The sequence below is a fragment of the Triticum urartu genome, chromosome 2A (assembly GCF_056163025.1).
Source record: "Triticum urartu cultivar PI428250 chromosome 2A, HENAU_Tu73, whole genome shotgun sequence".
Taxonomy (NCBI): domain Eukaryota; kingdom Viridiplantae; phylum Streptophyta; class Magnoliopsida; order Poales; family Poaceae; genus Triticum; species Triticum urartu.
The window spans coordinates 429,404,332-429,476,420 of record NC_141874.1 but is presented as its reverse complement, the minus strand read 5'-3'; the positions used below and the strand labels follow the sequence as shown (position 1 = coordinate 429,476,420).

General features: G+C 44.2%; 1 protein-coding gene across 2 annotated transcripts; it reads left to right on the top strand.

Annotated features, from left to right (window-relative positions):
• Positions 1-25,406: 25,406 nt before the first annotated feature.
• On the top strand, positions 25,407-34,057 carry LOC125537591 (transcription factor BHLH6). Of its 2 annotated transcripts, none has more exons than XM_048700913.2 (5): positions 25,407-25,638; positions 25,756-25,963; positions 26,047-26,316; positions 26,423-26,593; positions 33,614-34,057. In XM_048700913.2, exons 1-5 carry the CDS (start codon positions 25,547-25,549, stop codon positions 33,680-33,682), a joined length of 810 nt encoding a protein of 269 aa, XP_048556870.1. In that variant the 5' UTR covers positions 25,407-25,546; the 3' UTR covers positions 33,683-34,057. The 2 variants fall into 2 exon arrangements, with proteins under 2 accessions (XP_048556870.1, XP_048556869.1); XM_048700912.2 differs by having other exon boundaries at positions 25,738-25,963.
• The last annotated feature ends 38,032 nt before the right edge of the window (positions 34,058-72,089 follow it).

The window sequence follows — 72,089 nt, the reverse complement described above, 5'->3', positions numbered from 1 at the left end:
CATGAAGATAGACTCTGATTCCGGCTAAGGCTTGATAGACGGCTTGAAGAGGCGCTGAAGGGAGACGTCGGCTGGTATGGCTTGCCGGGTGGAGCCGACCCATGCCAGGGCATCTGCTTGCTCATTGTCGGCCCATGGCACGTGAAGGAACTCACACCCGTCAAAATATCCGATGATTTGCTGGACGAGGAAGCGGTAGCTCGCCATATTTGCATCCTTGGCGTCCCAGTCGCCAGATGACTGTTGGACCACCAAGCCCGAGTCGCCATAGGACAGGATCCGATGGATGCCGATCTCTTTGGCCAGCCGGAGTCCGTGTACTAGTGCCTCATACTCGGCCACGTTGTTGGAGGCGGCAAAGTGGATTTGCAGTGTGTATCTGAGCTTGTTACCTTTGGGAGAGGTGAGGACGATGCCGGCTCCCAAGCCGGTGCGCATCTTCGAGCCATCAAAGTGCATCCGCCAATGAGTGGAGTCCGGAGCTGGTGGCAGGTACTGGGTCTCGGCCTAGTCGACGAGGAAGTCGTCCAGTGCTTGGGACTTGATGGCAGTGCGTGGCTGCTAGAAGATGGTGTAGAGGGCCAGCTCGATGGCCCATTTGTCCACCCGGCCCGATGCATCTCTGCTGCCTATGATCTCAGCAAGCGGGGCGGTGCAGATGACCGTGATGGGTTCTCTTGAAAGTATGGCTTGAGCTTCTTGGCGGCAAAGTGCATGCCGTAGCACATCCTTTGGTAGTGGGGGTAGTTCTGCTTCGAGGCCGACAACACCTCGCTCAATTAATACACATGCCTCTGGACCGGCTGTGCTCTACCATCCTCTGGGCGCTGTACCACAATGACAGTGCTGTCCACCCGGCTGGTGGCGGCGATGTAGAGGAGCATGGGCTCCTTATCAGCCGGAGCCGCCAGAACAGGCGGTGTAGTCAGCATTTTCTTCAGCTAGAGAAAGGCTTCGTCCGCCTTGTCGTTCCACTCGTAGTGAGTGGTCTTCTTCATTAACTGGTACAGGGAAGAGCCTTCTCTCCCAGCCGACTGATGAAGTGGCTGATGGATGCCAAGCACCCGGTGAATTTCTAGACGTCTCACAGTCGGGCAGGTCTCTCCATCCTCTCGATGGCCTTGATCTTGACAGGGTTGCACTCGATGCCGCGCTCTGAGACAAGGAAACCAAGGAGCTGGCCGGCTGGTACTCCGAAGACACACTTCTCTGGGTTGAGCTTGATTTGAAAACGGCGAAGATTGTCAAAAGTCTCCTTGAGATCTTCCAGAAGGGTGCCACGCTTCTCCGTCTTCACCACAATATCATCTACGTAGATGTGGGCATTTCTGCTGAGTTGCTTGAGGAGGCACTTCTGCATACAACGCTGAAAGGTGGCGCCGACATTTCTCAAGCCGAACGTCATGGTTAAGTCGCAGAAGGCTCCGAACGGTGTGATGAAGGCGGTCCTCAGCCGATCGGCCGGGTTCAGCTTGATCTGATGGTAGCCGAAGTAGGCATCAAGGAAAGACAACAGCCCGCATCAGGCTGTGGAGTCTATCACTTGATCAATCTGTGACAGAGCAAATGGGTCTTTGGGGCAGGCTTTGTTGAGGCTAGTGTATTCAATACACATGCGCCACTTGTTGTTCTTCAGTACAAGGACTGGGTTGGCAAACCATTCTGGAAAGAACACTTCCATAATGAAGCCGACTACTAGGAGTCTGGCTATCACTTCACCAACAATTCTTCTTTTTTCTTCTGACAGACGGCGGAGGGGCTACTTGACTGGTTTTGCATCTGGTCTAACATGTAGCTTGTGCTCGGCGAAATCCGTCAGAACACCCAGCATGTCCTTAGGAGACCATGCGAAGATGTCCCGATTCTCACAGAGGAAATCGATGAGCTCGCTTTCCTATTTGCTATCGAGGTTGGTCCCCACGATAGCGTGCCTCTCCAGGTGGTTGGGGGTCCAAGGGGATCTTCTTTGTTTCTTTGGTAGGCTGGAAAGAACCGGATGCTTCCGACTCCTTGGGGTCCGGTGACAAGTCCGGCTGCTTGCTGGCCATGGCCACAACCCGGTCAAGGAGCTTCTTCTCGACAGCAATCACGAGGGACTCGGCCAGCCGACTGCTAGCAGTAGCATAGGCGGCCGACTTCTTGTAGTCGTCGGCTATGGTGATAATACCCTTGGTTCCCGGCATCTTCATCTTGAGGTAGGCATAATGTGGCACCGCCATGAACTTGGCTAGAGCCGACCGGCCTAGGAGCGCGTGGTAAGGGCTCTCTAGGTCGACCACCTCAAACCAAACTGGCTCTCGGCAGAAGTGATATTTGTCTTCGAAGAGGACATCTATCCTGATCTTGCCGATTGGTGAGCAGGAAAGGCCAGACACAATGCCATCGAAAATAGTCCGACTGGGTTGGAGTTGTCTTTCTTTAATGTGCATTTTCTCCATGGTGTCACGGTAAAGGATGTTGATGCTACTACCGCCATCTATCAGGACTCAGGAGAAACGAGCGGCTCACCTATCTGTTGAAAAGGTGGCATCCAACACCAAGGCATAGGAACTCGGAGAAGGCAGGTGGTCTGCACGGCTCCAACTGATGGGCTTATCGGGCCAGTGCATGAATGCTGGGGATTCTGAAGTGACAGCATTCACCTCATGCTGCTGCTCACACCGACTGCGCCTATCGTCAGCCACACTGGTGAAGACGACATAGGCTCCATGTTCTTCAGGGAATTCATCTTGGATAGCAGCAACAGGGCGGACCGCCAGCTGCGGAGGAGGCGGAGCCGGCTGGCCAGTAGGTGGAGGCGGCAGTCCTTCATCCTTGGCGATTCGGGTGAGCCAATGGCATTTTCGAGTGGTGTGGTTGGATGGTTTTGCGCCACTATGAAATTTGCAGGGAGCATCGAGGGTTTGCTCATAGGAGAAGGCGGGCAGCCAAGCAGGCTTGCCGCCCTTCTGACGCTTGGGGCCGGACTGACCCTCTGGCTGCTGATCTTCAACTGTCGCCACTTGTTGATTGGTGGAAGCCGGCTGCGGGGCCTTGCGTTTGTTGTTGTTCTGCTGCTGGCGCCGACTGGTATCACTAGTCGGCGTCTGAGGAGCCGGAGGGAGCACTTTCCCAAACGCGTCCACTCAGAGCTCCGACTTCATGGAGGGGTCGGCAGTGGCGTACTTATCTGCTATGATCAGCAGTTCATCGAGTGTAGCCGGCTCATCACAGAGGAGTCGATGGTTGAGCAGGGTGTCCTCTCGGCACCTGGCAATGAAGTATTCTATGGCTTTCACCTCGTGCACCCCTTCGCAAGAGTTGCGCAGTTCAGCCCACCGCGTCAAGTAGTCGCGGATGGACTCGGTGGGGCCTTGGACGCACAGGGAGAGCTGGCGAGGCTTGGGCGGCTGCTTGTAGGTGTTGGTGAAGTTGCGAATGAAGACTTCGGTGAAGTCCACCCAGATGTTGACACTGTAGGGCTTGAGACTGTTCAACCATGTCTGGGCTGTGCCTTGGAGCATGAGGGGAACATACTTCACGGCAACATGCTTGTTGCCGATTGCTATGCTGACGGTGGTGGAGTAGTCAACCAGCCAATCTTCCGGCTTTGCGGAGCCGTTGTACTTGGGAGTGTCCCGAGGGAGCGAGAACCCTTTGGGAAAGGGCTCGTCGCGAATACGGGGGCCAAAACAAGGCGGGCCGATTGCATCTTCCTCTTCAAGCGCCAGGGATCGCGCCAGGCAGTCGATCCGGTGGCGGGCGTCATTTTCTCTGATTCCCTCACGGCGGCCTAGTCGGTCGCCGAGAGTAGGGTGATCAACAGCCGGCGGGGATACGCGGCTCTCCCTACACGGAGGAGGCGGGTGATCGCCCCACTGTTCGACTGCTCGAGGGCGGCCGTCTTGGTCGCGCTTGATGGTGATGCGGGTCTGGCTGCGGCTAGCACCCGGCTCCGGGCCTCTTCGATCGCGGGCGCCGTTTGTCGGCATCCGGGAGGTTGTGTCGTGTTCTCGATGGGGGGGGGAGGTTCTCGGCATGCAGGCCGGGTTCCACCATGTGGTGGCCGGCTTCTTGCTGCGTCGCAGCCGCGTCGAGGAGCTGTTGGACGCGCTCCGTCTTGCAGCGTCACTCGTCACCCTCCAGGTGATCCAGTTCGTCTGTCGCCGCCTTGGCGGCACGCAGGTTTTCCAAGCGCGTGGCATAAATGGGGAAGTCAATCCCTAGCATGCTGGCGACGGCTGCGCCTCGCTGCCGAACGGTGCCCATTCGGCAGGGCTCGCCAGCAGTCGACGTGCCGCAGACGGCACGGTCGATCTCACGTTGGTAGGCCTCAGTGAGGCATCTCATGGCGGCCAACTTCTTCGCGCTCTCGACGAGTGCGACGCGGCAGGCCTCCAACGTCTCACCGTTGGTGTCGCCGGTGATGGGCGCAGACAAGTCCCGCATTGCCGCCTGCAGCGGATCCTGGCCGGCCCCGCCAGAAACTCCACCATGAATGATGACCAGCACCTCCATGACAGTGCTAGCACTGGCGTCGTTGATCACAGGAGGGAGCGGGTCATTGATGATCACCATGTTGGCGGGGAAGGAATCGGGGGATGCTACGTCATAGTCGACAAGCATCGGGTCGGTGGAGCCGAGAGACTCTTTGTCGAAGGCAGGCTCGTTGGTGATGTCGATCTTGCCAAGGAGGTCAACGAGGCAACTTTCGGAGCGGGCTGCCACCTCGTCAGGTGCAGGCTCATCGGAGAGCCGGATCTCACTGACGAAGTCAGCGAGAATGCTCGTGACGCAAGCGGCTTCCGCGCCGCGCAGCGTGTCGACGCAGACGCTATCCGGCGTGCCGGGCTGGCTGTGTTCGTTGGGAAGGAAAAGGGTTCCCGTCCAGAACGTGTTTCCGGACGACGGTTGCTACCTCTTGAGCACTGCGTTGGTTTTCTCATGAAGAGGAAAGGGTGATGCAGCAAAGTAGCGTAAGTATTTCCCTCAGTTTTTGAGAACCAAGGTATCAATCCAGTAGGATACTACACGCAAGTCCCTCGTACCTACACAAACAAATAAGAACCTCGCAAGCAACTTGATAAAGGGGTTGTCAATCCCTTCACGGTCACTTACGAGAGTGAGATCTGATAGATATAATAATAATAAGATAATTTTTTTGGTATTTTTATGATATAGATTTAAAGTAAAGATTGCAAAATAAAATAGATTGGAAACTTATATGATAAAAGATAGATCCGGGGGCCATAGGTTTCACTAGTGGCTTCTCTCAAGATAACATAGGTATTATGGTGGTTGAACAAATTACTGTCGAGCAATTGATAGAAATGTGCATAATTATGAGAATATCTAGGCATTATCATGTATATAGGCATCACGTCCGCGACAAGTAGACCGAAACGATTCTGCATCTAGTACTATTACTCCACACATCGACCGCTATCCAGCATGCATCTAGAGTATTATGTTCATAAGAACAGAGTAACACATTAGGCAAGATGACATGATGTAGAGGGATAGACTCAAGCAATATGATATAAACCCCATCTTTTTATCCTTGATGGCAACAATACAATATGTGCCTTGCTGCCCCTGCTGTCATTGGGAAAGGACACCACTAGATTGAGCCCAAAGCTAAGCAATCTCCCATTGCAAGAAAGATCAATCTAGTAGGCCAAACCAAATTAATAAATCAAAAAGACTTGCAAAGATAACCAATCATACATAAAAGATTTCAGAGAAGAATCAAATATTATTCATAGAGAAACTTGATCATAAACCGACAATTCATCGGATCTCGACAAACACACCGCAAAAAGAGTTACATCAAATAGATCTCCAAGAAGATCGAGGAGAACATTGTATTGAGATCCAAAGAGAGAGAAGAAGCCATCTAGCTAATGACTATGGACCCGAAGGTCTGTGGTAAACTACTCACACATCATCGGAGAGGCTATGGTGTTGATGTAGAAGCCCTCCGTGATCGATTCACCCTCCGGCGGAGCTCCGAAAAAGGCCCCAAGATGGGATCTCTTGGGTACAGAAGGTTGCGGCGGTGGAAATAGGGTTTCGTGGTGCTCCTAGATGTTTTCGGGGTGTATATATACATATATACATACATACATATATATAGGAGGAAGAAGTAGGTCGGTAGAGCTGCGAGGGGCCCAAGAGGGTGGGGGCGCCCAGGGGGGCAGGCGCGCCCTCCTGCCTCATGGCCACCTCGTTTCTTTCTTGACGTCTACTCCAAGTCTCCTGGATCACGTTTGTTCCAACAATAACTCTCCCGAAGGTTTCATTCCATTTGGATTCCGTTTGACATTCCTTTTCTGCGAAACACTGAAATAGGAAAAAAACAGCAATTTGCACTGGGCCTTGGGTTAGTAGGTTATTCCCAAAAATAAAATAGAAGTGTATAAATAAGCCCATTAACATCCAAAACAGATAATTTAATAGCATGGAACAATAAAAAATTATAGCTACGTTGGAGACGTATCAAGCATCCCAAGCTTAATTCCTGCTCGTCCTCGAGTAGGTAAATGATAAAAACAGAATTTTTGATGTGGAATGCTACCTAGCATAATTCTCAATGTAATTTTCTTTATTGTGGCATGAATGTTTAGATCCGAAATATTCAAGACAAAAGTTTAATATTGACATAAAAATAATAATACTTCAAGCATACTAACAAATCAATCACGTCTTCTCAAAATAACATGGCCAAAGAGAGTTATCCCTACAAAATCATATAGTCTAGCTATGCTCTATCTTCATCACACAAAGTATTTTAATCACCGACAACCCCGATGACAAGCCAAGCAATTGTTTCATACTTTTGACATTCTCAAACTTTTTCAATCTTCACGCAATATATGAGTGTGAGCCATGGACATAGCATTGTATGTGGAATAGAGTGGTGGTTGTGGAGAAGACAAAAAAAGGAAGAAGATAGTCTCACATCAACTAGGCGTATCAACGGTCTATGTCGATGCCCATCAATAGATATCAATGTGAGTGAGTAGGGATTGCCATGCAACGGATGCACTAGAGCTATAAGTGTATGAAAGCTCAACAAAAGAAACTAAGTGGGTGTGCATCCAACTCGCTTGCTCACGAAGACCTAGGGCATTTTGAGGAAGCCCATCATTGGAATATACAAGTCAAGTTCTATAATGTAAAATTCCCACTAGTATATGAAAGTGAGAACATAGGAGACTCTCTATCATGAAGATCATGGTGCTACTTTGAAGCACAAGTGTGGTAAAAGGATAGTAGCATTGCCCCTCCTCTCTTTTTCTCATTTTTTTGGGCCTTCTCTTTTTTATGGCCTCTTTTTTCTTTTTTAATTGTTTTTTGTCCGGAGTCTCATCCCGACTTGTGGGGGAATCATAGTCCCCATCATCCTTTCCTCACTTGGGACAATGCTCTAATAATGATAATCATCACACTTTTATTAACTTACAACTCAAGAATTACAACTTGATACCTAGAACAAAATATGACTCTATATGAATGCCTCCGACGGTATACCGGGATGTGCAATGACTCATGAGTGACATGTATGAAAGAATTATGAACGGTGGCTTTGCCACAAATACGATGTCAACTACATGATCATGCAAAGCAATATGACAATGATGTAACGTGTCATAACAAACAGAACGGTGGTAAGTTGCTTGGCAATATATCTCGGAATGGCTATGGAAATGCCATAATAGGTAGGTATGGTGGCTGTTTTGAGGAAGGTATATGATGAGTTTATGGTACCGGCGAAAGTTGCACGGTACTAGAGAGGCTAGCAATGGTGGAAGGGTGAGAGTGTGTATAATCCATGGACTCAACATTAGTCATAAAGAACTCATATGCTTATTGCGAAAGAAATATTAGTTATCGAAACAAAGTACTATGTGCATTCTCCTAGGGGGATAGATTGGTAGGAAAAGACCATCGCTCGTCCCCGACCGCCACTCATAAGGATGACAATCCATAAATAAATCATGCTCCAACTTCATCACATAACGGTTCACCATACGTGCATGCTACGAGAATCACAAAATTTAGAACAAATATTTCTCAAATTCACAACTACTCAACTAGCATGACTCTAATATCACCATCTTCATATCTCAAAACAATCATCAAGTATCAAACTTCTCATAGTATTCAATGCACTTTTATGAAAGTTTTTATTATACTCATCTTGGATGCCTATCATATTAGGACTAATTTTATAGACAAAGCAAATTACCATGCTGTTCTAAAAGATTCTCAAAATAATATAAGTGAAGCATGATAGATCAATAATTTCTATAAAATAAAACCACCACCGTGCTCTAAAAGATATAAGTGAAGCACTAGAGCAAAATTATCTAGCTCAAAAGATATAAGTGAAGCACATAGAGTATTCTAATAAATTCCAATTCATGTGTGTCTCTCCCAAAAGGTGTGTACAGAAAGGATGATTGTGGTGAACTAAAAAGCAAAGACTCAAATCATACAAGACACTCCAAGCAAAACACATGTCATGTGGTGAATAAAAATATAGCCTCAAGTAAACTTACCGATGGAAGAAGACGAAAGAGGGGATGCCTTCCGGGGCATCCCAATCTTAGGCTTTTGGTAGTCCTTGAATTTTACCGTGGGGTGCCTTGGGAATCCCCAAGCTTAGGCTCTTGCCAATCCTTATTCCAAAATCTATCAAATCTTTAGCCAAAACTTGAAAACTTCACAACACAAAACTCAACAGAAAATCTCTTGAGCTCCGTTAGTATAAGAAAACAAACCACCACTTAAGGTAATGTAATGAACACATTATTTATTTATATTGGTGTTAAACATACTGTATTCCAACTTCTCTATGTTTCATACCCACCGATACTAGCCATAGATGCATCAAAATAAGCAAACAACACACGAAAAACAGAATCTGCCAAAAACAGAACAATCTGTACTAATCTGTAGGTTTCGAATACTTCTGTAACCCCAAAAATTCTGAAATAAATTGGTGGATGTGAGGAATTTGTCTATTAATCATCTTAAAAAATAATCAACCTAATCGCACTCTCCAGTAAAAAAATGGCAGCAAATCTCGTGAGCGCTGAAGTTTCTATTTTTTACAGCAAGCTCGCTAAAACTTCCCCCGAGTCTTCCCAAAGGTTCTACTGGGCACAAACACTAATTAAAAGCATAAAACCACATCTAAACATAGGCTAGATGAATTGTTTATTACTAAACAGAACCAAAAAGCAAGAAACAAAAATAAAATTGAGTTGCCTCCCAACAAGCTCTATCGTTTAATGCCCTAGCTAGGCATAAAAACAAGAATAGATCTAGGTATTATCATCTTTGGTATGCAATCCATAAGTGGCTCTCATAATAGATTCATAAGGTAATTTAATTTTTATTTCTAGGAAAGTTTTCCATGCCTTTCCTTAAAGGAAATTGGAATGTAATATTCCTTTGTTTCATATCAATAATTGCACCAATCGTTCTAAGGAAAGGTCTACCAAGAATAATGGGACATGTAAGATTGCAATCAATATCAAGAACAATGAAATCTACAGGCACATAATTCATATTCGCAAAAGTAAGAACATCATTAATCCTTTCCATAGTTTTCTTAATAGTGGAATCCGCAAGATGCAAATTTAAAGAACAATCATCAAATTCACGGAAACCTAACACATCACACAAAGTTTTTGGAATCGTGGAAACGCTAGCACCCAAATCACATAAAGCATAGCATTCATGATCTTTAATTTTAATTTTAATAGTATGTTACCACTCATCATGAAGTTTTCTAGGGATAGAAACTTCTAATTCAATCTTTTCTTCATAAGATTGCATTAAAGCATCAACGATATGTTTGGTAAAAGCTTTATTTTGACTATAAGCATGCAGAGAATTTAGCACGGATTGCAACAAGGAAATATAATCTATCAAAGAGAAATTATCATAATTAAATTCCTTGAAATCCAAAATAGTGGCTTCATTGCTATGTAAAGTTTTGACCTCTCCAATCCCACTTTTACCAATTTTTGCATCAAGATCTAAAAACTCCGAATCATTGGGACGCCTTTTAACTAAAGTTGACTCACCTCCAGTCCCATCATTATCAAGATTCATATTGCAAAACAAATATTTAATAGGAGACACATCAATCACTTTTAGATCTTCATCCTTATTATCATCAAAACTAGAAGAACATGCTTTTATGAAGTAATCTTTTTTAGCACGCATCCTAGCGGTTCTTTCCTTGCACTCATCAATGGAAATTCTCATGGCTTTGAGAGGCTCATTGATATCATGCTTAGGTGCAATAGATCTAAGTTTCAAAGAATCAACATCAATAGAAATTCTATCCACGTTCCTAGCCAACTCATCAATCTTAGACATTTTTCTTCAATCAAAGCATTGAAACGCTTTTGTGAACTAATAAATTATTTAATACTAGATTCAAAATCAGAGGGCATCTTATTATAATTTCCATAAGAATTGTTGTAGGAATTACCATAATTATTAGAGGAATTACTAGGATACGGCCTAGGATTAAAGTTTCCTCTATACGCATTTTTACCAAAGTTGTTCCTACCAACAAAATTCACATCGCCGACTAAGGCATAGCCTAGTGGTGCTGAGGGGTTGATGCCTTCCCACCAACCGAGGTTCAAGGCATGGTACTTGCAATTTGGGTTTGTTGCACCAATTATACTGTAGGGGGTTCCCTTACAGTCTTTCTATAAAAAAACAAAATTCACATCCATAGATTCATTATTATTCTCAATCAAAGTAGACAAAGGCATATCATTAGGATCAGAAGAAACACTCTTATTAGCAAACAATTTCATAAGTTCATCCATCTTTCCACTCAAAACATTAATTTCTTCTATAGCATGAACCTTTTTACTAGTAGATCTTTCGGTGTGCCATTGAGAATAATTAACCATAATATTATCTAGGAGTTTGGTAGCTTCTCCTAAAGTGATTTCCATAAAAGTTCCTCCCGCGGCCGAATCTAAAAGATTTCTAGAAGCAAAATTCAGTCCAGCATAAAAATTTTGTATGATCATCCATAAATTCAAATCATGTGTAGGGCAATTACGAATCATTAATTTCATCCTCTCCCAAGATTGTGCAACATGCTCATGATCTAGTTGCTTAAAGTTCATAATATCGTTTCTAAGAGAGATGATCTTCGCGGGAGGAAAATACTTAGAGATAAAAACAACTTTGCACTTGTTACAAGAATCAATACTATTTTTAGGAAAAGACGAAAACCAAGTTTTAGCACAATCTCTAAGCGAAAACAGAAATAGCCTCAATTTAACTATATCATTATCCACATCTTTCTTCTTTTGCATATCACACAAATCACACAAAGTTGTTTAGATGGGTAGCGGCATCTTCACTAGGAAGGCCAGAAAACGGATCTTCTGTGACAAGATTCAGCAAAGCAGTATTAATTTCACAAGATTCAGCATCAGTAAGAGGAGCAATCGGGGTGCTAATAGAATGATTATTGTTGGTATTGGAAAAATCACACAATTTAGTATTATCTTGAGCCATCGTGACAAACAATCCAACACACAAGCAAGCAAGAGGCAACAAAAAAGAGGCGAACGAATAAGAGGCGAGCGGAAAAAGAGGGCTAATAAAACGGCAATGGTGAAGTGGGGGAGAGTAAAACGAGAGGCAAATGGCAAATAATGTAATGCGAGGGATAAGAGTTTGTGATGGGTACTTGGTATGTCTTGACTTGTGCGTAGATCTCCCCGGCAACGGCGCCAGAAATCCTTCTTGCTACCTCTTGAGCACTGTGTTGGTTTCCCTTGAAGAGGAAAGGGTGATGCAGCAAAGTAGCGTACGTATTTCCCTCGGTTTTTGAGAACCAAGGTATCAATCTAGTAGGAGACTACACGCAAGTCCCTCGTACCTACACAAACAAATAAGACCCTCGCAACCAACGCGATAAAAGGGTTGTCAATCCCTTCATAGTCACTTATGAGAGTGAGATTTGATAGATATAATAATAATAGAAATATTTTTGGTATTTTTATGATATAGATTGAAAGTCAAGATTGCAAAATAAAATAGATTAGAAACTTATATGATAAAAGATAGACCCGGGGGGCCATAGGTTTCACTAGTGGCTTCTCTCAAGATAGCATAAGTATTACGGTGGGTGAACAAATTACTGTCGAGCAATTGATAGAAAAGTGCATAATTATGAGAATATCTATGCATGATCATGTATATAGGCATCACGTCCGCGACAAGTAGACCGAAACAATTCTGCATCTACTACTATTACTCCACACATCGACCGCTATCCAGCATGCACCTAGAGTATTAAGTTCATAAGAACAGAGTAACGCATTAGGCAAGATGACATGATGTAGAGGGATAAACTCAATCAATATGATATAACCCCCAGCTTTTTATCCTCGATGACAATAATACAATACGTGCCTTGCTGCCCCTGCTGTCACTAGGAAAGGACACCGCAAGATTGAACCCAAAGCTAAGCACTTCTCCCATTGCAAGAAAGATCAATCTAGTAGGCCAAACCAAACTGATAGTTCAAAGAGACTTGCAAAGATAACCAATCATACATAATAGATTTCAGAGAAGAATCAAATATTGTTCATAGATAAACTTGATCATAAACCCACAATTCATCGGCTCTCGACAAGCACACCGCAAAAAGAGTTACATCAAATAGATCTCCAAGAAGATCGAGGAGAACATTGTATTGAGATCCAAAGAGAGAGAAGAAGCCATCTAGCTAATAACTATGGATCCGAAGGTCTGTGGTAAACTACTCACACATCATCGAAGAGGCTATGGTGTTGATGTAGAAGCCCTCCGTGATCGATTACCCCTCCGGTGAAGCTCCGAAAAAGGCCCCAAGATGGGATCTCTTTGGTACAGAAGGTTGCAGCGGTATAAATAGGGTTTCGTGGTGCTCCTAGATGTTTTCGGGGTATATGGATATATATAGGAGGAAGAAGTAGGTCGGTGGAGCTGCGAGGGGCCCATGAGGGTGGGGCGTGCCCAGGGGAGCAGGCGCGCCCTCCTGCCTCGTGGCCACCTCGTTTCTTTCTTGACGTCTACTCCAAGTCCCTTGGATCATGTTTGTTCCAAAAATAACTCTCTCGAAGGTTTCATTCCATTTGGATTCCGTTTGATATTCCTTTTCTGCGAAACACTGAAATAGGCAAAAAAACAGCAATTTGCAATGGGCCTTGGGTTAGTAGGTTAGTCCCAAAAATAATATATAAGTGTATAAATAAGCCCATTAACATCCAAAACAGACAATATAATAGCATGGAACAATAAAAAATTATAGATATGTTGGAGACGTATCAATGGTGCACATGGCCACACGGTGGGCGCCAAATGTCAGGGTTGTGGTGCGACATATGCCAAGGGGTGGCTTATCATGGAGAGGGCCGAGAGTACGTTGCCGGGCTCTAGAGGCGGGAGTGAGCGAGAACTCCTAAGCCGGCGAATCTTACCCAGGTTCAGGGCTCTCCTAGGAGATAACACCCCTAGTCCTGCTCTGCGGGGTCTCCGCATGATCACTATCTCAATAAGGTGACTACAAGGTTGCTCCTTGAGCTGTTTGCTAGAGGAGGAAGATGAGCAAGGCTAGCCTTTCTTCCCCACTCTATATGCGTGTGTGTATCTACTAAGGTTCTGAACCCTTTGCATGGGTGCCCTGGGGGGTTTATATAGGCCTACCCCCTAGGGGTACAATGGTAATATGGCCGGGAGTGGGACCCGGCCGTCAGTGTCTCTGGTTGCCGGCTTCTCCGCCGGCTGCTGGGGCCCACCACCTGGTGGGTCCCGCCAGCTGCCTTGTACTTGGCCGACAGGCCGCGCCTGCCGCTCGCGGGTCTTGTCGGCTGCTTAGCATTGTAGCCATGCTGCTGATGACGCGTGATTTGTCGGGGAAGCATGGCCACAGTCCCTCCACCTAGCGGGCGCTCACTATTGCCACATCCCATCTTATCTGGTTAAGGGCGCACTAACTCCAAGGGTGGGGAAGGCCGCCTGCTAGGAGTCGGCCTCCCTCGCGCCGTCTGGTCACGGCTCGCCACCTTTCGGCATCTCTTGGACAGGTAGGGCCCGCCGCCCGAGGGCCGTACCGACAGACCGTCGTGGGAGCATGGCCATCTCTGCCATGATGATGTCATGGGCGGCTTGGCAACAGTGTTGCACCGGGCAAGGGATGTCCGCTCGGTACGCTGCATAGTGGCCATGTTTAGCGCTGGATTCGGGGGTGGCAGGCTGCACTATAGCCACGCCCCGTCTCGTCGTTGTAATGAGGTGCTAACTTCGAGGGCATGAGGGGCCGCCTGCTAGGAGCCGGTCTGTACCATTGCCGCCTTTTGGGCTCCGCCATCTTCTGGAAGCCGGCCACTTGGACCAGCCGGCCCCAAGAAGGTGGTCCTTTGTCTTTGATGCTTGAGGGGCGCTGCCGGCCCTGATGTCTTGAAATACCATGGGGGGATGATGAGGCTACTCGTGGTCATTTACTCCAACAATCGGGGCCTCATCCTCGAGATCTGGAATCCCGTGCATACCGAGCCCAGAGTGGGAGGGTGATGCCTCCATCGTCGCCGCCATCGATCGGGACCACATCCTCGAGATCTGGAATCCCGCACATCCCGATCCAGGAGTGAGAGGACGATGCCTCCGCCACCGCCGTCGCACGCGCGGTCTTAGCCCGGCGCCGACCACCGGCAGCGGCGGAGGGGAAAGCGGAAAGGAGGAGGGGTACCGGCGGCGGAGGGTTGGGTCCCCTCGGCCGCTTATGTCTACTACACAACCTTCTTCTTGTAGACGTTGTTGGGCCTCCAAGTGTAGAGGTTTGTAGGACAGTAGCAAATTTCCCTCAAGTGGATGACCTAAGGTTTATCAGTCCATGGGAGGCGTAGGATGAAGATGGTCTCTCTCAAGCAACCCTGCAAGCAAATAACAAAGAGTGTCTTGTGTCCCCAACACACCCAATACAATGGTAAATTGTATAGGTGCACTAGTTCGGCGAAGATATGGTGATACAAGTGCAATATGGATAGTAGATATAGATTTTGTAATCTGAAAATATAAAAACAGCAAGGCAACTAATGATAAAAGTGAGCACAAACGGTATTGTAATGCGTTGAAACAAGGCCTAGGGTTCATACTTTCACTAGTACAAGTTCTCTCAACAATAATAACATAATTGGGTCATATAACTATCCCTCAACATGCAACAAAGAGTCACTCCAAAGTTATTAATAGCGGAGAACAAACGGAGAGATTATGGTAGGGTAAGAAACCACCTCAAAGTTATCCTTTCTGATCGATCTATTCAAGAGTCCATAGTAAAATAACACGAAGCTATTCTTTCCGTTCAATCTATCATAGAATTCGTACTAGAATAACACCTTAAGGCACAAATCAACCAAAACCCTAATGTCACCTAGATACTCCAATGTCACCTCAAGTATCCGTGGGTATGATTATATGATATGCATCACACAATCTCAGATTCATCTATTCAACTAACACAAAGAACTTCAAAGATTGCCCCAAAGTTTCTACCAGAGAGTCAAGACAAAAACGTGTGCCAACCCCTATGCATAAGTTCACGAGGTCACGGAACTCGCAAGTTGAACACCAAAACATACGTCAAGTGATCACGTGATATCCCATTGTCACCACAGATAAGCACATGCAAGACATACATCAAGTGTTCTCAAATCCTTAAATACTCAATCCGATAAGATAACTTCAAAGGGAAAACTCAATCCATTACAAGAGAGTAGAGGGGGAGAAACATCATAAGATCCAACTATAATAGCAAAGATCACGATACATCAAGATCGTACCACCTCAAGAACACGAGAGAGAGAGAGAGAGAGATTAGACACATAGCTACTGGTACATACCCTCAGCCCCAAGGGTGGACTACTCTCTCCTTGTCATGGACAGTGCCGGGATGATGAAGATGGCCACCGGAGAGGGATTCCCCCCTCCGGCAGGGTGCCGGAACTGGTCTAGATTGGTTTTCGGTGGCTATGGAGGCTTGTGGCGACGGAACTCCCGATCTATTCTGCTCCCCTATGTTTTTAGGGTATATGGATATATATAGGCGAAAGAAGTCAGTCAGGGGAGCCATGAGGGGCCCACGAGGGTGGGGGCGCGCCCAGGGGGCAGGCGTGCCTCCCTGCCTCGTGGGCACCTAGAAGCTTCGTTGACTTCAACTCCAAGTCTCCTGGATCACGTTAGTTCCAAAAATCACGCTCCCGAAGGTTTCATTCCATTTGGACTCCGTTTGATATTCCTTTTCTGCGAAACACTGAAACAAGGGAAAAACAGAAACTGACACTGGGCTCTGGGTTAATAGGTTAGTCCCAAAATAATATAAAAGTGTTTAGTAAAGCCCATAAACATCCAAAACAGATAATATAATAGCATGGAACAATCAAAAATTATAGATAAGTTGGAGACGTATCAAGCATCCCCAAGCTTAATTCCTGCCCGTCCTCGAGTAGGTAAATGATAAAAATAGAATTTTTGATGTGGGATGCTACATAACATAATCATCAATGTAATCTTGTTTATTGTGGCATGAATGTTGAGATCCATAAGATTCAAGACAAAAGTTTAATATTGACATAAAAATAATAATACTTCAAGCATACTAACTAAGAAATCATGTCTTCTCAAAATAACATGGCCAAAGAAAGTTCATCCCTACAAAATCATATAGTTTGGTCATGCTCCATTTTCATCACACAAGAATGCTCTCATCATGCACAATCCCGATGACAAGCCAAGCAATTGTCTCATAATTTAGTAATCTCAAAAAAATTTCAACTTTCACGCAATACATGAGCGTGAGCCATGGATATAGCACTATGGGTGGAATAGAATATAATGAGGGGGTTATGTGGAGAAGACAAAAAGGAGAAAGTCTCACATCGATGCAGCTAATCAATGGGCTAGGGAGATACCCATCAATTGATGTCAATGCAAGGAGTAGGGATTGCCATGCAACGGATGCACTAGAGCTACAAATGTATGAAATCTCAACAAAAGAAACTAAGTGGGTGTGCATCCAACTTGCTTGCTCACGAAGACCTAGGGCACTTGAGGAGGCCCGTTGTTGGAATATACAAGCCAAGTTCTATAATGAAAAATTCCCACTACTTATGAAAGTGACAAAACAAGAGACTCTCTATCATAAAGATCATGGTGCTACTTTGAAGCACAAGTGTGGAAAAAGGATAGTAGCATTGCCCCTTTTTATTTTCTTTTTTTCCTTTTTTGGGCCTTCCTTTTTTTATTTGGCCTTTCTCTTTTTTGGGAGGCAATGCTCTATTAATGATGATCATCACACTTCTATTTATTTACAACTCAATGATTACAACTCGATACTAGAACAAGATATGACTATATGAATGCCTCCGGCGGTGTACCGAGATGGGCAATGAATCAAGAGTGACATGTATGATAAATTATGAATGGTGGCTTTTCCACAAATACGATGTTAACTACATGATCATGCAAGGCAATATGACAATGATGAAATGTGTCATAATAAACGGAACGGTGGAAAGTTGCATGGCAATATATCTCGGAATGGCTATGGAAATGCCATAATAGGTAGGTATGGTGGCTGTTTTGAGGAAGATATAAGGAGGTTTATCTGTGATAGAGCGTATCATATCACGGGGTTTGGATGTACCGGCGAAGTTTGCACCAACTCTCAAGGTGAGAAAGGGCAATGCACCGTACCGAAGAGGCTAGCAATGATGGAAGTGTGAGAGTTCGTATAATCCATGGACTCAACATTAGTCATAAAGCTCACATACTTATTTCTAAAATCTACAAGTCATCAAAAACCAAGCATTACGCGCATGCTCCTAGGGGGATAGATTGGTAGGAAAAGACCATCGCTCGTCCCCGACCGCCACTCATAAGGAAGACAATCAAATAACACCTCATGTTTCAAATTTGTTACACAACAGTCACCATATGTGCATGCTATGGGACTTGCAAATTTAAACACAAGTATTTCTCAAATTCACAATTACTCAACTAGCACAACTCTAATATCACTATCTTCATATCTCAAAAACAATCATCAAGCATCAAATTTCTCTTAGTATTCAATGCACTTATATGAAAGTTTTTATTATATCAAAAGCAAATTACCATGCTGTTCTAAAGGACTCTCAAAATAATATAAGTGAAGCATGAGAGATCAATTATTTCTATAGAATAAAACCACCACCGTGCTCTAAAATATATAAGTGAAGCACTAGAGCAAATGACAAACTACTCCAAAAGATATAAGTGAATATCAATGGGTAGTTGAATAATTATGTAACTATGTGAAGACTCTCTAACATTTGAGAATTTCAGATCTTGGTATTTTATTCAAACATCAAGCAAAACAAAGTAAAATGACATTCTAAGAATGGCAAACATCATGTGAAGAAGCAAAAACTTAGGATCAACCGAAACTAACCGATAGTTGTTGAAGAAGAAAGGTCGGATGCCAACCGGGGCATCCCCTAGCTTAGACGCTTGAGACTTCTTGAAATATTATCTTGGGATGCCTTAGGCATCCCCAAGCTTGAGCTTTTGTATCTCCTTAATTCCTCTCATATCACAGTCTCCCTAAATCTCAAAAGCTTCTTCCACACAAAACTCAACAAGGACTCGTGAGATAAGTTAGTATAAACCAATGCAAAAACCTTACCATACTCTACTGTAGCAAATCACTAAAATTATTATTCAACATTGCATACTAAATTCCTCTGCATATTTAATAGTCCTATCCTCAAATAGAATCATTAAAGAAGCAAACATATGCAAACAATGCAAACATAACAGCAATCTGCCTAAACAGGACAGTCTGTAAAGAGTGCAGCAAGATCCATACTTCCCTACCTCGAAAAATTATGAAAGAAAATTCCCACTGTAGTAAATTTATCAGAGCTTATTATGCAAAAGGTTTCAACATTTTATCACATTCTGAATTTTCTAGGGAATTTTTGCAACAGCGGTAAACTTTCTGTTTTTTACAGCAAGATCAAATAACAATCACCCAAGAAGGTCCTAAAGGCTTTACTTGGCACAAACACTAATTAAACATAAAAAACACAATCATAACATAGGATAGATGATTTATTTATTACTAAACAGGAACAAAAATCAAGGAACAAAAAAAATTGGGTTGCCTCCCAACAAGCGCTAACGTTTAACGCCCCTAGCTAGGCATGATGATTTCAATGATCCTCACATAAAAGATAAGAATTGGAACATAAAGAGAGCATCATGAAGAATATAACAAGAACATTTAAGCCTAACCCATTTTCTATGCATAGGGATTTTTTGAGCAAAAAACTTGTGGGAACAAGAATCAACTTGCATAGGAAAGCAAAACAAGCATAACTTCAAGATTTTAAGCACATAGAGAGGAAACTTGATATTATCGCAATTCCTACGAGCATATATTCCTCCCGCATAATAATTTTCAGTAGCATCATGAATTAATTCAACAATATAACCATCACATAAAGCATTCTTTTCATGATCTACAAGCATAGAAATTTTATTACTCTCCACATAAGCAAAATTCTTCTCATTCAGAATAGTGGGAGTATCATAAGAAACTCGAATACTATAAATTGTTTCCATATTAAAAGAGTAATGTTCAGAAAAGGGGTAATCATAATCATGACAAGTTTTATAAATATAATCATCACTACTTTTTATAGCATAAGTATCATCACAATAATCATCATAGGTAGCAACTTTGTTCTCATCATAATCGATTGAAACCTCTTCCAAGATAGTGGAATCATTACTAAATAAACTCATGACCTCTCCAAATCCACTTTCATAATTATCACAATAAGATTCAACATGATCCAAAATAGTGGTATTACTACTTCCTAAATTTGACACTCTTCCAAACCCACTTTCATCAATATAATCATAATAAGTAGGAGGCATGCTATCATCATAACAAATTTGCATATCAAAACCTGGGAGGCTAAAAATATCATGTTCATCAAACGTAGAATCCCCAAGCTTAGGATAGACATTAATTGCAGCAAATATATTCTAAAACATGTCATTCTCATCAAACATAGCATCCCCAAGCTTGGGCCTTTTCATATTATAAGCATAATCACTCTCATCATTAATAGTATGGATAGCACCGGTAGTATAGCAATTATCATCATCACAATGAGTAGTAGGAGAAACATCATTTGGGAGGGATACCTTTCTACCTTTGCTTCTCCGTCTTTTCTTTTTATTCTTCACATCATGTGTGGGTTTAACCCTCTTTTTTGAGCTCCTTATTAATGAGATTGGTTGAATAGAAGGCTCCTCCACATTACCTGATTCATCATAAGAAATAATAGGAGGATATTGGGAAGCCTCTTCCCTTTCATTAGTATTCTCTTCATTCTCTATTTGTTTTCTTTTCTTTATATACTTGGCAATATAAGGATTTTCAATGCAATTCACCGCACAATACATATAAATTTTCTCTAGATCAAAATTAAGAACTCTATCAAGGGCAAATTCTGGAATAACCTTAGATATACGTTTCATTTCTTCATAACCCAAGAGCAAACTAAGTTCATTATGATGTGCAAGGGAAATCAAGTCATCACAATTTTTGGACACGATACGATCATGAAACAATTTGCATTGGGTACTGAAATAATCACGTTCATTGCAAAGTTCACAAGTACGGCTAAGAAGGTTTAAATTTTCAGCACAAACATCTAGCCTTTCTTACAACCATTTAGTTTCCAAATACTTATGCCTGTTGCAGAATCTGTCTTCCCTGTATGGTATGTACTTGCAAACTCTATGCACTCCACAAAAATCGATATGCTTATAAGAGATATTTTCATCATGACTAGTGCAATCATCATTAGTACTATGGATATTCAAAGAGTTCATACTAATAACATTGCAATCATGCTCATCATTCAAAGATTTAGTGCCAAACATTTTATGGACTTCTTCTTCTAGCACTTGAGCACAATTTTCCTTTCCATCATTCTCACGAAAGATATTAAAAAGATGAAGCGTATGAGGCAAACTCAATTCCATTTTTTTGTAGTTTTCTTTTATAAACTAAACTAGTGATAAAACAAGAAACTAAAAGATTTGATTGCAAGATCTAAAGATATACATTCAAGCACTCACCTCCCCGGCAACGGCGCCAGAAAAGAGCTTGATGTCTACTACACAACCTTCTTCTTGTAGACGTTGTTGGGCCTCCAAGTTCAGAGGTTTGTAGGACAGTAGAAAATTTCCCTCAAGTGGATGACCTAAGGTTTAACAATCCATGGGAGGCGTGGGATGAAGATGGTCTCTCTCAAGCAACCCTGCAAGCAAATAACAAAGAGTCTCTTGTGTCCCCAACACACCCAATACAATGGTAAATTGTATAGGTGCACTAGTTCGGCAAAGAGATGGTGATACAAGTGCAATATGGATACTAGATATAGGTTTTTGTAATCTGAAAATATAAAAAAAGCAAGGTAACTAATGATAAAAGTGAGCACAAACGGTATTGCAATGCGTTGAAACAAGGCCTAGGGTTCATACTTTCACTAGTGCAAGTTCTCTCAACAATAATAACATAATTGGATCATATAACTATCCCTCAAGATGCAACAAAGAGTCACTCCAAAGTCACTAATAGCGGAGAACAAACGAAGAGATTATGGTAGGGTACGAAACCACCTCAAAGTTATCCTTTCTGATCGATCTATTCAAGAGTCCGTAGTAAAATAACATGAATTTATTCTTTTCGACCAATCTATCATAGAGTTCGTACTAGAATAACACCATAAGACACAAATCAACCAAAACCCTAATGTCACCTAGATACTCCAATGTCACCTCAAGTATCCGTGGGTATGATTATACGATATGCATCACACAATCTCAGATTCATCTATTCAAACCAATACAAAGTACTTCAAAGAGTGCCCCAAAGATTCTACCGGAGAGTCAAGATGAAAACGTGTGCCAACCCCTATGCATAGGTTCATGGGCGGAACCCGCAAGTTGAGCACCAAAACATACATCAAGTGGATCAATAGAATAACCCATTGTCACCACAATTATCCCACGCAAGACATACATCAAGTGTTCTCAAATCCTTAAAGACTCAATCCGATAAGATAACTTCAAAGGGAAAACTCAATACATTACAAGAGAGTAGAGGGGGAGAAACATCATAAGATCCAACTATAATAGCAATGCTCGCAATACATCAAGATCGTACCACCTCAAGAACACGAGAGAGAAAGAGAGAGATCAAACACATAGCTACTGGTACATACCCTCAGCCCCGAGGGTGGACTACTCCCTCCTCGTCATGGAGATTGCCGGGATGATGAAGATGACCACTGGAGAGGGATTCCCCCCTCTGGCAGGATGCCGGAACGAGTCTGGATTGGTTTTCGGTGGCTACGGAGGCTTCTGGCGACGGAATTCCCGATCTATTCTGCTCCCCGATGTTTTTAGGGTATATAGATATATATAGGCGAAAGAAGTCGGTCAGGGGAGCCATGAGGGGCCCACGAGGGTGGGGGCGCGCCCAAGGGGCAGGCGCGCCTCCCTGCCTCGTGGCCACCTCGAAGCTTCCTTGACTTCAACTCCAAGTCTCCTGGATCACGTTCATTCTAAAAATCACGCTCCCGAAGGTTTCATTCCGTTTGGACTCCGTTTGATATTCCTTTTCTGCGAAACACTGAAACAAGGGAAAAAACAGAAACTGGCACTGGGCTCTAGGTTAATAGGTTAGTCCCAAAAATAATATAAAAGTGTTTAATAAAGCCCATAAACATCCAAAACAGATAATATAATAGCATGAAACAATCAAAAATTATAGATACGTTGGAGACGTATCAGCCGCCCGCGCGATGGGCGAGGGAGGGGGAGGAGGAGAAGTATGATACAACAATTATATCACTAGAAACTCCTTTCACATACGAATCTAACGATATGCTTTGTGTAACACGTATGTCATATATTACTACTCTAACCCATAGTCAAAAGGAATCTCGAAAAATGTATTAGGCCCTACATACATATAGATGGAGCGAGTATATAAACTATATTATGAAATGAAGGAAGTATATAGTACGCACATCAAGATTATGAGCCCCATGGGAAGATGCAGCTGCCCGCTGCCAAGCATACATCAGAGCAACTCCAATGAGGCGACCCATTTCGTCCACCGCCGTCCGTTTGGGTCGGCGTGGGTAAAAGAGAAGGCCCAATGCGGCGACCCAAACCCAAATGGATTCCACTTCATGTCCGTGCCGACGCATTTGCGGCCCAAATTTGCGCCCCAAATGCGTCAGCGCGGACGTGGAACGGACGCTACGCGCGCCTTCTCGGTGTCTTCCACGGCCCCACCTGGCGGTCGTCCAACCGCCCGCCACCTACCTGGTCAGCTTAATTTATGACATCGGGCTCACACGTTAGCGACGGCGGTCATCCTTTTTTAAGCCGGCCGTGCGGCGGGGCCGTCCTCTTCCAGCCAGACCCCATCCCCATCTAGCCAGACTTGCTCCCCCGTCGCCGGCAAACCCTAGCCACCCTAGCTGTGCCAAATGGGGCTCTTTTCCGGCGCCGGTAGCAGCAGCAAGGCCAAGGCCAAGTCGCCCGCCACTCCCTTTCCCATAGAGTTTCTCCCGCCTCCGCCGACGCCAGCTCGCCGGCCGAGGCATCGCGTCAACATGCCGGTGCACCAGGCAGAGTGGCACTGGCAGCACTGCGTGCCTCTCCCGTACCCCGACGTCACCCTGCCGCACAACTGGCACCTAGATCCGGAGAGGATCCCGGTGCCGGCGGCCCCGCGGTCGGCCAGGGCACACGCGGAGGAGGTGCGGCGCCGGCGGGAGCTCCTGACGCCGAAGCAGCACCGCGATACCGCCTACGCTTCCGACTCGCCCAACTGGGCGCGCTGGTTTGCCTTCGAGCACGAGGAGGCGAGGCGACGCGACATCCGCGAGGTCGACCGCACCATGCCACCGCCCCCGCTCATCGTCTGTTTACCAGGAGAGCGAGGATGACGAGTGGCGCAGGGCGGCGGCGGCAGAGGAAGAGGAGGCGGCGTACGAGGCGGCCATGGCCCTCTCCGCGGCGGGCGACTGCGTCCTGCCGCCAGTGACCCCGCCGTCTCTGTGAAAGCCGAGCCGGAGCCGGAGCCGGAGCCGTCCCCCATCGAGTGCTACTCCTGGATGGGAGTAGTGCGTGAGTGGGTCAGTGTGCCGCCGGTCTGGGTGGGGGCGACGCCGGCACAGGAGGCGGCGTACCTCGAGCACTGGCGCCACATCCGGTTGGCCGAGGAGCGCCGCCACGGCGAGTACCTCGAGATGCTCGAGCGCGAGGCCAAGGAGGAGGCGCGCCAGGCCGCGGCGGCACAGGCGGCCTCACAACCCGCGCCGGCGCCGGCACAGCCCTCGCCGGACATGAACGCCCTCTGGAACTCAGCGTTCTTCTGGGCCGGCCCTGCGCCGATGCTCATCGACCTCACGGACCCCGAGGACGACAACGACGACGCTTAGGGCAGCGCGCTGCCTCGTAGTTTAGTTTATTTTTAATTTTTATTAATGCTAATTTGAAACGTGTGGACTCTCTCCGGCCTTCCTGGCCGGCTTTAATGTATAATTATTGCATGTTTTTTTCGCGCCATCAAAAATGGATCGGGCCAGCGTTGGGCGTACACGCCGACCCAAATACGAACGTGATCGTTCGTGTCTACCTGGCCGACCCAAACGGATAAAAAGTGAATAAAATCGCCGTCGGTTTGGATCGGGCCATTGGAGTTGCTCTCATGGCCTGGACGGAGCACACGCGAGGTGCCAAAGTTGTTGGGCCCATACGTTGACATGAAGGGGGCAGCAGCGCACAGGCACAGATTCGATCTCGAATGGGACACGAATCGAGAACAGTTTTGCTAGAACTCATCTAGATGAGATATAATTTGGTCTCATTCATCTTTTATAGCCATTGGATATGATGATATAAGATGCTATAAGATGCGTGTGTGCTGACGTGGATGTTATATGTTCTTGTTTTCCAAGTGAATGAGACCAAATTATATCTCATCTAGATGAGTTTTAGGTACTCCCGTAAATGGTAAACCAGCCAATGGCTGTACGGCACGCACGTTGTCTAGGCCGTGAAGGCGCCAGGTGCCATCAGGTAGGGTGGTCTCGCTCGCACGTCGGCCCCCGCCACCCTGCGACGCAGATCTACCATCGTCCACACGCTGCCACTTGTGCTAACGAATTCACGCTATCCACACGCAGTCACATCCTGATCGCATCCTGCTACTATTCCATGCTTCTGTATAAAGCCTCTGGGTGCTGACTAGCGAGTAGCGAGTGAAGCATCAAGTACCCCTGGCAGAACAAAACCCCTCGCTAAAAACAAGCGCCAGTACAGCACGGGGGAGAGAGAGAGGCCAACAACCATCTGTGCGAGCAGATCGACTCGTTGTCTCGTTGCAATGGAGGCCGACATGGACATGAGCTTCGATTTCTCTTGGGAGACGCCTAACTTCTTCGAGGCCCAGGTGCTGGAGCTCGGCGTCGTCGACAGGTGAGCCTGCACATTCAAGTGCGCCCCTCTGCTTGTTCATGGGGCAATCCATCGCCGGTAATTGTTCCTTCCTTTGGTGCCTACTAACCGTTGGATTAGCCTTGTTGATTGTTGCAGTATGTACCTGCCGGCTGAGGACTCGCTGTCCGGTCTGTACTCCTGCAGCTACGACGACTCGAGCTCGCCGGACGGCGCCAGCTCGTGGTCGACGGCCATGACGATGGCAACCCGCGCGAGCAAGAACATAATCATGGAGAGGGACCGTCGCAGGAGGCTCAACGAGAAGCTTTACAACCTCCGCGGCGTGGTTCCAAACATCACCAAGGTGAGCGCGCCCGCGCCCGCCTGCGATTCATCAATTTACAGATCACGGTGTGCTTAATTTGCTTGGCGTTTGTGCGGCGTTAGATGGACAAGGCGTCCATCATCCAGGACGCCATCGCGTACATCGAGGCGCTGCAGGAGCAGGAGCGGCAGCTTCTAGCCGAGATATCCGACCTCAAACCAGACAACTGCACCGCCATGGTCAAGGCGGAGGACGTCGCCTCCGTCGGGAGCCAAGCGGAGGAAGACGGTGTGGGCTTGCCGCGGCGGAAGAAGATGAGGAGGACTAGCTCCGCCTCCTCCATCAACGACGCCATCACTTCCCCTGCCACGTATCCGGTCGAAATCCTCGAGGTAAATATCAACCTTCGAGGCAACGTTATGGAACGACACCATGCAATTGCAATTGCAGAGACGTAGTGCAATCGATGGAATGACTGCGCTGTTACGGTTTGTGCAGCTGGAGGTGACGAATGTAGCGGAGAAGCTGTCGGTGGTGAGCCTGAGGCACGGCAAGGCGCGGGACGCCATGGCCAAGGTGTGCGGGGCGCTGCAGTCGCTCTGTCTCAAGGTCATCACGGCAAGCGTCACCACCGTGGCCGGCAGCATGGTCCACACCATGTTCATCCAGGTAACCGTCCATCGATTCGCTGTCTTTCCCACCCAATCAATTGCTCCTCTCGCTCTATCCTGATTTCTCCAACGAAAAAGATTTGCTTCCGGTCCGTCCCTTTTGCTCGGTTGCTCCCGAATTTCTTTGATGACATCACCTTTGATGACGTCACACAAATGACGTCATATGTGACAGGGCTCGTTCATAAAAAGCATACGTTGGTTTCTTTTCTCCATCAACCGGATAGATTATTATGAACCGGTAGTACTCCGTTCATTTCATAATGTAGTGTGTCTGCATTTTTTAAGATTTAAGTTTGATCATAAATTTAACCAACGTGGAAAACTGCAGCGGGAGCAAAACTTATATCATTGAAAACTTCTTTCGAATACGAATTCAATGATATAATTTTTGTTCCCGCCGCAGTCGTTCATGTTGGTTAAATTTGTGATCAAATTTAAATCTTAAAAAATGCGGACACACTAAATTATGAAATGGAGGGAGTATCTCACAAGGAAAATAAGAGGGTAGAATTTCGATCATGTTGTCCTACCTCATAAAATGTGACCAATGAAAATCCTCCGCGATAATCCTCTGAAGCTGCACCACCACTTGATCCTCCGACATAAAAAAACACACTACTCCTCGAACCTTGGTACGTATCTCCGTCCTTGCGTTTTCAACTAGTAAGTTTACACGTGCAACGCACGATACATTTCGATACACACCCGCACAAGTAACCACAACAAGCGTGAACTCAAAGATCCAACTAAAGACACTCACCGTGCTTGAAGATAAAGCTAGACACCATATTCGGCTTGGTATCATCATGTAAGTTGAGCAACAACGAGAAGTTTTTCAAAGAAAGATCAATGGTGGACATGCGGTCCAATACAGCTGACAGAACTACGACAAGCAAAAATAATAATGTATAAGAGCATATTATGCTCGAGAAAATGAAACATAATGCATTGGACAACAATGCCCAATCATGTTATGAATTTTGTAAAGTAACTTCAAAAAAAGCGAGGAAGAGTAGCTTCAAATTCGATTGTGAGAGGTCATCTATTCCAAGTTGATAACGTGTAAAATACACCTGGAAGGGAATATAGTAACGAACCAATACAATTTTCTATTGTCGATTAAATCAACATATTCAAATCACATACGATGAGTGCATGATAGCTGATTAAATGAGCCAACCATTTCCACCGGAAAAGATTTAAATTTTGCTTATTGTTGTAAAAAAATGCATGGTCTACAGTTCAAACATGAGTGAAAACAATAAGTCAAGATATTGAAGGGTTCTACACAATATCCAGGTAGTAGAAAATAAATGTGAGTTCTGCTCTACAAAAGACGTCACCTGTGGTGAGATGCTGATAGTAAGTACAAAACAATTCTTGTAGTTAATTCTTGCATAGTAAACACTGACCGAAATATAGTTGCCAACACTCATGCATCACAGCGCCAGGAGTAACCTGTTAAATAGCAGGAATATCACTAATTATTAACATCTGAAGAACAAATGCGCGTACAAGGAACATAATCTAAATCCTTACACTAAAGTGGCAATAATATAGGAGACTTTTGATTTTCAGTAGAGCTGGTAGCAATCACACATGGAATATTCCTGCAAAAACACACATAGATGAAGTACTCCAGAAATAACAATTGGCCAGCGTGTAGAACAAAATACATCAGAAAACTGAAGTGAGAAAGAGGGTGACATTCGGATTCCTTGCTATCACTCTGCCATTGTAAGCATGCACAACCATCATGTTGTGGAGCAAATGCTTATAAGGATGATGGATGGTGCAAAATAAGAACGAAAGGAGAAAACCAATATTCTTTCATATTGAACAAAATTCAAAACTCACCCATTGATGCATCATGAACCTGAGCGTTTGAATCTCGTGTTCGTGCTATAATGAAAAATAGGACAATGCAAATGAGGTTAGGATTTGAGACACCTCTTACCAAAGGAGGCAGAGATGCATGATAATTTGCAGATTTCATTTGTTGATAATGCCAAACCTAGAAGTTACAGAGGCGGGAATATACGGTGGGGGTGAGGTCCGGCGGATGGGGTGCGGGGAGATGATGCATTGTGTGCGGATGGCGAGGCAGTGGCAAATCAGGGCCAAAACGTGTAGCACGTCGAGTGAAGCAGTGGGCGACGACACATGGGTGCCCTGAAGAAGGCACAACTCCTCCTCATGCGTCCCTGGTGGTGGCTCGCGTGCTGTCGTGGCCACTACTTCTTGTACATGAGTTTCGGTTTCGGGCGAGAGCACGTTCGTCTTGCCAGCGTACGCGGGTGGCTCTATCATCTGGCCGTATGTGAGCTCTTCATGTGTCTCCCATGCGCACACTCCTTCGCTGGACAGGGCCAGGGCACGAGCGTTGTCGGCGAGCCTGCCGGCGCATCCTTTCGATCTCTTCGACACTCACATCACGACGTGTCTCCTCCTGGGGGCATTCGCCCCTCGATCATTGGGTGCATGCGTCGCCGGCGCCAGACAGGGTGGGCCACATGCATGTTGCCAGGTGAGCGCACCGCCGCCACCGCCGGACAGGGTCAGGCTCACGTGCATGTTGCCGGGCAAGCGCGCCGCCGCCCTGGGCGCGGCCTCTCGCCCTCTCCTCTACATGCCTTGTCCTCCCTCCCTCGTGCGTTACTTTGGGTTCCTCAACGACGGAGTCCTCGCTTAACGACGGGAGCGTCTCGCATGCATTGGCTGGCGGCTTGCATGCTCGTTGGAATTTTCTCTTTTTGGTTGGAGGTTTTGTACGGGATTAATTAGATTGAGAGGTGGCGCTAATTAAGGGAGAGAGATAACCGGTGGCAATTTGGATTGCATGTGTTGTGTGATTGTAGGAGTTGCTGATGCGGGGCGTATGTGGGGTGTTTTGGTGGAGTACGGTCAGTCAATTAAAATTGCTAAATGCACATACAAATAGGATTAGATTAAGGTTAGCTGTTAAATTAACTTAGTGGGCCTAATCATACGGTGGTAATTGATCTGCATACATTTTGTGAGGTGTCTTTAGAGAAGATTTTGTTTGATCTTTTATAAGTAGTGTAGATGCGTGGACGGCTCGAGTTGACACACTGTCTAAAAAAACATGAGTCTCAAACTGCAAGCACCATATGTCGTCAGCACTGACTTTGGCATGTGCATACTACTCCTCGAACCTTGGTATGTAGTATTGCTCATCGTCGCGAATGTAACCCTGGTCGCCACGGTGATTCTGTTGCTATTTTTTTTGAAATGAAAGGTAGATCACATTCTACTTTGTATATTTCAAAACAGGCCGTAGCCCGGAGACCGTAGGTCCATTACATTTATGTTCTGCACCATGGTGCATAGGCCATAAGTTGCCTAGCGAAAGGAAGAACAACAGAGGGAGCAAGAACAGAAGCCAAAACAAAACAACAGAACAACAACAACAACAACGTGATCTACATTATGCACGTAAACTCTGCATCCAAAGTAGAACAACTTCTTTACGCTCCAGTCTCCTTGTCCAGTGGCTCCATAGCTTGAGAAGATTTGATGTGTACAACCGAGCATAAGATGGAGACCAAATCTTATTGTTGAAAATCCTACCATTCTGGGTGTGCCAGAGAGTGACAGCAGCGGCAGCAACGAGGACATGCCAAGTAGCCGACGACGTCCAACGTGATTGAGTATGATGCATAAAATCCAGCAGATTAGCGGAGTTAGCCATGTCAAACCTGTCCTAGACAGTAGATGCGAGAGAGAAACACATGATGATATGGTCGATGGACTCTCGGGCCGGGTAGACATCTCAATCAGCATGAGAAACCACCGAGGTCCATTGTTTCCTGACCATGTTATCTCTTGTATTCAGACGACCTCAAAAAGCCAGCCACAAGAAAATACGGTACTTAAGCGGAATTATGGGGTCCCAAACCCACGAGTTGAACCTGCTGCTCATCCCCCGGAAGGTGAGAAGGTGATAAAAGTCCGAAGTGCTCGAAACCTTTCCATAAAGGGAGGAAGAACGAGTGTCCTTGTCAAGAGGCGCAGGCTGAATGCCCAGAAGAAGAGAGTGCAAGCGCTGCAGTTCCTGGACTGCCGATTGTGTAAGATTAGGGTGCAGCTGAACATCCCAAACACCATCAGCAGAGAGCTGCGAAGCAACCGAGCAAGAAATGTCTTTTGCAAAAGTGTAGAGAGTCGGCGACACATGATTAAGATGCCCGACTTCAAGCCATTTGTCATGCCAAAAAGAGAGACAACTCCCATTACTCAGAGAGCATCTGGAAGCATTGAGAACCATGGAATAAACCGCTTGAAACCCTTCCAAATGGGTGTATCTCTGCTCTGTGTCCCAAAAGCAATACGACGATCGCAGTACTGTGAAGCGAACCACTGGAAACAAGGAATATGCGAGGACTGCAGAACTTGGCCGTGAACTTGCATAACAGAGCTTGATTATGAGTAGCCACATCCCGCACACCCAGCCCACCAGAACACCGCGACATAGACACATATTCCCAAGCCACCAAGCATTGATCTCCCTGAACACTGTTCTTGCCTTGCCAGAAAAACGCCCTTAGGAGGTTGTTCAGCTTGGCAATATCTTTGCTCTGTCGCTATTATTCGCCGCAGCTGAACGACGAAGACCCTCTGTAACAATCATCCCTGTATGCACCATCTCTCTCAGAGTCAAACTCTCCCATCTATCCATTCCTTCTGCCGGCGCTGTTACCAAACCAATAACGGTCAGCTCCAAAACCACTATGCCCCCGGTGTGTCTTCTTTGTATGTTTGTGATAAATTGTTTTTCTAATAAAGGGTGAAATTTATTTTCTTAAAATTAATGGAGCATCAGGATGATACAAACATAGAGAACACACCTGACCTTTGCATGGTTAGGATGTACAACCAACACCCATGCACCCACACATAAATACGTCGCCAAATAGTAGTCATATAAGACCAACACTACTATGCATAGACAAGGAAAAAAAAACCTCAAAGCGATCAGATCCGCGATCGATAAACTACATCAATGACCATAGCAGTAGCAACCATTCCATGACAACACACGAATGACGAGGTTCATCAATAGCAGTGCCTTCAGAAAGGGATCGGCGCTCATGCGTCGCCGTCATCAGACCCAACCACCCAAGGCTATAATATACATTCTCACCCTAAAGAACCAGTCTAATCATATCCGAGCAACACCTTCAGCAAGGTAAGGACACAAAAACACATGGATTTGCGGATTTCCAATAGTCGTTGCTGTTGCACATGCAGCAATTTTTATGGTAAGAGACTATGATCCAACTACTCGATACAACGTATCGGAATTGCTAGGTATAACCCACACAGGTCAGCCCTAGGCTTTCATCTCATAACTCAAGACCGAAGCTACCATCCCTCTGCGCCAAGCTATCGTCCCGCCAAAGCTAGTCACTGAGTCTGGAGAGAGGAACCCTCACAAAGACCTTTCGGTGGGCACCACAATGCGTCGCAAGTGTACCGTTGCACGCCGGTGTGGTCGCCATAAGGACCAACAACAATGACGAAGCACAACACCACTGACTACCACCTCACCAGAGAGAGCCCTTCACAGGCCTGTCATCCTAGGGGCAAATATGGCTGGAGCCGGAGGATGAAAGGCACATCAATATCGCCCGCGTGGAGCGCAGCCGCCACTAGATCAGGAGCGGATAGCCGCCAGATCGATGTCGTGCCTCCTGATCCAAGTCGACAAGAACCAAGGCCGCATTGCCAAATAGGGAAGCCGCCACGTGCACTGGGACTGCTGTTGCCGCCATAAAACGAGGCTTCCATAATGTAGTTGCCCGCCCAGCACCACCAGGAAGCTGTTGCATCCACGCAACAAAAGCCACAGGGACGACGTGTCCCATCGCCAACTTCCTCGAGTTGCCCGAGGCTTCGCATGTGAGCCCTCTAGTGGAAGCAATGTGTTGGGAAGACAAAGGAGCACCCTAGCGGTGGATGTGATGAGTGTTTCCCCCATGTCGCAAGAGGCGGCGTGGGGGATGCGGGTGTTTGGTTCAGTTCTAGGCTGCCTTTGTCAAATCAATTGTTTTGGGTGAGTAAGACTAGAACTATATCCCGCAGAAAAAAAAGAGATTTGAACTATATGTTTTTAGAGCTGAAAGTAGGTATAAATCACAGTGTACGAGCGCACTAGGTTGTAACGCCTCATATTGGGCTTGCAATGTGACATTCCCCCTATCTCTCGTGCATGCATGCATACAAACAAATGCATGATATCAATAAAGCATTTCCCTAAATTGAATTTCAAAAAAATCTTTACCTCTTAAATCATTGACCCAATTAATGATTCGCTTTCACTAGCATTCTGGTGGCGAAATCTTCAAAACTAGATCCCATACCAGCATGTTTCGACGAATTTTTGGCCGGTACTTGCCAGATTAGTGTCACTTAGTTATCTTTATTTGCTACCTTGTTGTCAAAATGAAATTAACTTAGTTTTCAGATTTCTGGAAGTTGATATACACCGCTAAAAGCTTGCTTCATGATGCTTATGTTAGTTGATGCCTCTTCCTACTTTTGTCAATCATCGAATACTCACTCTTTAGCTATGCATAACATTGCAGTGTCCAAAAACGTATGAAAGTATTTCTCGGTAACTATATACAATCATCATGGAAACTGTTCAAGGTTAAAGATGGCAACTAGGGTGACATAATATGACAACTGATGGCAATGAAAAAAATCATTGAAGAATGTCAATATCAGATCTTGTTTCGAAGCCCTTGTGAAGAAAAACCTAGCGGTGTAGAAGGATCGCTAATCGGATTAACGATTTGTGAGATAAATCATTACAAAAGTTCAAAAATGCAATTAACGTGATGACATCAACATTAGATGAAAGATTCCTGCATGCATGCATGTGCTTTTTCTATAAGTGAAAAATCTCGTTGAAAGGTGTGATAGCATCAAAAGACACATATGCACACGATGCTACTTAATTTTATTGATAAAATTTAGTTCTATTTTTCAGACGGAAGGGATGGATGGTGCTCGGACAATCAAGGAGCTGATACAGGTTGCACTCCACCATCTCAAATGAGAAGAAGCTCGTCAAATCCATGAGTTACTGATGATGTTAGTGTTGCAAACTATGCACTAATGGGCATCCCAACTTCTACCTACAGTGTATCATGTTCACTATATCATGACAAGAGAGGCCTATGAGTCCACCTTAGTACTAATGTCATCATCTAATAACACCACAACAATTGTAGTTATTAATCATAATCACTAGTAAAATGGTACCGCATGGGTTAGCCCGGCGTGGCGCCATATGGAGCATGGAGGTTGATTTAGTGGGATTTCTGCCACGGTCGGCATGGGTGGGCTGTTGTACGGAGTATGTGCAGATTTCTTTTCAATATTCAAAATCCTAACTAAATATATTGAGGGTCCAAATTACAAATTTGTTTCATCGTAATGTTCCTCGTGTCGATATCTTTAAAATTAGCTACCATGTAAATAGGTTTTGATGAACTTTTATTTCATGAGGTATACCTATTACAGTGGTAAAGGACTACTCACGTTAGTTAGTTAGTCGGTCCGTGTACATTGTTAGATATTATGGGTCTTGGACCACTAAGTCTTCTATATCAGCCTAACAAAATTCTGAAATCACAAAGGCCCATTTAAGTTGCATGGCAAGTGTGTAAGTTTAGTCTTGTACTACTACTTGAGAAACATTAGCACTGATATATAAGGTTAGGAGATATACTACTCCTTGTAGCATGAGAAAAGAGTGCAACTACCTGCACGTTCAATCTCACTCACTCCCCCACTTCATGCCACGCAATGCGCACGGGTCACATCATATATCATCATGTCACCTAAATTGAGCTTGAGTTCGAGACAATGTTATATGCCATGTTGGAAGAATTGATATTTTTCTAGGTAGTGCACCGCTAAATCATCTCTGGGTGTGCCTCTCCAAACTTGAGCCTGTTATGGACATCGTTTGCTTCCAAATACTCCTTCCACCATGTGTTAGGTGCATTTCTACACTAGTGGAGAAATGGCTAGCCACAACTTTTGTTGGTGGAGCACCATTTCCCACCAATGCCAACACTATTTTTTTTCAAATAGTGCTGGCGTGTGCATACTTGGTACGGCCGTGATACGACCTTAGTGCTGTCGTAAAAAAAATTCTGTTACACCATAGATATTTGCTGAGTTTTTTTTGCTTGCTAAATTTTCTTATGGCGTGGCCCATTAGGCCCACCCCAGCACTAGTCCATCTTCTAACTACCCTATCCAGTCAAAAAAAATCTAAGTTCGATTCACCCCACATTGTTTTCACCTTCGCCCCCCCCCTCGACCAGTGCCGCCTCCTCCTCCCGACCACGCCGCTCGTAGTCGTTGGACTAGTGCGTCAACCGCCACCTCTGGGTCAGGAGAAGATCTCCCCTCTCCCCTCGCGCATCTTCTTCCCCTGCCCTAGCGTCTCCCTCCAGTGGCGGATCTGAGCCAGAAAAATAAGATACTTCTTCTCTGTACATGGATGGACTGATGAATGGATCATGGATGAATTTTGGTACCGTGAATATGTATGTTTGTTTGGTAGGAGTAGATGCTTTGCTTGATAGATGAATGAATGGTGCTAGCTTTCTGATAGATGGATGGATGAATTTTAGTACTGTAAATGCTCAATGCTACTGTGTAGGTAGAAGATTTGCTAAATTTGTACTGCTAGTGTGATTGCTAATGGATAGACATTGTAGATGAAGAAAGCCAAGAACTATAATTAGATTGGCGGGGTAGAATTTGTTTATTTGTGTCTCCCTCGACCGATTTTGTTTATTTGTGTATACAATTAGTAGTGTAAAATTAGATTTAGCAGTGCAGTATCTGATTATATTTAGTAGAAATTGATTTATTAGTATTGAAACCGATTATACTTAGTGTTTAGTCTAGAATCCGATTACACTTAGTGTTCAATATGTTTTGTTTAGAATGGCGCAACTACCACCATGTCGAGTGTGCAAGTCAAGGTGCTCTAGCAGCCTTGCAACTGGCACGTTGTTCGGCATCTACTTCTAGCTGAGTTTTGTTCCTGCAGCGGTAACAAATTATATGAACCTTCTAAAAGTTATTTCTTTTATTTTTGTTGTTATTTCCATTAATGCATTGTGTGTGTGTTTTGTTCTTACACAGATCGTCCCATGCAATGCAAGATAGGAATTCAATGAGCTGACCGAAGACACTATGATCTTCGACGCTCCTGGGGGGCCTACACTATGGAGGTCGAGAAGGAATGAAAGATGTCCTAGATTTGAGGAGATGAATGAGATCATTTCATTGCCCATATGCGACTCACTAGGGGGTGAATTGACCAGCTTCTCCTTCAGAGGACGAAGACCCAGGCTGGTTGTTATCTATCTCAACACGGAGGAAGATGATGAGGACCCACTTGATGAAGCCCTCTATGGCCAAAGAACGAGGCTGGGCGATGATGAAATGGACAACCTTTGGAAAAAACTTCTGCCACGTGATGCCTACGCCGGGATGCCATTCGTGAGCCATCTGACAAGGATGAATATTATCCGCCATGTCATGGTACGTTACTTAGTGTAGTAATTTGATGATACTTAATTAGTGTAGTAATTTTTATGATGTGCTTAGTGTAGAATTTGATGACATGCTTAGTGTAGTAATGTGATGGTATGCTTAGTGTAGTAATTTGATGACATGCTTACTGTAGTAATCTGGTGATATGCTTACTGTAGCAGTAATGTGATGATATGCTTAGTGTAGAATTGGATGACATGCTTAATGTTGAATTCAATGATATATGTGAATTGAAGTGTATGCATGCTTTGTTGATAATTGCACATGACATATGTATTTTTTCCAGAAATGATATGCTCAATGTAGTAATTTGATGATATATATGCTTAGTGTAGTAATTTGATGATATGCTTAGTGTAAAAGCTGATGATATGCTTAGTGTTGAATCCGATGATATATGTGAATTGAAGTGTATGCTTTGTTGATAATTGCGCATGACATGCTCATCTATCATATATGTATGCTTTTTAGAAATTACCTACGAGGCTATCGGTGAGTTGTGACATCGAGCCGGATGAAGCAGACATGGCTAGACTACGCCTTACCACAAGGGGCTCCATCACCTGTGCGTATGCAGTCGACACGGATGATTGCACTGTCTTAAGCATGGCGGGGTGGAACAACTTCCTTGCTGGCAAGAATATCTGTGTTGGACAGGTCATCTTAGTCACTATCAGAAACACCCCGCGTGTTGACTTGAGGATGATGATCATCATTGATCTCATTTGAAAGTATATGTGTGGCTGGGCCATCAGTGTTAAATAAACTACTTATTAACTATTAGTTAGCTAGTGTTTGTGAGAGTATTGTCATTTATTAATTAGCTAGCTAGTACTATTTGTGAGATTATCGCTTATTAATTGGTATTGTTCTTTTATATGTGCTTATTTTTAATGTGAAATGTGAAATGTTATATGGTGGGGGGGGGATTGGCTGCATGAAACGTTTGTGGCATGCGAAGTACATTACATGTCGCTAGGTGAGTGATTATAATGGTGGTTTTGTCCACATGACACACCATCAACATGTAGAATATTGATGACATGGGGTCCATTACCACCATAGTTTTTTTAACAATGGCGCTATATTGATGGCGTTGGGTGTCCACGCTAGCAAGGTGGTGGGTCCAAATTATGTGATTATTTTGCTAGTATTTTTGTGCCTACTCCTTATACCTTGTGGAATTTTACCGTGTTCGTGCATTTCTTTTTGTCGTTTATCCCAGGTAACATGTTTTGGACCAATTTTTTTGGAAGAAATCCCAGGAAACGGTAGTGAAATCACGCATTTAGTATGATCACCTACCATAAAAGAGTCAAGTAGGAAGGCCAAAGAACAAATCGTCTCTGCGCTTCTAGGGTAAAAGACGACGTTCCATACGACCATGCCTGCCCGTATGAGCAGTCGTATGGAGTGCAACGCCGCTGGATCAACTATTTCCACCCCGTGAAATCGGATGGGGGATGGTACGAATACAGAGACCAGAAACCCGTCCAAAAGGAGGAACCATAGCCTCCAGAGTAATTCAGAGGAAGGAATCGGCAAGGAGGTGATGGCTGCCTCCACTACCATCATCGGGAAGGCTTCAACATCATCACCACTATCATCATCATCGTCCACATCCTATTCATTGTAATCTCAAGAACCCTAAAAGGGACAACTTGCGTGTTACATGTGTGATTCATTCATGTTCTACATCGACAGTGTTATCATGTTTCTTGCCTTCATGAGTGAGTAGTTCCCCTGGTTCTCGGGGATATGGATGAAACCTACCGTGTAATAGATCGTATGATATTAGGATTTATATCCTCTTTGCATATTTATGTTAATGATCTTCTTGAAGTTGGGTGAAGTTGACCATCCAATGTATGCCAATTTTGGACGAAAGGTTATTACTACTGGCGGAATGGTTGGTTGCCGTGGTGGGTGACATGACTGACCCCATCCCCCTTCGTCCTGAATCGTTGCAGCAGGGGGTAAAATAAAGACCACCTATAGGCTGCATCCATGGGGTACTTTTCCCCCTTAATCACTGTTTGGTAACCAGAGTGGGGACGAACGGTGGTGGTGTATGTGAACGAGCCTGCCAAGTATATGCATGTGTCTGTACCCGCTCTGCCCACAAATAGAAATATGCAAAGTGGCTTAGGAATCTGACATAGCATTGTGTTTAGGCACCACAATAGACGCACCCACTAGAGGGAACTCCAGACTCTCGAGAACTCTTTAGTCCGATTGGTTTCAAGACACTCATTTGCAACTATCAATGTTTACTTTCATTTCAATATTTAGTTTTATGTTTCTACACCATTTATATTATATTACTACTACTTTGGGTTACTCATAACTTGCATGCATAATATTTGCACCATCCAAGAGACAAATGATTGATTCATGTGCTCCCTATGGGATCGATACTCTTACTTCAAAAAGGCTACAACTAAACCATGTGCACTTGCAGGCTACGAAACTTTTTCTGGCGCCGCAGCCACGGAGCTGAGCCCTTTTGATCTTTGTCTTAAGTTTGGTTTGAATTTTGTGCAGAAGTCCAGGTAGTTGCTTTGCTTGGTTGAATTTGAGTTGGTTTATATAAAATATTATAAGACATTGGGAAATACAACAGCCGAACCTAAGTTCCCAATACAATATTGATATTCTTTCTTAACCTTTGGCAGGAAGAACATTAACATTATGCATTGATTTATAGTGAAATTGAGAAAGTTTATTTGTATGTTTGTTTTTTGTTTGTTAATTATCAATTATAAATAATTTCTCTGCATCACTATTCTTAAGTTAAACTTTTATGGAACTACATCTGATAATCATGTTCAAGATAAGGTAGCATTGACAACAAAGAAGACTATGTACCAGCTTGTGGATGAATAGGGATTAAGCTTGGGTATGTTGATACATCTCTAGCGCATCGATAATTTTTGTCATGTTTATGCCACTTTTATATCACTTGTATCTGTGTGAGATGAATTGTGTTTTGAAAAAATATGAAAGAAATACTTCTTGACTTTCATTGATGATTCCAATCAATGTTGTTACGTGTATCTTATAAAAGATAAAGATGAGGGTCTAGATTAATCCAAAATCTATAAGGGCAAAGTTGTAAAACAACTCGAAAGAATGATCAAAAGGATTTGGTCGGATGGTGGTGGAGAGAAATTTTCTAATGCATTGCTAACATGGTATAATCCATGAAAGGACACCTCCCAATTCCACTTAATCTAACGGGATCCTAGAAATGAAAAACCTCACTCTAATTAGTTTGCTTAACGCCATGATAAACATAACTTTTTTTATCAAAGGAATGATGTGAGGATGCGATATTTACTTCATGTCATATCTAAAATTGAGGTCTGACAAAAGAACAAGATTGCCTCATTTGAACGATGGGAAAAAAGTTTAACACTATCGTACTAGCGTACGTGGGGTGGTTTGGTGAAAGTCAACTGCCAATTCTAAAGAAATGAAAACTAGCTTGGACCAAAGACCATTGGTTGTGTATTTCTTAGCTATGATGCACATAACATTGTTTATAAATTTCCAATGGTTATATATGGAGTACTTGACATAAGTAGGTACCAATCCAAAATGCAACCAATTTTTAGGATGTTTTTCCTATAAGAGATATACAAAGGATGTCTAGTCAAGAATGTTATCCTGGATCATTCACTTTACAGCGACAGAAGTTCTGATGAGGATGACAAAGAAGCTCCTTCATGAAAAAAGGATAAAGGACTTTGAACTCTTTTGGTAATAATTTCATTCTATACCATGTGGATGATACTCCTACTACCATTTCAGAAGCTTATATTCATCTCCGAATGTAAACTACTACTCCCTCCGTCCCAAAATAAGTGTCTCAACTTTGTACTATCTTTAGTACAAATTTGCACTAAGCTCGAGACACTTATTTTGGGACGGAGGGAGTAGATGATAGGAATTAAAAGTGAGATGGATTCTATCTTGGTTAAGGTACTTTGGAGATCAATGATTCTCCTTATAAATGGGTGTTCAAAAGAAACTTTAGATCTGACGATACTGTTGAAAAATACAAGAATAGACTTGTTGCCAAGGGTTATACCCAAAAAGGAAGGCAAATTGGTTTTGGAGTATTGACGACAAACTTGGTTGAGGGACTAACGTGTTTGTGAGAATTGCAGGATAACACAGGTAGTAGTCCCTTATTGATTCGGTTTACCTACCAGAGATGACCCCTAAAAATGTGTGAAGACATTGAAGATAATGGTGGTTCGTGAAGACATTCACGATGAAGATTATGACATGTGAAGACATTCACTTGAAGACTATGGAGTGCGAAGACAAAGTTGTTTCGTAGTTTCCTTTTCTTCTTTATTGAGTCATAGGAACCACCGTACTGTTAAATGGGGTCCCAGTGAACAAAGTCAGAGTGACAGATGTGATGCTCAACCAAAAATCCTATGTATTCGAGCGAAGACAATGAGAGCAAATCTTATCCAGAGCTAGATGAGTCAGCTTTGCTTGTAGCCCAAGTCAAGCTGCCACGTGTGTTCAAAGAATTTCAGAGTGAAGTGGAGAATCATCGTAACAAAAATAAAAATTTCTACGATATGATCGCAGAAGTAAAATATTTGAGTTACAAGATTGGCCTTCAGTTAAAACAATGTGAAATAGTTTCACTACTCACGCCACCTGGAACACCACAGTGTAATGGTGTGTCCGAACATCGTAACCATACTTTATTAGATATGGTGTGATCTATGATGTCTCTTACCGATTTACCACTATCGCTTTGGGTTTATGCATTAGAGACAGCTACATTCACATTAAATAGGGCACCATCTAAATCCGTTGAGACGACACCGTATGAACTATGGTTTGGCAAGAAACCTAAGCTGTCATTTCTTAAAGTTTGAGGTTGCAATGCTTATGTGAAAAAGTTTCAACCTGATAAGCTCAAACCCAAATCAAAGAAGTGTATCTTCATAGGATACCCAAAAGAAAATGTTGGGTACACCTTCTATCACAGCTCCAAAGGCAAGATATTCATTGCTGAGAATGGATCCTTTCTAGAGAAGGAGTTTCTCTCGAAAGAAGTGAGTGGGAGGAAAGTAGAACTTGATGAGGTAACTGTACCTGCTCCCTTATTGGAAAGTAGTTCATCACAGAAATCTGTTCCTGTGACTACTACACCAATTAGTGAGGAAGCTAATGATGATGATCATGTAACTTCAGATCAAGTTACTACCAAACCTCGTAGGTAAACGAGAGTAAGATCCGCACCAGAGTGGTACGGTAATCCTGTTCTGGAGGTCATGTTACTTGACCATGACGAGCCTACGAACTATGAGGAAGCGATGATGAGCCCAGATTCCGCGAAAATGGCTTGAGGCCATGAAATCTGAGATGAGATCCATGTATGAGAGCAAAGTATGGACTTTGATTGACTTGCCCAATGATCGGCGAGCCATTGAGATTAAATGGATCTTCAAGAGGAAGACGGACGCTGATAGTAGTGTTACCATCTACAAAGCTAGAATTGTCGCAAAAAGGTTTTCGACAAGTTCAAGGTGTTGACTACGATGAGAGTTTTTCACTCGTATCTATGCTTAAGTCTGTCCGAATCATGTTAGCAATTGCCGCATTTTATGAAATCTGGCAAATGGATAAACAAAAATGCATTCCTTAATGGATTTATTAAAGAAGAGTTGTATATGATGCAACCAGAAGGTTTTGTCAATCCTAAAGGTGCTAACAAAATATGCAAGCTCCAGCGATCCATCTATGGATTGGTGCAAGCATCTCGGAGTTGGAATATACGCTTTGATAAGTTGATCAAAGCATATAGTTTTATGCAGACTTGCGGTGAAGCATGTATTTACAAGAAAGTGAGTGGGAGCACTACAGCATTTTTGATAAGTATATGTAAATGACATATTGTTGATCGGAAATAATGTAGAATTATTTTGCAAAGCATAAAGGAGTGTTTGAAAGGAGTTTTTCAAAGAAAGACCTCGGTGAAGCTGCTTACATATTGAGCATCAAGATCTATAGAGATAGATCAAGACGCTTGATAAGTTTTTTCAATGAATACATACCTTGACAAGATTTTGAAGTAGTTCAAAATGGAACAGTCAAAGAAAGAGTTCTTGCCTGTGTTACAAGGTGTGAAATTGAGTAAGACTCAAAGCCCGACCACGGTAGAAGATAGAAAGAGAATGAAAGTCATTCCCTATGCCTCAGCCATAGGTTCTATAAAGTATGCCATGCTGTGTACCAGACCTATTGTATACCCTGCCCTGAGTTTGGCAAGGGAGTACAGTAGTGATCTAGGAGTAGATCACTGGACATTGGTCAAAATTATCCTTAGTGAAATAAGGATATGTTTCTCAATTATGGAGGTGACAAAAGGTTCATGGTAAAGGGTTACGTCGATGCAAATTTTGACACTGATCCAGATGACTCTAAATCTCAATCTGGATACATATTGAAAGTGGGAGCAATTAGCTAGAGCAGCTCCGTGCAGAGCATTGTTGACATAGAAATTTGCAAAATACTTACGGATCTGAATGTGGCAGACCCGTTGGCTAAACTTCTCTCACAAGGAAAACATGATCACACCTTAGTACTCTTTGGGTGTTAATCACATAGCGATGTGAACTAGATTATTGACTCTAGTAAACCCTTTGGGTGTTGGTCACATGTCGATGTGAACTATAGGTGTTAATCACATGGTGATGTGAACTATTGGTGTTAAATCACATGGAGATGTGAACTAGATTATTGACTCTAGTGCAAGTGGGAGACTGAAGGAAATATGCCCTAGAGGCAATAATAAAGTTATTGTCTAATTCCTTATATCATGATAAATGTTTATTATTCATGCTAGAATTGTATTAACCGGAAACATAATACATGTGTGAATACATAGACAAACAATGTCACTAGTATGCCTCTACTTGACTAGCTCATTGATCAGACATGGTTAAGTTTCCTAACAATAGACAAAGAGTTGTCATTTGATTAATGAGATCACGTCATTAGGAGAATGATGTGATTGACTTGACCCATTCCGTTAGCTTAGCACACGATCGTTTAGTATGTTGCTATTGCTTTCTTCATGACTTATACATGTTCCTATGACTATGAGATTATGCAACTACCGTTTACCGGAGGAACACTTTGTGTGCCACCAAACATCACAATGTAACTGGGTGATTATAAAGGTGCTCTACAGGTGTCTCCGAAGGTACTTGTTGGGTTGGCGTATTTCGAGATTAGGATTTGTCACTCCGATTGTCGGAGAGGTATCTCTGGGCCCACTCGGTAATGCACATCACTATAAGCCTTGCAAGCATTGCAACTAATGAGTTAGTTGTGGGATGATGTATTATGGAACGAGTAAAGAGACTTGCCGGTAACGAGATTGAACTAGGTATTGAGATACCGACGATCGAATCTTGGGCAAGTAAACATATTGATGACAAAGGGAACAACGCATGTTGTTATGCGGTCTGACCGATAAAGATCTTCGTAGAATATGTAGGAGCCAATATGAGCATCCAGGTTCCGCTATTGGTTATTGACCGGAGACGTGTCTCGGTCATGTCTACATAGTTCTCAAACCCGTAGGGTCCGCACGCTTAACGTTACAATGACAGTTTTATTATGAGTTTATGTGTTTTGATGTACCGAAGGTTGTTCGGAGTCCTGGATGTGATCACGGACATGACGAGGAGTCTCGAAATGGTCGAGACATGAAGATTGATATATTGGAAGCCTATGTTTGGATATCGGAAGTGTTCCGGGTGAAATAGTGATTTTACCGGAGTACCGGAGGGGTTACCGGAACCCCCCGGAGGCTATTGGGCCTTATCGGCCCAAGTGGAGGAAGAGGAGAGTCGGCCAAGGGGCAGCCACACGCCCCCCCCCAAGTCCGAATTGGACAAGGAGGGGGGCGGCGCCCCCCCCTTTCTTTTCCCCTCTCCTCCTGCCCCCCCCCCCAAGTCCTAATCCAACTAGGAAAAAGGAGGGGAGTCCTACTCCCGGTGGGAGTAGGACTCCTCCGGCGTGCCTCCTCCTATGGCGGGCCGCACCCCCCCCCCCTTGCTCCTTTATATACGGGGGTAAGGGGGCACCCCATAGACACAACAATTGATCATTGATCTCTTAGCCGTGTGCGGTGCCCCTCTCCACCATAGTCCACCTCGATAATACTGTAGCGGTGCTTAGGCGAAGCCCTGCATCGGTAGAACATCAACATCGTCACCACGCCGTCGTGCTGACGAAACTCTCCCTCAACACTCGGCTGGATCGGAGTTCGAGGAACGTCATCGGGCTGAACGTGTGCTGAACTCGGAGGTGTCGTACATTCGGTACTTGATCAGTCGGATCGTGAAGACGTACGACTACATCAACCGCGTTGTGCTAACGCTTCCGCTTTCGGTCTACGAGGATACGTAGACAACACTCTCCCCTCTCGTTGCTATGCATCATCATGATCTTGCGTGTGCGTAGGAATTTTTTTGAAATTACTATGTTCCCCAGCAGCCACAAGGGTAGAGGGCACGCCCCCCGGCCTTGTTGTGACGTCTGGATAATTAAGCTACAGTAACCATCTACTAATGATGCCACATCACCATGATTACTATTGTTAGTTTCACGATGATTCAAATCTTGTTCCGAATTCAAATTCAAAATCAAGTCAGACAATAAAAGTTTTGAAATATTAAATCTAAAGTGTTCGAAATGTAGCAAATAAATCCTAGATGATTATGGTGGTGAAACCACTTTTTTATAAATTATTTAAATACTCTAAAATAAATAAAACAACATCTTAAAAAATTAAATAAATGCCTTTTATATTTAGTAAAATACTAAACTATTTTATTTGGGTGCCATAGTTAATATGGCAGTAGTATATTTAATTATACTAAATCAGGAACTAATTTTATCTTTTTAGAATAGAAAATAAATTAGAGACTAAAAGAAAACAGAATAGGGAAATAAGTAAAAGGAAAAAAAACCAACAAGCTCCTGTGCGGGTGGGCTTTATGTAGCTATAGTGTTTTGGCCCAGCCCACAAAGGCTTTTCCTCCCACCTCTGTACAGAGCAGAGGAGGCCATGATGTTGTGCACGCACGCACGCACGCCGTCCACGCCGCCGATTGTCGCCGTGTCGATCATCTGGGCACTCCAGGAGATGGATAAGAAGACCCCTGACGAATTGGACGAACCCTAACCCTCACTTATCCCCTTGCTCGCCCTCTTTCTTGAAAATTTGCTCGTCCCCGAGTTACTGTCGTCGTCACCGCATCGATCCCGCGGCCACCGGCCTCCCCTCGCCGCGTCAAGATGTCCACGAGCTCCCTCGTCGTCTACTCCTTCGACTACCCCCATTAAATCAAGACGGGCCGCACCGCACGCTCGGCATCGAGTCATTCCCCGCCTGCGGCCGCCGCATCTCGTCGCCGGTTGTCACTACTACGGGCCGCCCCCGACCTCCCAACCTCGTTCATGAGCACCGAGTGAGCCCCACTACCGATTACCTCGCTTTCCCCTTTTGATCTGTGTCATTTGCCGCTGCTCCTGTGCTTGCCATGGTTGTCATGGCTACAGCTCCATCCGGCCACGCCCTGGCCGCAAACCCGCGAGCGCCTGCCTGAGTGTGGCCTCGCGCCACTGCCTACCACTGCTCGCCCCACCGTGCCTTGCTGCTACCCCTCGCGCTGTGCTTGCCCGGCCGTTGCCGCCTACTGCTTAGCGCTGCTGCTTGTACTATTGTTGTTGCTCGCGTACTGCAGCTACTCACGAACTGCCCCTGCTATGCTACTGCTGCTGCCCGTTGCTCTGCATATGATGCTAGTCGTTGTCGTTGTTTAGTTGCTGCTGCTCAGTTGCTTCTACTGCTACCGCTGCAGGCCATAGCCATGGCCAATCGCTGCTATGTGTGTGTGAGTGCATTCTGTGTGTGTGCGCCATGCGTGTGGCCGGCCCTTGTTTAAATTAGTACTATAGTTTAGCTAGTACGTATTAATTTGTGCTAAGATAGTCTAGTAGTAGATGACATGTAGGCCCCATTAAATAAGTTATTTTTTTGCTAAATAGTCCATGACATGTGGACCACACTTACCCCTTTGACTAGCCAAGTTGACTTGGTCGACTCGAATTATTATTAAATCTAAAAAATTTAGAAAATGAAATAGACTTTAAAAATTCATACAAATTAAACCGTAACTCGGATGAAAATGTTTTTTACATGAAAGTTGCTCAGAATGACGAGACGAACCCGGATACGCAGCTCGTTCGTCTTCCACGCATCCCTAGCATAGCGAACATGCAACTTTCCCCCTCCGGTTCATCTGTCCGAAAACGCGAAACACCGGGGATTTTTCCCGGGATGTTTCCCCCCTTTCACCGGTACCACCTCATACCGCGTTAGGGCACACCTAGCATCACGCTTTGTCATGCCATGCATCTGTTTGCTTAATATTTATTATTTCTTCCCCCCTCTTCTCTCGCTAGACACCGAGACCGACACCGCTGCTACCCAGTACGACTACGGTGTTGACTACCCCACTCTCTTGCCAGAGCAACCAGGCAAGCCCCCCCCCCCTTGATCATCAGATATCGCCTACTCTCCTCTATACTGCTTGCATTAGAGTAGTGTAGCATGTTACTACTTTCCGTTAATCCTATTCTGATGCATAGCCTGTCATTGCTACTACTGTTGTTACCTTACCCGCAATCCTAAATGCTTAGTATAGGATGCTAGTGTTCCATCAGTGGCCCTACACCCTTGTCCGTCTGCCATGCTATACTACTAGGCCGTGATCACTTCGGGAGGTGATCACGGGCATATGTTATACCCTTTATATTGTTACATTACTTATGATACTGTACGGAGATGGGGGCTGAAGGGGCAGGTGGCTCCATCCCGGTAGAGGTGGGCCTGGGTTCCCGACGGCCCCCGACTGTTACTTTGTGGCGAAGCGACAGGGCAGGTTGAGACCACCTAGGAGAGAGGTGGGCCTGGCCCTGGTCGGCGTTCGTGGATACTTAGCACGTTTAACGAGATCTTGGTATTTGATCTGAGTCTGGCCACTGGCTTATACGCACTAACCATCTACGCGGGGACAGTTATGGGCACTCGACATCGTGGTATCAGCCGAAGCCTTCGTGACGTCAGCGACTGAGCGGCGCGTGCCGGATTGGACTGGAACGCCTGCTAGGCTAGGTCTGCTTCCGTCCGTGTTCGCAACGTGCAGGTGTGCAATGGGCGATGGGCCCAGACCCCTGCGCCATAGGATTTAGACCGGCGTGCTGACCTCTCTGTTGTGCCTAGGTAGGGTTGCGACATGTTGATCTTCTGAGGCTGGGCATGACCCAGAAAAGTGTGTCCGGCCAAATGGGATCGAGAGTGTTGGGTTATGTGGTGCACCCCTGCAGGGAAGTTAATCTATTCGAATAGCCGTGATCTTCGGTAACAGGATGACTTGGAGTTATACCTTGACCTTATGACAACTAGAACCGGATACTTAATAAAACACACCCTTCCAAGTGCCAGATACAACCGGTGGTCGCTCTTTCACAGGGCGACGAGCGGAGGATCATCGGTTAGGACTGTGCTATGCGATGCTACTTGGTGAACTTACCATCTACTATCTTCTTCTACTGCAAGATGGAGGTGGCCAGAAGCGTAGTCTTCGATAAGGACTAGCTATCCCCCTCTTATTCCGGCTTTCTGCAGTTCAGTCCACATATGATACCCTTATTCCATTTGATATCAATGCATACATATGTAGTGTAGCTCCTTGCTTGCGAGTACTTTGGATGAGTACTCACGGTTGCTTTGCTCCCTCTTTTCCCCCTTTCTATACTCGATTGCTGCGACCAGACGTTGGAGCCCAGGAACCAGACGCCACCGTCGATGACGACTACTACTACTCGGGAGGTGCCTACTACTACGTGCAGCCCGCTGATGACGACCAGGAGTAGTTAGGAGTATCCCAGGCAGGAGGCATGCGCCTCTTTCGATCTGTATCCCAGTTTGTGCTAGCCCTCTTAAGGCAAACTTGTTTAACTTATGTCTGTACTCAGATATTGTTGCTTCCGCTGACTCGTCTATGATCGAGCTCTTGTATTCGAGCCCTCGAGGCCCCTGGCTTGTAATATGATGCTTGTATGACTTATTTTATTTATAGAGTTGTGTTGTGATATCTTCCCGTGAGTCCCTGATCTTGATCGTACACGTTTGCGTGTATAATTAGTGTACGGTTGAATCGGGGGCGTCACAAGTTGGTATCAGAGCCGACTGCCTGTAGGAACCCCCCTTCCAACTCCTTGGCCGAAGTCGAGTCTAGACATTACAAAACTTAACATGGTTGTGTGCTTTACGGGCCCACGTCGCCATTTGGGTGGTATTAGGATCTTTTATTCCTTGTCTATACTCTAGGACTCTGATCTCTCTTCTATTCGGGTTTAAATGGTTTTACTAACTCTAACATTAGGATCTCGTGATCACGTCCATCTGGAGTTCCCCTTATTGCAGATGATTGCCTGCTGCACCAGAAGATTCCGAAGATAATCTCCGATGTTCTCTCAAGACAGTTGTGCCCACCGCCTTTGCAAATTCCCTACCACTATTGTATCATTATGGATAACTACATACGCTTGCCCTTTCAAATCCCATTGATCTTGTTATTACAAGATACGCCGAAAATTCTCTCTATTGTTCCGAGAATACTTTGTGCCTACTGCCTTGCAGTTCTAAGCCACCTGAATACCCCTATGGATAATTCCTCGCACTTACCAAGTATGCGCCCTTCCCCAGTTGTTTATGTGTTTCACTAAGGTCTTCGAAATAATATTCGATCTTCCGAAAATCCTTAGCACTTATTGCTCTTGAAATTCTTGCTTGCTTGCATTATGGTTAAGCCCATAAGTATAGTAATCTTATTGGCAGCCTTTGTCACTATCATTTTGAGTCCATTGATTTAATATGTTGCGAATGCTCGTAGTCCTCAATCAGTTCCTAGAATTCATTCGTTCGGCTCAGACGTCATCTTAAACATGAGTTGGTTCTCGACCAATCAAATTGCCGACGATTGTACCTCTAAGACTATTCAACTTATCCGTCCCTATTCAGAGCACTGCTTCTGATCCCTTAACTTGGAATCGTAATTCCTGTGCAATTGAGCTTTGAGTTAGTCAGTTTGTTTCTATCATCTGATCCCCTTGCATTCTTTCTTCTTCTGATAGAGTACCGATACTCACATCAGCTCCGTTGTGGATCGTTAGATCCATTGTTGGATTTCATCCGACATCGTCCTTAATATTCAATAACCTTGTGAGCCTTTCCACGAGTATATAATGCCTTTAGTAAATTGTATCCTCTGTCTTGGCAACCATGCTCTACTTTCGAGCTTGTGTTATTTACTATTGAATCTTGTGGTATAAGTTCCCAAGATGCCCCTAAGGGTCGAACCTATATGCCTTCCCAGATCCGGGTAAACCCAAGAGTTATCACGAGTCATACTCTTCTGGTGTTTTGCTAGATAAAATTTAAAAATTACAACTTCTTCGAAAAGTGAGAAGTGAATGAAAGGTTAAGCATTGGAGAAGTGGGAGTCGACCTTGAACTTTGCGTTCATGCCCATGGACCCGATGTGGAACTTATCATCGAAGCTTCTTGTAATAATAATAATCCCCTTGTTATAAATTTGTCTTGTATCTATGTTTAATCCTTTTCAACCGTGGTTCCGGCCATGATTGTTCTTCTTTGATCCCATTTCTCGGACAAGTTAAAGCACTTGTCTTCTACAGATCAATATGCCTGCCCAACCTCTATTATGATCTACCTTCGAGTATTACCCCTGGTATCTCGATGATATCATGCCATTGCACTACATCTTATGAAACTTTTGATGAAGTACCACCTTTCCCTCTCATTGTCACTTCATGGGTGCTGGGTTGTTTGTCACTCGAGAACACCAATAAGTGAATCTATTCCGCACTCCGATTCTATAACTCTTAAGTAATTTTTCGTTGCTTATGAGTTTAATAATCCTTCAAGCCATTCCTAGCCTATTTGGCTATATCATTATCGTGATGATTTTAACTGTGCTACCTGGTCCTTATTCTCGGCGCACCAATTTGCGACGATAGCTAAGCTTACGTCGATCTTCCTCATCATCCCCTTTCACCTTAAACAACAAGCTTGATTTCGAGTTTGTGTCGTACCCATGGTTTCAAGAACTTTTCGCTTCATCATTCCGTTGACTTGACGACGACTACTACTACTCGAGAGGTGCCTACTACTACATGCAGCCCGCTGACGACGACCAGGAGTAGTTAGGAGGATCCCAGGTAGAAGGTATGTGCCTCTTTCGATCTGTATCCCAGTTTGTGCTAGCCTTCTTAAGGCAAACTTGTTTAACTTATGTCTGTACTCAGATATTGTTGCTTCCGCTGACTCGTCTATGATCGAGCTCTTGTATTTCAGCCCTCGAGGCCCCTGGCTTGTAATATGATGCTTGTATGACTTATTTATTTATAGAGTTGTGTTGTGATATCTTCCCGTGAGTCCCTGATCTTGATCGTACACGTTTGCGTGTATGATTAGTGTACGATTGAATCGGGGGCGTCACACTTGTGGGCCCCTCGGTGACTCCCTGACCTAGATCCTCCTCCAATATATTCTCAAATACCCCAAAAACTTCAAGGGGGGCCACGAAAAAACTTTTCCACTGCCGCAACCTTCTGTACCCGTGAGATCCCATCTAGGGGCCTTTTTCGGCATCCTGCCAGAGGAGGATTCGATCACGGAGGGCTTCTACATCTACACCATTGCCTCTCCAATGAAGCCTGAGTAGTTTACCACAGACCTACAGGTCCATAGCTAGTAGCTAGATGGCTTCTTCTCTCTCTCTCTCTCTCTTTGATTCTCAATACCATGTTCCACTCGATGTTCTTGGAGATCTATTCGATGTAATACTCTTTTGCGGTGTGTTTGTCGAGATCCGATGAATTGTGGATTTATGATCAGCTTAACTATGAATATTATTTGAATCTCCTCTGAATTCTTATATGCATGATTTGATATCTTTGCAAGTCTCTTCAAACTATCGATTTGGTTTGGCCAACTAGATTGGTTTTTCTTGCAATGGGAGAAGTGCTTATCTTTGGGTTCAATCTTGTGGTGCTCGATCCTAGTGACAGAAGGGGAACCGACACGCATTGTATTGTTGCCATCGAGGATAACAAGATTGGGTTTTCATCATATTGCTTGAGTTAATCCCGATACATCATGTCGTCTTACTTGATGTGTTACTCTGTTCTTATGAACTTAATACTCTAGATCCATGCTGGATAGCGGTCGATGTGTGGAGTAATAGTAGTAGATGCAGAATCATTTCGGTCTACTTGACACGGACGTGATGCCTATATTCATGATCATTGCCTTAGATATCCTCATAACTTTGCGCTTTTCTATCAATTGCTCGGCAATAATTTGTTCACCCATCGTAATAATTTCTATCTCGAGAGAAGCCTCTAGTGAAACCTATGGCCCTCGGGTCTATTTTCCATCATATAAGTTTCCGATCTACAATTTTAGTTTCCTATTTACTTTATTTGCAATCTTTTACTTTCCAATCTATAAACCAAAAATACCAAAACTATTACTTTACCGTTTATCCATCTATACCAGATCTCACTTTGCAAATAACCATAAAGGGATTGACAACCCCTTTATCACATTGGGTGCAAGTTGGTGTTTGTTTGTGCAGGTATTCGGTGGCTTGCTGCGTTGTCTCCTACTGGATTGATTCCTTGGTTCTCAAAAGCTGAGGGAAATACTTACTCTACTTTGTTGCATCACCCTTTCCTCTTCAAGGGAAAAACCAATGCAAGCTCAAGAGGTAGCAGGAAGAATTTCTGGTGCCGTTGCCAGGGAGATCTACGCCAAGCCAAGACATACGAAGTACCCATCATAAACTCTCATCCCTTGCATTACATTATTCGCCATTTGCCTCTTGTTTTCCTCTCCCCCACTTCTAAAACGATTTTCGAAAATATCTGCCTTTTCTTCGCCTTCTTTCAGTATGTCTTTTTTGTGGTTCCGTGTGAAGGAAATATGCCCTAGAGGCAATAATAAAGTTATTATTTATTTCCTTATATCATGATAAATTTTTATTATTCATGCTAGAATTGTATTAACCGGAAACATAATACATGTGTGAATACATAGACAAACAGAGTGTCACTAGTATGCCTCTACTTGACTAGCTCATTAATCAAAGATGGTTATGTTTCCTAACCATAAACAAAAGAGTTGTTATTTTATTAACGGGATCACATCATTAGGAGAATGATGTGATTGACATGACCCATTCCATTAGCTTAGCACCCGATCGTTTAGTATGTTGCTATTGCTTTCTTCATGACTTATACATGTTCCTATGACTATGAGATTATGCAACTCCCGTTTACTGGAGGAACACTTTGTGTGCTACCAAACGTCACAACGTAACTGGGTGATTATAAAGGAGCTCTACAGGTGTCTCCAAAGGTGAATGTTGGGTTGGCGTATTTCGAGATTAGGATTTGTCACTCCGATTGTCGGAGAGGTATCTCTGGGCCCTCTCGGTAATGCACATCACATAAGCCTTGCAAGCATTACAACTAATGAGTTAGTTGCAAGATGATGTATTACGAAACGAGTAAAAAGACTTGCCGGTAACGAGATTAAACTAGGTATTGAGATACCGACGATCGAATCTCGGGCAAGTAACATACCGATGACAAAGGGAACAACGTATGTTGTTATGCGGTCTGACCGATAAAAGATCTTCGTAGAATATGTAGGAGCCAATATGAGCATCCAGGTTCCGCTATTGGTTATTGACCGGAGACGTGTCTCGGTCATGTCTACATTGTTCTTGAACCCGTAGGGTCCGCACGCTTAAGGTTTCGGTGACAGTTATATTATGAGTTTATGAGTTTTGATGTACCGAAGTTTGTTCGGAGTCCTGGATGTGATCAAGGACATGACGAGGAGTCTCAAAATGGTCGAGACATAAAGATTGATATATTGTAAGCCTATATTTGGATGTCGGAAGTGTTCCGGGTGAAATCGGGATTTTACCGGAGTACCGGGAGGTTACCGGAACCCCCCGGGAGGTATATGGGCCTTAGTGGGCTTTAGTGGAAGAGAGGAGAGGTGGCCAGGGCTGGGCCGCGCGCCCCTCCCCCTCTAGTCCGAATAGGACAAGGAGATGGGGGCGGCGCCCCCCCCCTTCCTTCTCTCTCTCCTCTTTCCCCCTCCCGAATCCTATTCCAACTAGGAAAGGGGGGAATCCTACTCCCGGTGGGAGTAGGACTCCTCCTGGCGCGCCAACCTCCTGGCCGGCCGCACCCCCCCCCTTGATCCTTTATATACGGGGGCAAGGGGCACCCCTAGAGACACAAATTGATCCACGTGATCATATTCTTAGCCGTGTGCGGTGCCCCCTTCCACCATAATCCTCGATAATATTGTAGCGGTGCTTAGGCGAAGCCCTGCGAAGGTAGTACATCAAGATCGTCACCACGCCGTCGTGCTGACGGAACTCTTCTCCGACACTTTGCTGGATCGGAGTCCGGGGATCGTCATCGAGCTGAACGTGTGCTAGAACTCGGAGGTGCCGTAGTTTCGGTGCTTGATCGGTCGAGCCGTGAAGACGTACGACTACATCAACCGCGTTGCGCTAACGCTTCCGCTGTCGGTCTACAAGGGTACGTAGATCACACTCTCCCCTCTCGTTGCTATACATCACCATGATCTTGCATGTGCGTAGGAAATTTTTTGAAATTACTACGTCCCCCAACAGTGGCATCAGAGCCTAGGTTTTATGTGTTGATGTTATATGCACGAGTAGAACACAAGTGAGTTGTGGGCGATATAAGTCATACTGCTTACCAGCATGTCATACTTTGGTTCGGCGGTATTGTTGGACGAAGCGGCCCGGACCGACATTACGCGTACGCTTACGCGAGACCGGTTCTCCCTACGTGCTTTGCACAAAGGTGGCTAGCGGGTGACAGTTTCTCCAACTTTAGTTGAACCGAGTGTGGCTACGCCCGGTCCTTGCGAAGGTTAAAACAGCACCAACTTGACAAACTATCGTTGTGGTTTTGATGCGTAGGTAAGATTGGTTCTTGCTTAAGCCCGTAGCAGCCACGTAAAACTTGCAACAACAAAGTAGAGGACGTCTAACTTGTTTTTGCAGGGCATGTTGTGATGTGATATGGTCAAGACATGATGCTAAATTTTATTGTATGAGATGATCATGTTTTGTAACCGAGTTATCGGCAACTGGAAGGAGCCATATGGTTGTCGCTTTATTGTATGCAATGCAATCGCGCTGTAATGCTTTACTTTATCACTAAGCGGTAGCGATAGTCGTGGAAGCATAAGATTGGCGAGACGACAACGATGCTACGATGGAGATCAAGGTGTCGTGCCAGTGACGATGGTGATCACGACGATGCTTCGAAGATGGAGATCACAAGCACAAGATGATGATGGCCATATCATATCACTTATATTGATTGCATGAGATGTTTATCTTTTATGCATCTTATCTTGCTTTGATTGACGGTAGCATTATAAGATGATCTCTCACTAATTATCAAGAAGTGTTCTCCCTGAGTATGCACCGTTGCGAAAGTTCTTCGTGCTGAGACACCATGTGATGATCGGGTGTGATAGGCTCTACGTTCAAATACAACGGGTGCAAAACAGTTGCACACGCGGAATACTCAGGTTATACTTGACGAGCCAAGCATATACAGATATGGCCTCGGAACACGGAGACCGAAAGGTCGAGCGTGAATCATATAGTAGATATGATCAACATAGTGATGTTCACCAATGAAACTACTCCATCTCACGTGATGATCGGACATGGTTTAGTTGATTTGGATCACGTAATCACTTAGAGGATTAGAGGGATGTCTATCTAAGTGGGAGTTCTTTAAGTAAATTAATTGAACCTAAATTTATCATGAAACTTAGTACCTGATAGTATCTTGCTTGTTTATGCTTGATTGTAGATAGATGGCTCGTGCTGTTGTTCCATTGAATTTTAATGCGTTCCTTGAGAAAGCAAAGTTGAAAGATGATGGTAGCAATTACACGGACTGGGTCCGTAACTTGAGGATTATCCTCATTGCTGCACAGAAGAATTACGTCCTGGAAGCACCGCTGGGTGCCAGGCCTGCTGCTGGAGCAACACCAGATGTTATGAATGTCTGGCAGAGCAAAGCTGATGACTACTCGATAGTTCAGTGTGCCATGCTTTACGGCTTAGAATCGGGACTTCAACGACGTTTTGAACGTCATGGAGCATATGAGATGTTTCAGGAGTTAAAGTTAATATTTCAAGCAAATGCCCGGATTGAGAGATATGAAGTCTCCAATAAGTTCTATAGCTGCAAGATGGAGGAGAACAGTTCTGTCAGTGAGCATATACTCAAAATGTCTGGGTATAATAATCACTTGATTCAATTGGGAGTTAATCTTCCAGATGATTGCGTCATTGACAGAATTCTCCAATCACTGCCACCAAGCTACAAGAGCTTCGTGATGAACTATAATATGCAAGGGATGAACAAGACTATTCCCGAGCTCTTCGCAATGCTGAAAGCTGCGGAGGTAGAAATCAAGAAGGAGCATCAAGTGTTGATGGTCAACAAGACCACTAGTTTCAAGAAAAAGGGCAAAGGGAAGAAGAAGGGGAACTTCAAAAAGAACGGCAAGCAAGTTGCTGCTCAAGAGAAGAAACCCAAACCTGGACCTAAGCCTGAAACTGAGTGCTTCTACCGCAAGCAGACTGGTCACTGGAAGCGGAACTGCCCCAAGTATTTGGCGGATAAGAAGGATGGCAAGGTGAACAAAGGTATATGTGATATACATGTTATTGATGTGTACCTTACTAATGCTCACAGTAGCACCTGGGTATTTGATACTGGTTCTGTTGCTAATATTTGCAACTCAAAACAGGGACTACGGATTAAGCGAAGATTGGCTAAGGATGAGGTGACGATGCGCGTGGGAAACGGTTCCAAAGTCGATGTGATCGCAGTCGGCACGCTACCTCTACATCTACCTTCGAGATTAATATTAGACCTAAATAATTGTTATTTGGTGCCAGCGTTAAGCATGAACACTATATCTGGATCTTGTTTGATGCGAGACGGTTATTCATTTAAATCTGAGAATAATGGTTGTTCTATTTATATGAGTAATATCTTTTATGGTCATGCACCCTTAAAGAGTGGTCTATTTTTGTTGAATCTCAATAGTAGTGACACACATATTCATAGTGTTGAAGCCAAAAGATGCAGAGTTGATAATGATAGTGCAACTTATTTGTGGCACTGCCGTTTAGGTCATATCGGTGTAAAGCGCATGAAGAAACTCCATACTGATGGACTTTCGGAACCACTTGATTATGAATCACTTGGTACTTGCGAACCGTGCCTCATGGGCAAGATGACTAAAACACCGTTCTCCGGTACTATGGAGAGAGCAACAGATTTGTTGGAAATCATACATACAGATGTATGTGGTCCGATGAATATTGAGGCTCATGGCGGATATCGTTATTTTCTCACCTTCACAGATGACTTAAGCAGATATGGGTATATCTACTTAATGAAACATAAGTCTGAAACGTTTGAAAAGTTCAAAGAATTTCAGAGTGAAGTTGAAAATCATCGTAACAAGAAAACAGCACCAACTTGACAAACTATCATTGTGGTTTTGATGCGTAGGTAAGATTGGTTCTTGCTTAAGCCCGTAGTAACCACGTAAAACTTGCAACAACAAAGTAGAGGACGTCTAACTTGTTTTTGCAGGGCATGTTGTGATGTGATATGGTCAAGACATGATGCTAAATTTTATTGTATGAGATGATCATGTTTTGTAACCGAGTTATCGGCAACTGGCAGGAGCCATATGGTTGTCGCTTTATTGTATGCAATGCAATCGCGCTGTAATGCTTTACTTTATCACTAAGCGGTAGCGATAGTCATGGAAGCATAAGATTGGCGAGACGACAATGATGCTACGATGGAGATCAAGGTGTCGCGCCGGTGACGATGGTGATCATGACGGTGCTTTGAAGATGGAGATCACAAGCACAAGATGATGGTGGCCATATCATATCACTTATATTGATTGCATGTGATGTTTATCTTTTATGCATCTTATCTTGCTTTGATTGACGGTAGCATTATAAGATGATCTCTCACTAATTATCAAGAAGTGTTCTCCCTGAGTATGCACCATTGCGAAAGTTCTTCGTGCTGAGACACCACGTGATGATCGGGTGTGATAGGCTCTACGTTCAAATACAACGGGTGCAAAACAGTTGCACACGCAGAATACTTAGGTTATACTTGACGAGCCAAGCATATACAGATATGGCCTCGGAACACGGAGACCGAAAGGTCGAGCGTGAATCATATAGCAGATATGATCAACATAGCGATGTTCACCAATGAAACTACTCCATCTCACGTGATGATCGGACATGGTTTAGTTGATTTGGATCACGTAATCACTTAGAGGATTAGAGGGATGTCTATCTAAGTGGGAGTTCTTAAGTAATATGATTAATTGAACTTAAATTTATCATGAACTTAGTCCTGGTAGTATTTTGCAAATTATGTTGTAGATCAATAGCTCGCGTTGTTGCTTCCCTGTGTTTATTTTGATATGTTCCTAGAGAAAATTGTGTTGAAAGATGTTAGTAGCAATGATGTGGATTGGATCCATGATCTGAGGTTTATCCTCATTGCTACACAGAAGAATTATGTCCTTGATGCACCGCTAGGTGACGGACCTATTGCAGGAGCAGATGCAGACGTTATGAATGTTTGGCTAGCTCAATATGATGACTACTTTATAGTTTAGTGCACCATGCTTAATGGCTTAGAATCGGGACTTCAAAGACGTTTTGAACGTCATGGAGCATATGAGATGTTCCAGGAGTTGAAGTTAATATTTCAAGAAAATACCCGAGTTGAGAGATATGAAGTCTCCAACAAGCTCTATAGCTGCAAGATGGAGGAGAACAGTTCTGTCAGTGAGCATATACTCAAAATGTCTGGGTATAATAATCACTTGATTCAATTGGGAGTTAATCTTCCAGATGATTGCGTCATTGACAGAATTCTCCAATCACTGCCACCAAGCTACAAGATCTTCGTGATGAACTATAATATGCAAGGGATGAATAAGACTATTCCCGAGCTCTTCGTAATGCTGAAAGCTGCGGAGGTAGAAATCAAGAAGGAGCATCAAGTGTTGATGGTCAACAAGACCACTAGTTTCAAGAAAAAGGGCAAAGGGAAGAAGAAGGGGAACTTCAAAAAGAACAGCAAGCAAGTTGCTCAAGAGAAGAAACCCAAACCTGGACCTAAGCCTGAAACTGAGTGCTTCTACTGCAAGCAGACTGGTCACTGGAAGCGGAACTGCCCCAAGTATTTGGCGGATAAGAAGGATGGCAAGGTGAACAAAGGTATATGTGATATACATGTTATTGATGTGTACCTTACTAAGGCTCGCAGTAGCACCTGGGTATTTGATACTGGTTCTGTTGCTAATATTTGCAAGTCGAAACAGGGACTACGGATTAAGCGAAGATTGGCTAAGGACGAGGTGACGATGCGCGTGGGAAATGGTTCCAAAGTCGATGTGATCGCAGTCGGCACGCTACCTCTACATCTACCTTCGGGATTAGTATTAGACCTAAATAATTGTTATTTGGTGCCAGCGTTAAGCATGAACATTATATCTGGATCTTGTTTGATGCGAGACGGTTATTCATTTAAATCAGAGAATAATGGTTGTTCTATTTACATGAGTAATATCTTTTATGGTCATGCACCCTTAAGGAGTGGTCTATTCTTATTAAATCTCGATAGTAGTGACACACATATTCATAGTGTTGAAGCCAAAAGATGCAGAGTTGATAATGATAGGGCAACTTATTTGTGGCACTGCCGTTTGGGTCATATCGGTATAAAGCGCATGAAGAAACTCCATACTGATGGGCTTTTGGAACCACTTGATTATGAATCAGTTGATGCTTGCGAACCATGCCTCATGGGCAAGATGACTAAAACACCGTTCTACGGAACTATGGAGCGAGCAACTGACTTATTGGAAATAATACATACTGATGTATGAAATCCGATGAGTGTTAAGGCTCGTGGCGGGTATCATTATTTTCTGACCTTCACAGATGATTTGAGCAGATATGGGTATATCTACTTAATGAAACACAAGTCTGAAATATTTGAAAAGTTCAAAGAATTTCAGAGTGAAGTGGAGAATCATCGTAACAAGAAAATAAAAGTTTCTACGATATGATCGCAGAGGTAAAATATTTGAGTTACGAGTCTGGCCTTCAGTTAAAACAATGTGAAATAGTTTCACTACTCACGCCACCTGGAACACCACAGCATAATGGTGTGTCCGAACATCATAACCGTACTTTATTAGATATGGTGTGATCTATGATGTCTCTTACCGATCTACCACTATCGTTTTGGGGTTACGCATTAAAGACAGCTGCATTCACGTTTAAAAGGGCACCATCTAAGTCCGTTGAGACGACACAATCTAAACTGTGGTTTGGCAAGAAACCAAAGTTGTCGTTTCTTAAAGTTTGGGATTGTGATGCTTATATGAAAAGGTTTCATCCTGATAAGCTCAAACCCAAATCGGAGAAATATGTCTTCATAGGATACCCAAAGGAGACTATTGGGTACACCTTCTATCATAGATCCGAAGGCAAGACATTCATTGCTAAGAATGGATCCTTTCTAGAGAAGGAGTTTTTCTTGAAAGAAGTGAGTGGGAGGAAAGTAGAACTTGATAAGGTAATTGTACCTTCTCCCTTATTGAAAAGTAGTTCATCACAAGAAATATGTTCCTGTGACTGCAACACCAATTAGTGAGGAACACTAATGATGATGATCATGTAACTTCAGATCAAGTTAATACCGAATCTCGTAGGTAAACCAGAGTGAGATCTGCACCAAAGTGGTACGGTAATCCTATTCTGGAAGTCATGTTACTAGACCATGACGAACTTGCGAACTATGAGGAAGCGATGATGAGCCTAGATTCCGCGAAATGGCTTGAGGCCATAAAATCTGAGATGAGATCCATGTATGAGAACAAAGTATGGACTTTGATTGACTCGCCCAATGATCGGCGAGCCATAGAAAATAAATGGATCTTCAAGAGGAAGACGGACGCTGATAGTAGTGTTACTATCTACAAAGCTACACTTGTAAAAAAAAGGTTTTTGACAAAGTTCAAGGTGTTGACTACGATGAAATTTTCTCACTCGTAGCGATGCTTAAGTCTGTCCAAATCATGTTAGCAATTGCTGCATTTTTATGAAATCTGGCAAATGGATAAACAAAACTACATTCCTTAATGGATTTAAAGAAGAGTTGTATATGATGCAACCAGAAGGTTTTGTCAATCCTAAAGGTGCTAACAAAATATGCAAGCTCCAGCGATCCATCTATGGACTGGTGCAAGCATCGGAGTTGGAATATACGCTTTGATAAGTTGATCAAAGCATATAGTTTTATACAGACTTGCGGTGAAGCCTGTATTTACAAGAAAGTGAGTGGGAGCACTACAACATTTCTGATAATTATATGTGTATGACATATTGTTGATCGGAAATAATGTAGAATTATTCTGCAAAGCATAAAGGAGTGTTTGAAAGGATTTTTTCAAAGAAAACCTCGGTGAAGCTGCTCACATATTGAGCATCAAGACCTATAGAGATAGATCAAGACGCTTGATAAGTTTTTTTTTTCATTGAGTACATACCTTGACAATATTTTGAAATAGTTCAAAAATGGAACAGTCAAATAAATTGTTCTTGGCTGTGTTACAAGGTATGAAATTGAGTAAGACTCAAAGCCCGACCATGGCAGAAGATAGAAAGAGAATGAAAGTCATTCCCTATGCCTCAGCCATAGGTTCTGTAAAGTATGCCATGATGTGTACCAGATCTATTGTATACCCTACACTGTGTTAAGCAAGGGAGTACAATAGTGATCTAAGAGTAGATCACTGGACATTGGTCAAAATTATCCTTAGTGTAATAAGGAAATATTTCTCGATTATGGAGGTGACAAAAGGTTCGTCGTAAAAAGTTACGTCGATGCAAGTTTTGACACAGATCTAGATAACTCTAAGTCTCGATCTAGATACATATTGAAAGTGGGAGCAATTAGCTAGAGTAGCTCCGTGCAGAGCATTGTAGACATAGAATTCGCAAAATACTTACGGATCTGTATGTGACAGACCCGTTGACTAAAATTATCTCACAAGCAAAACATGATCACACCTTAGTACTCTTTGGGTGTTGATCACATAAATGATGTGAACTAGATTATTGACTCTAGTAAACCCTTTGGGTATAGGTCACATGACGATGTGAACTATGGGTGTTAATCACATGGTGATGTGAACTCTTAGTGTTGAATCACATGGCGATGTGAACTAGATTATTGACTCTAGTACAAGTGGGAGACTGAAGGAAATATGCCCTAGAGGCAATAATAAAGTTATTATTTATTTCCTTATATCATGATAAATTTTTATTATTCATGCTAGAATTGTATTAACCGGAAACATAATACATGTGTGAATACATAGACAAACAGAGTGTCACTAGTATGCCTCTACTTGACTAGCTCATTAATCAAAGATGGTTCTGTTTCCTAACCATAAACAAAAGAGTTGTTATTTGATTAACGGGATCACATCATTAGGAGAATGATGTGATTGACATGACCCATTCCATTAGCTTAGCACCCGATCGTTTAGTATGTTGCTATTGCTTTCTTCATGACTTATACATGTTCCTATGACTATGAGATTATGCAACTCCCGTTTACTGGAGGAACACTTTGTGTGCTATCAAACGTCACAACGTAACTGGATGATTATAAAGGAGCTCTACAGGTGTCTCCAAAGGTGAATGTTGGGTTGGCGTATTTCGAGATTAGGATTTGTCACTCCGATTGTCGGAGAGGTATCTCTGGGCCCTCTCGGTAATGCACATCACATAAGCCTTGCAAGCATTACAACTAATGAGTTAGTTGCAAGATGATGTATTACGAAACGAGTAAAGAGACTTGCCGGTAACGAGATTAAACTAGGTATTGAGATACCGACGATCGAATCTCGGGCAAGTAACATACCGATGACAAAGGGAACAACGTATGTTGTTATGCGGTCTGACCGATAAAAGATCTTCGTAGAATATGTAGGAGCCAATATGAGCATCCAGGTTCCGCTATTGGTTATTGACCGGAGACGTGTCTCGGTCATGTCTACATTGTTCTTGAACCCGTAGGGTCCGCACGCTTAAGGTTTCGGTGACAGTTATATTATGAGTTTATGAGTTTTGATGTACTGAAGTTTGTTCGGAGTCCCGGATGTGATCAAGGACATGACGAGGAGTCTCAAAATGGTCGAGACATAAAGATTGATATATTGTAAGCCTATATTTGGATGTCGGAAGTGTTCCGGGTGAAATCGGGATTTTACCGGAGTACCGGGAGGTTACCGGAACCCCCCGGGAGGTATATGGGCCTTAGTGGGCTTTAGTGGAAGAGAGGAGAGGTGGCCAGGGCTGGGCCGCGCGCCCCTCCCCCTCTAGTCCGAATAGGACAAGGAGATGGGGGCGGCGCCCCCCCCCCTTCCTTCTCTCTCTCCTCTTTCCCCCTCCCGAATCCTATTCCAACTAGGAAAGGGGGGAATCCTACTCCCGGTGGGAGTAGGACTCCTCCTGGCGCGCCAACCTCCTGGCCGGCCGCACCCCCCCCCTTGATCCTTTATATACGGGGGCAAGGGGCACCCCTAGAGACACAAATTGATCCACGTGATCATATTCTTAGCCGTGTGCGGTGCCCCCTTCCACCATAATCCTCGATAATATTGTAGCGGTGCTTAGGCGAAGCCCTGCGAAGGTAGTACATCAAGATCGTCACCACGCCGTCGTGCTGACGGAACTCTTCTCCGACACTTTGCTGGATCGGAGTCCGGGGATCGTCATCGAGCTGAACGTGTGCTAGAACTCGGAGGTGCCGTAGTTTTGGTGCTTGATCGGTCGGGCCGTGAAGACGTACGACTACATCAACCGCGTTGTGCTAACGCTTCCGTTGTCGGTCTACAAGGGTACATAGATCACACTCTCCCCTCTCGTTGCTATACATCACCATGATCTTGCGTGTGCGTAGGAAATTTTTTGAAATTACTACGTTCCCCAACACTGTGTGCCTTCTATTTGCTTGCATCTTTGCTTGCTAAAAATCTATTGATATGGATCCACTGAAAGTATTCTACTTGGATCATCTTCGATCTATATGTGCTCGTGCTAAAACCCCAACTAGTTTAGTTGAGGGAAAATATTTAGATGAGCATGCTCATTTTGTGTGTCACCGTTTGTCTGAAAAAGGGAGACTCTTATGGATTCAAATAAACAGTTTGCTGTGTTATGGTTGGAATCTTTGTGAAATTTATGATTTTACTTGTTGCTCTAAGTGTTGGGAACGTAGTAATTTCAAAAAAATTCCAACGCACACGCAAGATCATGGTGATGCATAGCAACGAGAGGGGAGAGTGTGATCTACGTACCCTTGTAGATCGATAACGGAAGCGTTTGGTTGATGTAGTCGTACGTCTCCACGGCTCAACCGATCAAGCACCGAAACTACGGCACCTCCGAGTTCTAGCACACCTTCAGCTCGATGACGATCCCTGAACTCCGATCCAGCAAAGTGTCAGGGAAGAGTTCCGTCAGCACGACAGCGTGGTGACGATCTTGATACACTACCGTTGCAGGACTTCGCCTAAGCACCGCTACAATATTATCGAGGACTATGGTGGAAGGGGGCACCGCACACGGCTAAGAATATGATCACGTGGATCAACTTGTGTGTCAAGGGGTGCCCCCTGCCCCCGTATATAAAGGATCAAGGGGAGGAGGCCGGCCGGCCCTCTATGGCGTGCCAAGGAGGAGTCCTCCTCCTAGTAGGAGTAGGACTCCTACTAGGAGGGGGGAAAGAAGTGGGGAGGGAGAGGGAAAGGGGGGCGCCGCCCCCCCTCTCCTAGTCCAATTCGGACCAGGGGGGAGAGGCGCGCGGCCCACCTTTGGCTGCCCCTCTCTCTCTCCACTAAGGCCCATATGGCCCATTACTTCTCCCGGGGAGGTTCCGGTAACCCTCCGGCTCTCCGGTTTTCTCCGAAATCACCCGGAACACTTACGGTGTCCCAATAAAGCCGTCCAATATATCAATCTTTATGTCTCGACCATTTCGAGACTCCTCGTCATGTCCGTGATCACATTCGGGACTCCGAACTAACTTCGGTACATCAAAACTCATAAACTCATAATATAACTGTCATCGAAACCTTAAGCGTGCGGACCCTACGGGTTCGAGAACAATGTAGACATGACCGAGACACATCTCCGGTCAATAACCAATAGCGGAACCTGGATGCTCATATTGGCTCCTACATATTCTACAAAGATCTTTATCGGTCAGACCGCATAACAACATACGTTGTTCCCTTTGTCATCGGTATGTTACTTGCCCGAGATTCGATCGTCGGTATCTCAATACCTAGTTCAATCTCGTTACCGGAAAGTCTCTTTACTCGTTCCGTAATACATCATCCCGCAACTAACTCATTAGTTGCAATGCTTGCAAGGCTTATATGATGTGCATTACCGAGAGGGCCCAGAGATACCTCTCCGACAATCGGAGTGACAAATCCTAATCTCGAAATACGCCAACCCAACATGTACCTTTGGAGACACCTGTAGATCACCTTTATAATCACCCATTTACGTTGTGACGTTTGGTAGCACACAAAGTGTTCCTCCGGCAAACGGGAGTTGCATAATCTCATAGTCATAGGAACATGTATAAGTCATGAAGAAAGCAATAGCAACATACTAAACGATCGGGTGCTAAGCTAATGGAATGGGTCATGTCAATCAGATCATTCACCTAATGATGTGATCCCGTTAATCAAATAACAACTCCTTGTTCATGGTTAGGAAACATAACCATCTTTGATTAATGAGCTAGTCAAGTAGAGGCATACTAGTGACACTCTGTTTGTCTATGTATTCACACATGTATTATGTTTCCGGTTAATACAATTCTAGCATGAATAATAAACATTTATCATGATATAAGGAAATAAATAATAACTTTATTATTGCCTCTAGGGCATATTTCCTTCAGTCTCCCACTTGCACTAGAGTCAATAATCTAGATTACAGAGTAATGATTCTAACACCCATGGAGCCTTGGTGCTGATCATGTTTTGCTCGTGGAAGAGGCTTAGTCAACGGGTTTGCAATATTCAGATCCGTATGTATCTTGCAAATCTCTATGTCTCCCACCTGGACTAGATCCCGGATGGAATTGAAGCGTCTCTTGATGTGCTTGGTTCTCTTGTGAAATCTGGATTCCTTTGCCAAGGCAATTGCACCAGTATTGTCACAAAAGATTTTCATTGGACCCGATGCACTAGGTATGACACCTAGATCGGATATGAACTCCTTCATCCAGACTCCTTCATTTGCTGCTTCCGAAGCAGCTATGTACTCCGCTTCACATGTAGATCCCGCTACAACGCTTTGTTTAGAACTGCACCAACTGACAGCTCCACCGTTTAATGTAAACACGTATCCGGTTTGCGATTTAGAATCGTCCGGATCAGTGTCAAAGCTTGCATCAACGTAACCTTTTACGATGAGCTATTTGTCACCTCCATATATGAGAAACATATCCTTAGTCCTTTTCAGGTATTTCAGGATGTTCTTGAGCGCTGTCCAGTGATCCACTCCTGGATCACTTTGATACCTCCCCGCTAGACTTATAGCAAGGCACACATCAGGTCTGGTACACAGCATTGCATACATGATAGAGCCTATGGCTGAAGCATAGGGAACATCTTTCATTTTCTCTCTATCTTCTGCAGTGGTCGGGCATTGAGTCTTGCTCAACTTCACACCTTGTAACACAGGCAAGAACCCTTTCTTTGCTTGATCCATTTTGAACTTCTTCAAAACTTTGTCAAGGTATGTGCTTTGTGAAAGTCCAATTAAGCGTCTTGATCTATCTCTATAGATCTTAATGCCTAATATGTAAGCAGCTTCACCGAGGTCTTTCATTGAAAAACTCTTATTCAAGTATCCCTTTATGCTATCCAGAAATTCTATATCATTTCCAATTAGTAATATGTCATCCACATATAATATCAGAAATGCTACAGAGCTCCCACTCACTTTCTTGTAAATACAGGCTTCTCCAAAAGTCTGTATAAAACCAAATGCCTTGATCATACTATCAAAGCGTTTATTCCAACTCCGAGAGGCTTGCACCAGTCCATAAATGGATCGCTGGAGCTTGCACACTTTGTTAGCTCCCTTTGGATCGACAAAACCTTCTGGTTGCATCATATACAACTCTTCTTCCAGAAATCCATTCAGGAATGCAGTTTTGACATCCATCTGCCAAATTTCATAATCATAAAATGCGGCAATTGCTAACATGATTCGGGCAGACTTAAGCATCGCTACGGGTGAGAAGGTCTCATCGTAGTCAATTCCTTGAACTTGCCAAAAACCTTTTGCGACAAGTCGAGCTTTGTAGACAGTAATATTACTGTCAGCGTCAGTCTTCTTCTTGAAGATCCATTTATTCTCAATTGCTTGCCGATCATCGGGCAAGTCAACCAAAGTCCATACTTTGTTCTCATACATGGATCCCATCTCAGATTTCATGGCTTCAAGCCACTTTGCGGAATCTGGGCTCACCATCGCTTCCTCATAGTTCGTAGGTTCATCATGATCTAGTAGCATGACTTCCAGAATAGGATTACCGTACCACTCTAGCGCGGATCTCACTCTGGTTGATCTACGAGGTTCAGTAGTATCTTGTTCTGAAGTTTCATGATCATCATCATTAGCTTCCTCACTGACTGGTGTAGGTGTCACTGAAACAGTTTTCTGTGATGCACTACTTTCCAATAAGGGAGCAGGTACAGTTACCTCGTCAAGTTCTACTTTCCTCCCACTCACTTCTTTCGAGAGAAACTCCTTCTCCAGAAAGTTTCCAAACTTAGCAACAAAAGTCTTGCCTTCGGATCTGTGATAGAAGGTATATCCAATAGTCTCCTTTGGATATCCTATGAAGACACACTTCTCCGATTTGGGTTCGAGCTTATCAGGTTGAAGCTTTTTCACATAAGCATCGCAGCCCCAAACTTTCAGAAATGACAACTTTGGTTTCTTGCCAAACCATAGTTCATAAGGCGTCGTCTCAACGGATTTTGATGGTGCCCTATTTAACATGAATGCGGCCGTCTCCAAAGCATAACCCCAAAACGATAGCGGTAAATCAGTAAGAGACATCATAGATCGCACCATATCTAGTAAAGTACGATTACGACGTTCGGACACACCATTGCGCTGTGGTGTTCCGGGTGGCGTGAGTTGCGAAATTATTCCGCATTGTTTCAAATGTACACCAAAATCGTAACTCAAATATTCTCCTCCACAATCAGATCGTAGAAACTTTATTTTCTTGTTAAGATGATTTTCAACTTCACTCTGAAATTCTTTGAACTTTTCAAACGTTTCAGACTTATGTTTCAATAAGTAGATATACCCATATCTGCTTAAGTCATCTGTGAAGGTGAGAAAATAACGATATCCGCCATGAGCCTCAATATTCATCGGACCACATACATCTGTATGTATGATTTCCAACAAATCTGTTGCTCTCTCCATAGTACCGGAGAATGGTGTTTTAGTCATCTTGCCCATGAGGCACGGTTTGCAAGTACCAAGTGATTCATAATCAAGTGGTTCCAAAAGTCCATCAGTATGGAGTTTCTTCATGCGCTTTACACCGATATGACCTAAACGGCAGTGCCACAAATAAGTTGCACTATCATTATCAACTCTGCATCTTTTGGCTTCAACACTATGAATATGTGTGTCACTACTATCGAGATTCAACAAAAATAGACCAATCTTTAAGGGTGCATGACCATAAAAGATATTACTCATATAAATAGAACAACCATTATTCTCAGATTTAAATGAATAACCATCTTGCATCAAACAAGATCCAGATATAATGTTCATGCTTAACGCTGGCACCAAATAACAATTATTTAGGTCTAATATTAATCCCGAAGGTAGATGTAGAGGTAGCGTGCCGACTGCGATCACATCGACTTTGGAACCGTTTCCCACGCGCATCGTCACCTCATCCTTAGCCAATCTTCGCTTAATCCGTAGTCCCTGTTTCGAGTTGCAAATATTAGCAACAGAACCAGTATCAAATACCCAGGTGCTACTGCGAGCATTAGTAAGGTACACATCAATAACATGTATATCACATATACCTTTGTTCACCTTGCCATCCTTCTTATCCGCCAAATACTTGGGGCAGTTCCGCTTCCAGTGACCAGTCTGCTTGCGGTAGAAGCACTCAGTTTCAGGCTTAGGTCCAGGTTTGGGTTTCTTCTCTTGAGCAGCAACTTGCTTGCCGTTCTTTTTGAAGTTCCCCTTCTTCTTCCCTTTGCCCTTTTTCTTGAAACTAGTGGTCTTGTTGACCATCAACACTTGATGCTCCTTCTTGATTTCTACCTCCGCAGCTTTCAGCATTGCGAAGAGCTCGGGAATAGTCTTATTCATCCCTTGCATATTATAGTTCATCACGAAGCTCTTGTAGCTTGGTGGCAGTGATTGGAGAATTCTGTCAATGACGCAATCATCTGGAAGATTAACTCCCAATTGAATCAAGTGATTATTATACCCAGACATTTTGAGTATATGCTCACTGACAGAACTGTTCTCCTCCATCTTGCAGCTATAGAACTTATTGGAGACTTTATATCTCTCAATCCGGGCATTTGCTTGAAATATTAACTTTAACTCCTGAAACATCTCATATGCTCCATGACGTTCAAAACGTCGTTGAAGTCCCGATTCTAAGCCGTAAAGCATGGCACACTGAACTATCGAGTAGTCATCAGCTTTGCTCTGCCAGACGTTCATAACATCTGGTGTTGCTCCAGCAGCAGGCCTGGCACCCAGCGGTGCTTCCAGGACGTAATTCTTCTGTGCAGCAATGAGGATAATCCTCAAGTTACGGACCCAGTCCGTGTAATTGCTACCATCATCTTTCAACTTTGCTTTCTCAAAGAACGCATTAAAATTCAACGGAACAACAGCACGAGCCATCTATCTACAATCAAGCATAAACAAGCAAGATACTATCAGGTACTAAGTTTCATGATAAATTTAGGTTCAATTAATTTACTTAAAGAACTCCCACTTAGATAGACATCCCTCTAATCCTCTAAGTGATTACGTGATCCAAATCAACTAAACCATGTCCGATCATCACGTGAGATGGAGTAGTTTCATTGGTGAACATCACTATGTTGATCATATCTACTATATGATTCACGCTCGACCTTTCGGTCTCCGTGTTCCGAGGCCATATCTGTATATGCTTGGCTCGTCAAGTATAACCTGAGTATTCCGCGTGTGCAACTGTTTTGCACCTGTTGTATTTGAACGTAGAGCCTATCACACCCGATCATCACGTGGTGTCTCAGCACGAAGAACTTTCGCAACGGTGCATACTCAGGGAGAACACTTCTTGATAATTAGTGAGAGATCATCTTATAATGCTACCGTCAATCAAAGCAAGATAAGATGCATAAAAGATAAACATCACATGCAATCAATATAAGTGATATGATATGGCCATCATCATCTTGTGCTTGTGATCTCCATCTTCGAAGCATCGTCGTGATCACCATCGTCACTGGCACGACACCTTGATCTCCATCGTAGCATCGTTGTCGTCTCGCCAATCTTATGCTTCCACGACTATCGCTACCGCTTAGTGATAAAGTAAAGCATTACAGCGCGATTGCATTGCATACAATAAAGCGACAACCATATGGCTCCTTCCAGTTGCCGATAACTCGGTTAAAAAACATGATCATCTCATACAATAAAATTTAGCATCATGTCTTGACCATATCACATCACAACATGCCCTGCAAAAACAAGTTAGACGTCCTCTACTTTGTTGTTGCAAGTTTTACGTGGCTGCTACGGGCTTAAGCAAGAACCAATCTTACCTACGCATCAAAACCATAATGATAGTTTGTCAAGTTGGTGCTGTTTTAACCTTCGCAAGGACCGGGCGTAGCTACACTCAGTTCAACTAAAGTTGGAGAAACTGTCACCCGCAAGCCACCTATGTGCAAAGCACGTCGGGAGAACCGGTCTCGCGTAAGCGTACGCGTAATGTCGGTCCGGGCCGCTTCGTCCAACAATACCGCCGAACCAAAGTATGACATGCTGGTAAGCAGTATGGCTTATATCGCCCACAACTCACTTGTGTTCTACTCGTGCATATAACATCAACATATAAAACCTAGGCTCTGATACCACTGTTGGGAACGTAGTAATTTCAAAAAATTTCCTACGCACACGCAACATCATGGTGATGCATAGCAACGAGAGGGGAGATTGTGATCTACATACCCTTGTAGATCGACAACGGAAGCGTTTGGTTGATGTAGTCGTACGTCTCCACGGCTCGACCGATCAAGCACCGAAACTACGGCACCTCCGAGTTCTAGCACACGTTCAGCTCGATGACGATCCCCGGACTCTGATCCAGCAAAGTGTCGGGGAAGAGTTCCGTCAGCACGACGGCGTGGTGATGATCTTGATGCACTACCGTCGCAGGGCTTCGCCTAAGCACCGCTACAATATTATCGAGGACTATGGTGGAAGGGGGCACCGCACACGGCTAAGAATATGATCACGTGGATCAACTTGTGTGTCAAGGGGTGCCCCCTTCCCCCGTATATAAAGGATCAAGGGGAGGAGGCCGGCCGGCCCTCTATGGCGCGCCAAGGAGGAGTCCTCCTCCTAGTAGGAGTAGGACTCCTACTAGGAGGGGGAAAGAAGTGGGGAGGGAGAGGGAAAGGGGGGCGCCGCCCCCCTCTCCTAGTCCAATTCGGACCAGGGGGGAGGAGGCGCGCAGCCCACCTTTGGCTGCCCCTCTCTCTCCACTAAGGCCCATATGGCCCATTACTTCTCCCGGGGGGGTTCCGGTAACCCTCCGGCTCTCCGGTTTTCTCCGAAATCACCCGGAACACTTCCGGTGTCCGAATAAAGCCGTCCAATATATCAATCTTTATGTCTCAACCATTTCGAGACTCCTCGTCATGTCCGTGATCACATCCGGGACTCCGAACTAACTTCGGTACATCAAAACTCATAAACTCATAATATAACTGTCATCGAAACCTTAAGCGTGCGGACCCTACGGGTTCAAGAACAATGTAGACATGACCGAGACACGTCTCCGGTCAATAACCAATAGCGGAACCTGGATGCTCATATTGGCTCCTACATATTCTACGAAGATCTTTATCGGTCAGACCGCATAACAACATACGTTGTACCCTTTGTCATCGGTATGTTACTTGCCCGAGATTCGATCGTCGATATCTCAATACCTAGTTCAATCTCGTTACCGGCAAGTCTCTTTACTCGTTCCGTAATACATCATCTCGCAACTAACTCATTAGTTGCAATGCTTGCAAGGCTTATGTGATGTGCATTACCGAGAGGGCCCAGAGATACCTCTCCGACAATCGGAGTGACAAATCCTAATCTTGAAATACGCCAACCCAACATGTACCTTTGGAGACACCTGTAGAGCACCTTTATAAT

What these genes read in the sequence shown, in the direction of transcription:
- LOC125537591 (XM_048700912.2), top strand. Translation starts at nt 25,547, where the DNA reads ATGGAGGCCGACATGGACATGAGCTTCGATTTCTCTTGGGAGACGCCT. An exon ending in TGGTTCCAAACATCACCAAG is followed by an intron (nt 25,964 to 26,046) that starts GTGAGCGCGCCC and finishes GTGCGGCGTTAG; the next exon opens with ATGGACAAGGCGTCCATCAT. An exon ending in TCCACACCATGTTCATCCAG is followed by an intron (nt 26,594 to 33,613) that starts GTAACCGTCCAT and finishes TCTATTTTTCAG; the next exon opens with ACGGAAGGGATGGATGGTGC.